General features: G+C 46.2%; 2 protein-coding genes across 2 annotated transcripts; both read left to right on the plus strand.

Annotated features, from left to right (window-relative positions):
• Nucleotides 1–20,578: 20,578 nt before the first annotated feature.
• Nucleotides 20,579–23,855, plus strand: LOC123995361 (actin, alpha cardiac muscle 1). Its single transcript, XM_046298911.1, has 7 exons — nt 20,579–20,735; nt 21,128–21,272; nt 21,739–22,063; nt 22,241–22,402; nt 22,524–22,715; nt 22,981–23,162; nt 23,491–23,855. Exons 2-7 carry the CDS (start codon nt 21,144–21,146, stop codon nt 23,632–23,634), a joined length of 1,134 nt encoding a protein of 377 aa, XP_046154867.1. The 5' UTR covers nt 20,579–20,735; nt 21,128–21,143; the 3' UTR covers nt 23,635–23,855.
• Nucleotides 23,856–23,983: 128 nt separating this feature from the next.
• On the plus strand, nt 23,984–26,500 carry LOC123995363 (gap junction delta-2 protein-like). Its single transcript, XM_046298912.1, has 2 exons — nt 23,984–25,039; nt 25,495–26,500. The coding sequence occupies exons 1-2, from the start codon at nt 24,963–24,965 to the stop codon at nt 26,348–26,350; spliced, it is 933 nt and encodes a 310-aa protein (XP_046154868.1). The 5' UTR covers nt 23,984–24,962; the 3' UTR covers nt 26,351–26,500.
• The last annotated feature ends 35,410 nt before the right edge of the window (nt 26,501–61,910 follow it).

Here is a 61,910-nt window from a genome sequence, read left to right on the forward strand (position 1 = left end):
CTCTAGACACACATAAACATGGACTTTGTATTGTCGATATGTGATAGTAGAGTAGTGGCCTGAGGGAACACACTTCATGTGTTGTGAAAAGTGTTATGAAATGTAATGTATTATTTTAAATTGTATATAACTGCCTTAATGTTGCTGGACCGCAGGAAGAGTAGCTACTGCCTTGGCAGGAACTAATGGGGATCCATAATAAACCCCTGGAAAAGTAGCTGCTGCCTTGGCAGGAACTAATGGACCCGAGGAAGAGTAGCTGCTGCTTTGGCAGGAACTAATGGACCCGAGGAAGAGTAGCTGCTGCCTTGGCAGGAACTAATGGATCCGAGGAAGAGTAGCTACTGCCTTAGCAGGAACTAATGGACCAGAGGAAGAGTAGCTACTGCCTTGGCAGGAACTAATGGACCCGAGGAAGAGTAGCTGCTGCCTTGGCAGGAACTAATGGACCCGAGGAAGAGTAGCTACTGCCTTGGCAGGAACTAATGGACCTGAGGAAGAGTAGCTACTGCCTTGGCAGGAACTAATGGACCCCAGGAAGAGTGGCTGTTGCCTTGGCCTGAACTAATGGGGATCCATAATAAACCCCTGGAAAAGTAGCTGCTGCCTTGGCAGGAACTAATGGGGATCCATAATAAACCCCAGGAAGAGTAGCTGCTGCCTTGGAAGGAACTAATGGGGATCCATAATAAACCCCAGGAAGAGTAGCTGCTGCCTTGGCAGGAACAAATGGGGATCCATAATAAACCCCAGGAAGAGTAGCTGCTGCCTTGGAAGGAACTAATGGGGATCCATAATAAACCCCAGGAAGAGTAGCTGCTGCCTTGGCAGGAACTAATGGGGATCCATAATAAACCCCGGGAAGAATAGCTGCTGCCTTGGTAGGAATTAATGGGGATCCATAATAAACCCCTAGGAAGAGTTGCTGCTGCCTTGGTAGGAACTAATGGACCCCAGGAAGAGTGGCTGTTGCCTTGGCAGGAACTAATGGACCCCAGGAAGAGTGGCTGTTGCCTTGGCAGGAACTAATGGACCCCAGGAAGAGTGGCTGTTGCCTTGGCAGGAACTAATGGACCCCAGGAAGAGTGGCTGTTGCCTTGGCGGGAACTAATGGACCCCAGGAAGAGTGGCTGTTGCCTTGGCAGGAACTAATGGACCCCAGGAAGAGTGGCTGTTGCCTTGGCGGCAGGAAATAGGGGTTTCCTTAATAAATACAAATCAGTGTCTGACGTATCTCCCATACCGACTAACCTTGTCCCAGTGTCCGGTCCCTGAACCCTAACCATTGATGAAGTTTCACACCCAGACAGTCCTAACATCACGGCCTACCCTGTCAGCCTCTCCCCCACAGCGGAGCTCCAGCATGGGGCCTCTGTTTGTGTATTTGTGTAATATATATTTGTCTCTGTGAAACTTGATCCACAGGAACTGGATGGGAATGAGATGCATTTCTAAGGGTATTTCGGAAAGGGGGGGCATGAGCTTGGGCTTTGGGGTCTTTGGTTTCAAGGCCTCTGGAGCCACCTAGTAGAGAAATGCTAGACCACAGGAATTGTTCCAGTGTGACACTGTGTTAGGGATGGACTGTGGCCAAGTCATAACTTATCCCCAACATCACCAAAGTGGGTTATGTTTGGAGGGCTTCCTGCTTGCTAGCCATGTTGCTCATTACCATAAGCAACTCATTTATAAGCCTACTATACAGCATACCATCAATTAAAGGCAAACAGTCTACACTATAGAAAATTATAATTAAACACCAACAAATGTAGTTGTTTCAACTAATTATTATTTAGTTCCATAGCCTTTTTTAAAATCATCTTTTCATTCAGTGTTACCTGAACAACAACAAAAATCATTGGCCCAAACTTAGCTCTAACTTGAGAAAAGATTGGCAAAAGTTCTGTCAATTTAAAATGTGTTCAACTTGTCTCATACTGTATGTTCATTCAACTATACCAATTATTATGTGGACATCTTAACTAAAAAATGCTGTGCATCTGGTTACACACACAGGGCTTTCAACAGACAAGATTTTCAACTACATATTTGACACATTATTACATTGTGCATGTTCATATATACAGTAGTTATTATTCAGCATGTCCTCACCTGGGATTTGAACTCACAACCTCTTGGTTAATGTCATTCCGATCTTCCTGCTACACCACCATGTCTGTTTCAATTGTCAGTCAATCATTGATTTGAATCACTTATTTAAGCAATTGTATTTTTTTCTGTATAGTTGTCTAATGTTGGTGAGGAATATTACTAGCAGGAAGATTCCAGAATGCTGTGAACCAAGAGCTTGTACATTCAAATCCCAGCTGAGGACATGTTGAATATGAATTACTGTAAAAAAAAAACATGCACATGTTGAATATGAATTACTGTAAAATAATAAACATGCACATGTTGAATATGAATTACTGTAAAAAAATAAACATGCACATATTGAATATGAATTACTGTAAAAAATAAACATGCACATGTTGAATATGAATTATTGTAAAAAAATAAACATGCACATATTGAATATGAATTACTGTAAAAAAATAAACATGCACATGTTGAATATGAATTATTGTAAAAATGAACATGCACAATGTAATCCTGTGTCAAATATGGAAGTTGAAAACATTGTATGTTAAAAGCACTCTGTGTGTGTGTAACTAGTTCCACAGGCTTTTTAACATTTATTTTTCTAAGGTAAAATGCCCAAATCACAATTTCTAGTTGAATGAACATACAATTTTAGCAAACACATAATTTTAAGTATACTGAAATCTGCCTACATTTTCTCACATTGGATCTACATTTGGGCCAACTAAAAATGTTAAGTTCAGGTAACACTGACCGAAACGTTGAGTAGACAAAACAAAAAGAAAGTTGTGGAATCAGTTACTTAATATTATTTAGTTGAAACGTGATTTTGTCTTCACAGTGTACTTCAATACAAATTGGATTTAAACATGTACTCTGAAAACAGATATCATATCTCCTTAAAAATGTTTATCTATCTATCATGATGTTTTTTATATGTCCCATCTACAGTATAACTAGAAAAAGAAATAGGGATGAATGTAAGATGTATGTTCCTGTGAACATGTCAACCTGAATACAAACATCAAGGAAGATTACAAAATGTATCCCCCTGTCTGAATGTTTCATAAATAATGTGATGTGTCCCCCTGTCTGAATGTTTCATAAATAATGTGATGTGTCCCCCTGTCTGAATGTTTCATAAATAATGTGATGTGTCTCCCAGTATGAATGTTCCATAAATAATGTGATGTGTCTCCCAGTATGAATGTTTGTTAAATAATGTGATGTGTCTCCCAGTATGAATGTTCCATAAATAATGTGATGTGTCTCCCAGTATGAATGTTCCATAAATAATGTGATGTGTCTCCCAGTATGAATGTTTGTTAAATAATGTGATGTGTCTCCCAGTATGAATGTTTCCTAAATAATGTGATGTGTCTCCCAGTATGAATGTTCCATAAATAATGTGATGTGTCTCCCAGTATGAATGTGTCCTAAATAATGTGATGTGTCTCCCAGTATGAATGTTTGTTAAATAATGTGATGTGTCTCCCAGTATGAATGTTTCCTAAATAATGTGATGTCTCCCAGTATGAATGTTCCATAAATAATGTGATGTGCCTCCCAGTATGAATGTTTGTTAAATAATGTGATATGTCTCCCAGTATGAATGTTTGTTAAATAATGTGATGTGTCTCCCTGTATGAATGTTCCATAAATAATGTGATGTGTCTCCCAGTATGAATGTTTGTTAAATAATGTGATGTGTCCCCCAGTATGAATGTTTGTTAAATAATGTGATGTGTCTCCCAGTATGAATGTTCCATAAATAATGTGATGTGTCTCCCAGTATGAATGTTTGTTAAATAATGTGATGTGTCTCCCAGTATGAATGTTCCATAAATAATGTGATGTGTCTCCCAGTATGAATGTTCCATAAATAATGTGATGTGTCTCCCAGTATGAATGTTTGTTAAATAATGTGATGTGTCTCCCAGTATGAATGTTTGTTAAATAATGTGATGTGTCTCCCTGTCTGAATGTTCCATAAATAATGTGATGTGTCTCCCAGTATGAATGTTTGTTAAATAATGTGATGTCTCCCAGTATGAATGTTCCATAAATAATGTGATGTCTCCCAGTATGAATGTTCCATAAATAATGTGATGTCTCCCAGTATGAATGTTTGTTAAATAATGTGATGTCTCCCAGTATGAATGTTTGTTAAATAATGTGATGTCTCCCAGTATGAATGTTCCATAAATAATGTGATGTCTCCCAGTATGAATGTTCCATAAATAATGTGGTGTCTCCCAGTATGAATGTTTGTTAAATAATGTGATGTCTCCCAGTATGAATGTTTGTTAAATAATGTGATGTGTCCCCCTGTAAGAATGTTCCATAAATAATGTGATGTGTCTCCCAGTATGAATGTTTCCCCCCATATGAATGTCCCATAAATAATGTGATGTGTCCCCCAGTATGAATGTTCCATAAATAATGTGATGTGTCCCCCAGTATGAATGTTTGATAAATAATGTGATGTGTCCCCCAGTATGAATGTTTCCTATATAATGTGATGTGTCCCCCAGTATGAATGTTCCATAAATAATGTGATGTGTCCCCCAGTATGAATGTTTCATAAATAATGTGATGTGTCCCCCAGTATGAATGTTTGTTAAATAATGTGATGTGTCCCCCAGTATGAATGTTCCATAAATAATGTGATGTGTCTCCCAGTATGAATGTTTGTTAAATAATGTGATGTGTCCCCCAGTATGAATGTTTCATAAATAATGTGATGTGTCTCCCTGTATGAATGTTTGTTAAATAATGTGATATGTCCCCCAGTATGAATGTTCCATAAATAATGTGATGTGTCTCCCTGTATGAATGTTCCATAAATAATGTGATGTGTCTCCCTGTATGAATGTTCCATAAATAATGTGATGTGTCTCCCAGTATGAATGTTTGTTAAATAATGTGATATGTCCCCCAGTATGAATGTTCCATAAATAATGTGATGTGTCTCCCAGTAAGAATGTTCCATAAATAATGTGATGTGTCTCCCAGTATGAATGTTCCATAAATAATGTGATGTGTCTCCCAGTATGAATGTTCCATAAATAATGTGATGTGTCTCCCAGTATGAATGTTCCATAAATAATGTGATGTGTCCCCCAGTATGAATGTTCCATAAATAATGTGGTGTGTTCCCCAGTATGAATGTTTGTTAAATAATGTGACGTGTCTCCCAGTATGAATGTTTGTTAAATAATGTGATGTGTCTCCCTGTATGAATGTTCCATAAATAATGTGATGTGTCCCCCTGTATGAATGTTTGTTAAATAATGTGATATGTCCCCCAGTATGAATGTTCCATAAATAATGTGATGTGTCTCCCAGTATGAATGTTTGTTAAATAATGTGATGTGTCTCCCAGTATGAATGTTTCCTAAATAATGTGATGTGTCTCCCAGTATGAATGTTCCATAAATAATGTGATGTGTCTCCCAGTATGAATGTGTCCTAAATAATGTGATGTGTCTCCCAGTATGAATGTTTGTTAAATAATGTGATGTGTCTCCCAGTATGAATGTTTCCTAAATAATGTGATGTCTCCCAGTATGAATGTTCCATAAATAATGTGATGTGTCTCCCAGTATGAATGTTTGTTAAATAATGTGATATGTCTCCCAGTATGAATGTTTGTTAAATAATGTTATGTGTCTCCCTGTATGAATGTTCCATAAATAATGTGATGTGTCTCCCAGTATGAATGTTTGTTAAATAATGTGATGTGTCCCCCAGTATGAATGTTTGTTAAATAATGTGATGTGTCTCCCAGTATGAATGTTCCATAAATAATGTGATGTGTCTCCCAGTATGAATGTTTGTTAAATAATGTGATGTGTCTCCCAGTATGAATGTTCCATAAATAATGTGATGTGTCTCCCAGTATGAATGTTCCATAAATAATGTGATGTGTCTCCCAGTATGAATGTTTGTTAAATAATGTGATGTGTCTCCCAGTATGAATGTTTGTTAAATAATGTGATGTGTCTCCCTGTCTGAATGTTCCATAAATAATGTGATGTGTCTCCCAGTATGAATGTTTGTTAAATAATGTGATGTCTCCCAGTATGAATGTTCCATAAATAATGTGATGTCTCCCAGTATGAATGTTCCATAAATAATGTGATGTCTCCCAGTATGAATGTTTGTTAAATAATGTGATGTCTCCAGTAAATGTTTGTTAAATAATGTGATGTCTCCCAGTATGAATGTTCCATAAATAATGTGATGTCTCCCAGTATGAATGTTCCATAAATAATGTGGTGTCTCCCAGTATGAATGTTTGTTAAATAATGTGATGTCTCCCAGTATGAATGTTTGTTAAATAATGTGATGTGTCCCCCTGTAAGAATGTTCCATAAATAATGTGATGTGTCTCCCAGTATGAATGTTTCCTAAATAATGTGATGTGTCCCCCAGTATGAATGTCCCATAAATAATGTGATGTGTCCCCCAGTATGAATGTTCCATAAATAATGTGATGTGTCCCCCAGTATGAATGTTTGATAAATAATGTGATGTGTCCCCCAGTATGAATGTTTCCTATATAATGTGATGTGTCCCCCAGTATGAATGTTCCATAAATAATGTGATGTGTCCCCCAGTATGAATGTTTCATAAATAATGTGATGTGTCCCCCAGTATGAATGTTTGTTAAATAATGTGATGTGTCCCCCAGTATGAATGTTCCATAAATAATGTGATGTGTCTCCCAGTATGAATGTTTGTTAAATAATGTGATGTGTCCCCCAGTATGAATGTTTCATAAATAATGTGATGTGTCTCCCTGTATGAATGTTTGTTAAATAATGTGATATGTCCCCCAGTATGAATGTTCCATAAATAATGTGATGTGTCTCCCTGTATGAATGTTCCATAAATAATGTGATGTGTCTCCCTGTATGAATGTTCCATAAATAATGTGATGTGTCTCGCAGTATGAATGTTTGTTAAATAATGTGATGTGTCCCCCAGTATGAATGTTCCATAAATAATGTGATGTGTCTCCCAGTATGAATGTTTGTTAAATAATGTTCTCCCATAAATGTTTGTTAAATAATGTGATGTGTCTCCCAGTATGAATGTTCCATAAATAATGTGATATGTCCCCCAGTATGAATGTTCCATAAATAATGTGATGTGTCTCCCAGTATGAATGTTTGTTAAATAATGTGATGTGTCCCCCAGTATGAATGTTCCATAAATAATGTGATGTGTCTCCCAGTATGAATGTTCCATAAATAATGTGATGTGTCTCCCCCCAGTATGAATGTTCCATAAATAATGTGATGTGTCTCCTAGTATGAATGTTTGTTAAATAATGTGACGTGTCTCCCAGTATGAATGTTTGTTAAATAATGTGATGTGTCTCATAAATAATGTGATATGTCCCCCAGTATGAATGTTCCATAAATAATGTGATGTGTCTCCCTGTATGAATGTTCCATAAATAATGTGATGTGTCTCCCAGTATGAATGTTTGTTAAATAATGTGATGTGTCTCCCAGTATGAATGTTTGTTAAATAATGTGATGTGTCCATCCCCCAGTATGAATGTTCCATAAATAATGTGATGTGTCCCCCCCTATGAATGTTTGTTAAATAATGTGATGAATGTCCCCCCAGTATGAATGTTCCATAAATAATGTGATGTGTCTCCCAGTATGAATGTTCCATAAATAATGTTCCCCCAGTATGAATGTTCCATAAATAATGATGTGTCTCCCAGTATGAATGTTCCATAAATAATGTGATGTGTCTCCCAGTATGAATGTTCCATAAATAATGTGATGTGTCTCCCAGTATGAATGTTCCATAAATAATGTGATGTGTCAGTAAATGTTTGTTAAATAATGTGATGTGTCTAATGTGATGTGTCTCCCCAGTATGAATGTTCCATAAATAATGTGATGTGTCTCCCAGTATGAATGTTCCATAAATAATGTGATGTGTCCCCCAGTATGAATGTTCCATAAATAATGTGGTGTGTCCCCCAGTATGAATGTTTGTTAAATAATGTGACGTGTCTCCCAGTATGAATGTTTGTTAAATAATGTGATGTGTCTTCACTCAAAATGAATCCATCTCAGGTTTCAGTTTGCATTTAAAGAGACCTGCATGCCTAGACAGAAATGATTTGCATTGTGTAGTAGGATATAAAATAAATAATTACCTCTCAGCATAGTGTACTATCCCATCCCTACACACCTACCTTCCCAACTCCCTCCCCCTCTGTCTGTCAGAAGTGCTCCGCCTCAGCCTGTCCAAGTTGGGAATTGCCTTCCACTTTGCGGTCTTTGGCAAATAACTTACCAAACTAGGCCTGTCCGGTGTCACAGCCCCTCTCCTTCTGAATCATTCCTACCGCCTGGCTGCCTGTACAGGGGCTTGAAGCTGCTGGTAGAGAGATCCATAACCCCCCAGGTTCTCCTGTCTCTGTCACTCTAGTCTAGTATACAGCAGCTGCCTCAGAGGGGTAGCCCCACCAACACCTCCCCCACACACAAAGGCAGAGAGAGACAGACACCACCACCACTTGGACCCCCAGCCACAGTTGAGAGCAGCAGGACACCGAAGGAAGAAAACAATAGGAAGACAGGTGATCATTGCTAGGGTCTGTTTATTTTCAGAACCTCCACACAGGACCATACACTCTGGTTTGAACAAACAAACACGTAATCCCATGTGGAGAAATAACTCACGTCTTCTTTAAAGTAACCTGTGGGTAGGTGAAGACCCCCTGCGTATAGAAGTGATTTTTTTCTCATAATACCGCACAATCCGTTTCATGAAGGATCATTCATCAGAATGAAATGCACCTGTTATGTGTCTGTAAGGGTTGAGGGTGAGTCTCAGTAAAAGAGAGGGAAGGCGAGAGAGAGAAGAGAGAGATGGGCGAGAGAGAGAGAGACAGATGGGGGCAAAGATAAATAGAGGGGTTATATGGAGAGAGAGAGAGAGAGAGAGAGAGAGAGACAGATGGGGGCAAAGATAAATAGAGGGGTTATATGGAGAGAGAGAGAGAGAGAGAGAGAGAGAGAGAGAGAGAGAGAGAGAGAGAGAGAGAGAGAGAGAGAGAGAGAGAGAGAGAGAGAGACAGATGGGGGCAAAGATAAATAGAGGGGTTATATGGAGAGAGAGAGAGAAAGAAAGAAATAGCAAGAGAGAGAGAGATGGTGTGGTGACATGGCACCTCTATCTTCTCTGGTATGACCCCTCTGCCCCGCCAACGTTGATATAAGATTATAGATCTGGCACTGGCATGATGTTCTACATATCTCCCTGACATGCCTAGCTTGGGGCCAGAGTGGACTTTATACAGAGCACACTTAGGAATAAGAGGGTATTTATAGATGGATATACTGTAGTAGCCTTTACACCGTGTCAACAAGAAGTCACCAACCAATCATGTTTTCCTTACATACTGTTTGTTAGGATGATGCTGTGTGTACCTTATTATTATCTCATGAATAGATATCAATAGCAATAGCCCAACCATGCATTTGCCCATAATTTGGAAATCATTTCAAAATGAAAGGTAGTTTTGTTGCTTTAAAAATGTTCATGCACTGTGGAATATCCTTGTTGTGTCTCTCCGGTCCAAATGAAGGCCTTTGAAGACAGAATTCTGCTATGATTGTACTTGACCTTAATTCTCTCCATACACTCGAAAATATTCATCTAAGGAAGGAAACAAACACAGTTGGTTACTTTGTGTATCCTGTTGAGGGACTAAATGCTTGCACTGTGAATTACTAAACTCCCACTAAAATGCCCCATTAATATTGCACCTTGGTGCAAAGCTAAAATAGAACATCAACTATTCATATCTGTGTGCTTATGTGTCGCATCTTTGGGTGTTAACAGCCAGAACAGTTTGATGAAATCCTCAGACTTTCTGTACGGATTTAGAATACTGCAAGACACAGTATTGTTCTTTGAGGCTCCTCTGAGGAAAACGGTTGGATCAAACTACTGTATCTATTTCAGGGAGCTGAATGTAAGGAAATCTACCCGGAAGTGGTCCGTCCTCCTCCTTTCTGCACGACCCTAGGCTTTTTCAATCACTTTCTCAATGGCGGACAGATCACCAATAGAGACACCATTGTGTTTCTAACCAGAAAAGAACACGCAGGCTATATTTCAGACACGGACATTGGGGAACTCATACAGTGTTGCTTATTAAGCAGCTTATTATCTATTCATTGTTTATATATTTGTTATTTATTTGCAGAGTGTGTTGAGACTTTGTTAAATGCACCTTAAATAAATTGTGATTTGATTGTGCTATATTAGCCTAATTCCAAATCTGTTTATACTGTCTGGCATAACAACCACCAAAGGAGATGACTATACAGCACAAACAGATCTGGGAACAGGCTAGTAAGATCTGACACATATTGTTCATAATATGTCATCCAAAGATAAGCAGAATATGGACAGTGAAACTGTATGGTAAGATTGCCACCAAGCAACATTGAAATGTTGGGTAACTGAACACAGTGAAGGTCTGAAGTGTCCTCAATGCCAACTTTGTTTACTGAGCCCAGGCGTTGGGTGGAATTAAATTGACATTGATGGAATCCTTAATGATGGCAGCAGATCAATCTCAGCTGTTTAATATGTGCAGGGAAGACAGCAGAGGGCTAGAGGGAGAGGTCATCTTCCTCCCTAAGGATTCCCAACGGATCTCCTTCCATGTCCTGAAACCAGGGTACAGTTACAGATCTGTATCTATCTAAATAAAAACATACTTAGATCAGATAAAAAATACATATATTTACAGTAACACTAGCTGTGCAGTATCTTAAATACAGTATATTATATATAGTATATTAAATACAGTATCTGCAGGTTGTTTATGGTTGGTGAGTCTATATAAGGGCTAGATTCAATCTGTATTGTGGGAGTTCAGTGCTATAGCGCATCTGTAGTGTTTACCGTGAATGCAGTCTTCACGAAGAAGGGAACATTGCCATTAAATCCCAATCGCGCTATAGAGCTGAACTTCTGCGATACAGTGAGAGATGCATGAGGGTCGGACGGACCAGACTGAGGACAGGAGGAGGACGGACCAGACTGAGGACAGGAGGAGGACGGACTAGACTGAGGACAGGAGGAGGACGGACCAGACTGAGGACAGGAGGAGGACGGACCAGACTGAGGACAGGAGGAGGACGGACCAGACTGAGGACAGGAGGAGGACGGACTAGACTGAGGACAGGAGGAGGACGGACCAGACTGAGGACAGGAGGAGGACGGACCAGACTGAGGACAGGAGGAGGACGGACCAGACTGAGGACAGGAGGAGGACGGACCAGACTGAGGACAGGAGGAGGACGGACCAGACTGAGGACAGGAGGAGGACGGACCAGACTGAGGACAGGAGGAGGATGGATCAGACTGAGGACAGGAGGAAGACGGATCAGACTGAGGAAAGGAGGAGGATGGATCAGACTGAGGACAGGAGGAGGACGGACCAGACTGAGGACAGGAGGAGGACGGACCAGACTGAGGACAGGAGGAGGACGGACCAGACTGAGGACAGGAGGAGGATGGACCAGACTGAGGACAGGAGGAGGACGGACCAGACTGAGGACAGGAGGAGGACGGACCAGACTGAGGACAGGAGGAGGACGGATCAGACTGAGGACAGGAGGAGGACGGACCAGACTGAGGACAGGAGGAAGACGGACCAGACTGAGGACAGGAGGAGGACGGACCAGACTGAGGACAGGAGGAGGACGGACCAGATTTAGGACAGGAGGAGGACAGACCAGACTGAGGACAGGAGGAGGACAGACCAGACTGAGGACAGGAGGAGGACGGACCAGACTACAGACAGCAGTGTTTATACAATATAAGAGATGTCAAAATAAACAAACTATTACCTGCCGTTCAGGTATAAGCTTAGATATATGAGTTTTTAGGCAACAAAGGAAAGCCTACACCTGTGCATAATCAATGCTTTATGAATATGGATATGCCTATATTAATATGAAAGGCTAATACATTAATTTATGCAGATCTCACCACAGCATGCAAAGTAAAGAAGGTGTTTTTTTCTGGAACTACTTATTCAAGTCTATTCTAACATGACTAATATGCATAAACATTATTGATCACAAAACGCTGGTTTCAAGCCGTAGTTTACACTTGCAGACTATGATATCTCCTGCTGAGTCATCCTCAACATGTATCATAAACCCAGAACAGTAATTCCAGTAAGAGTTGGAACAAATTGTACTTTGGAAATGATACCATTCTGTACACATTTGCTTGGAGATGGTGAAGTAACAAATATATGAACAATTTACATAAAGCAACCCATAAGAGATTAAAACCAAGCGTACAGTATGATTATTTGTATTTTTTTAGTTAGCACATAGGAGAGGATTAAGAAACATGAAAAAAACGTAATCCTTACTTCATAGACTAATAGGATCATTCAGAATGAAATCTTCTTTTAAAGAAATGAAGTTCAATGCTGATGCGGTTTAAGAAGTTCACACAAGAGGATCATTACAAATGACTAGAACCACGAAGGGCAGAGATTACTGTAAATTCCATACTTAATACACATGTGTTTGCGCACTAAAGGTTAGTCCTTTTTTAAATAAATGTTAGAAATTGACACTTCATAGGCTAGTTATTGTGCATCAAAAATACAGTAAAAAAAAGCATCATAAATCTGACATTTTATCCACATAGCAAAACCCATCTCAGTTATTTCTAACAGCTACCCCCTCTTCCTAACCCCCAACCATTTATCCCAGCCCTGAAGACCCAAGGCCAGCTGACAGATGCTCAGACAGAGAATGTGGGTGGGATTATGGGTAAAGCACTAGTGGCTGTCTGTTACATCATCTAGTCACATGACTTCCCCCAGTGTCAGAGGATAGGAAAAGGTTGATCTGGCTGCTATCCCCACAGTACCAAAATGTACACCTAAAGAAAAGACATATACAGAGTTCAGGAAAAAACATCCACAGCTCAACTTGATAGCTCAATGTTTTCACGATGTTCTTACTGCAGTAAAATAGCACTGTTAGAGAGTGATAATGTAATGTGTGAGGAAGGGAGAGTCTCGTACCAGACTAGAAACCCTAGTAACTATGGCCTAGACTAGAAACCCTAGTAACTATGGCCTAGTAACGATCTATCCCATTCTGGGTATTGGACAGCTGCTCTCACCATAGGAAGTCACAGCTCTGTTCAGTTTGATGTTAATAGCCTCTCGGGCAGCATCTTTTGCAGATCTGGTGTGTGGGTGTGTTTGTAATGTACACTGAACAAAAATATAAACACAACATGTAAAGTGTTGGTCCCATGTTTCATGAGCTGAAATAAAAGATCCCAGAAATGTTCCAAATGCACAAAAAACGTATTTCTCTCAAATTGTGTGCACAAATGTGCTTACATCCGTGTTAGTAAGCATTTCTCCGTTGCCAATATAATGCATTCACCTGACAGGTGTGGCATATCATGAAGCTGATTAAACAGCATGATTATTACACAGGTGCACCTTGTGCTGGGGAAAAATAAAATGCCACTCTACAATGTACAGTTTTGTCACACAACACAATGCCACAGATGTCTTCAATTTTGAGGTAGTGTACAATTGGCATGCTGACTACAGGAGTGTCCACCAGAGCTGTTGCCAGATAATTTAATGTTAATTTATCTACCATAAGCCGCCTCCAACGCCATTTTAGAGAATTTGGTAGTACGTCCAACCGGACTCACAACCGCAGACCACATGTATGGCGTCGTGTGGGTGAGCGGTTTGCTGATGTCAACAATGTAAACAGAGTGCCCCATGGTGACAGTGGGGTTATGGTATGGGCAGGCATAAGCTACGGACAACGAACACAAATGCATTTTATCAATGGCAATTTAAATGCACAAAGATACCTTGATGAAATCCTGAGGCCCATTGTTGTGCCATTCATCCACTGCCACCCTCTCATGTTTCATCATGATAATGCACAGCCCAATGTCGCAAGGATCTGTACACCATTCCGGGAAGCTGAAAATGTCCCAGTTCTTCCATGAATACTCAGACATGGCACCCATTGAGCATGTTAGTGATGCTCTGGATCAACGTGTACGACAACGTGTTCCAGACGCCATCTGTCAAGCATGGTGGAGGCAATGTGATTTTCTGGGGGTGCTTTGGTGGTGGTAAAAGTGGGAGATTTGTACAGGCTAAAAGGGATCTTGAAGAGGGAAGGCTATCACTCCATTTTGCAACGCCATGCCATACCCTGTGGACGGCGCTTACTTGGAGCCAATTTCTGTCATGCAGGTGAAAGAGGACCCAAACGCGACTTAACAGAAACAGAGTTTATTAATGTTCAAAACGGAATAACTGAAATCCTCTAGATTTGTAGAGGGGAAAACAACTGGAGAAGCGGCCACAGACTGCAGGTCGCTTCGGGTAGGCGCAGGCCGTAGTCGACTGAGACACCTGCTCACACGCAGCGTCTGATGAAGGCACAAAACACGACAGGACAGGGTGATACACAATCACGGCAAAAAACACGACAGGACAGGGCGAAACGCAATCACAGCATGGTGAATACAAAACAAGGAACCGACGGCACAGGAACGGAACACAAAGGAATAAATAGGGACTCTAATCAGGGGAAAGGATCGGGAACAGGTGTGGGAAGACTAAATGATGATTAGGGGAATAGGAACAGCTGGGAGCAGGAACGGAACGATAGAGAGAAGAGAGAGCAAGAGAGTGAGAGAGGGAGGGGGAGAGAGAGGGCTAGAAGGAGGGAAAGAACCAAATAAGACCAGCAGAGGGAAACGAATAGAATGGGAAGCACAGGGACAAGACAAGATAATAAATGACAAACATGACAGTACCCCCCCACTCACCGAGCGCCTCCTGGCGCTCTCGAGGAGGAACACTGGCGGCAACGGAGGAAATCATAGATCAAACGGTCCAGCACGTCCCGAGAAAGAACCCAACTCCTCTCCTCAGGACCGTAACGAAAAAACGATAAAAAGGGAAACTAGGGTACTACTCTAAAAAAAAATGAGAACTAGGGACAGACTGAGACACAGCAAGGGCAGGGACAAGAACAGGAGAGATGCGATGGCAGGGAACAGACTGAGACCCAGCAAGACCAGGAGCAGAAGCAGAAAAAAAAATTACCAGACTTCTTCTGCGCGCAGTCTGAACACGCAGCCACGAAACGGCGCGTGTCACGCTCCTGAGTCGGCCACCAAAAGCGCTGGCGAATAGACGCAAGAGTGCCTCGAACACCGGGATGACCAGCTAACTTGGCAGAGTGAGCCCACTGAAGAACAGCCAGACGAGTGGAAACAGGAACGAAAAGGAGGTTACTAGGACAAGCGCGCGGCGACGCAGTGTGCGTGAGTGCTTGCTTAACCTGTCTTTCAATTCCCCAGACTGTCAACCCGACAACACGCCCATAAGGAAGAATCCCCTCGGGATCAGTAGAAGCCACAGAAGAACTAAACAGACGGGATAAGGCATCAGGCTTGGTGTTCTTGCTACCCGGACGGTAAGAAATCACAAACTCGAAACGAGCGAAAAACAACGCCCAACGAGCTTGACGGGCATTAAGTCGTTTGGCAGAACGGATGTACTCAAGGTTCTTATGGTCTGTCCAAACGACAAAAGGAACGGTCCCCCTCCAACCACTGTCGCCATTCGCCTAGGGCTAAGCGGATGGCGAGCAGTTCACGGTTACCCACATCATAGTTGCGCTCAGATGGCGACAGGCGATGAGAAAAATAAGCGCACGGATGAACCTTATCGTCAGACTGGAAGCGCTGGGATAGAATGGCTCCCACGCCTACCTCTGAAGCGTCAACCTCGACAATGAATTGTCTAGTGACGTCAGGAGTAACGAGGATAGGAGCGGACGTAAAACGTTCTTTTAGAAGATCAAAAGCTCCCTGCGGAACCGGACCACTTAAAACACGTCTTGACAGAAGTAAGAGCTGTGAGAGGGGCAGCAACTTGACCGAAATTACGAATGAAACGCCGATAGAAATTAGCGAAACCTAAAAAGCGCTGCAACTCGACACGTGACCTTGGAACGGGCCAATCACTGACAGCTTGGACCTTAGCGGAATCCATCTGAATGCCTTCAGCGGAAATAACGGAACCGAGAAAAGTAACGGAGGAGACATGAAAAGAGCACTTCTCAGCCTTTACGTAGAGACAATTCTCTAAAAGGCGCTGTAGAACACGTCGAACGTGCTGAACATGAATCTCGAGTGACGGAGAAAAAATCAGGATATCGTCAAGATAGACAAAAACAAAAATGTTCAGCATGTCTCTCAGAACATCATTAACTAATGCCTGAAAAACAGCTGGCGCATTGGCGAGACCGAACGGCAGAACCCGGTACTCAAAATGCCCTAACGGAGTGTTAAACGCCGTTTTCCACTCGTCCCCCTCTCTGATGCGCACGAGATGGTAAGCGTTACGAAGGTCCAACTTAGTAAAGCACCTGGCTCCCTGCAGAATCTCGAAGGCTGATGACATAAGGGGAAGCGGATAACGATTCTTAACCGTTATGTCATTCAGCCCTCGATAATCCACGCAGGGGCGCAGAGTACCGTCCTTCTTCTTAACAAAAGAACCCCGCCCCGGCCGGAGAAGAAGAAGGCACTATGGTACCGGCGTCAAGAGACACAGACAAATAATCCTCGAGAGCCTTACGTTCGGGAGCCGACAGAGAGTATAGTCTACCTCGAGGAGGCGTGGTCCCTGGAAGGAGATCAATACTACAATCGACCGGTGAGGAGGAAGGGAGTTGGCTCGGGACCGACTGAAGACCGTGCGCAGATCATGATATTCCTCCGGCACTCCTGTCAAATCGCCAGGTTCCTCCTGAGAAGTAGGGAGAGAAGAAACGGGAGGGATGGCAGACATTAAACACTTCACATGACAAGAAACGTTCCAGGATAGGATAGAATTACTAAACCAATTAATAGAAGGATTATGACATACTAGCCAGGGATGACCCAAAACAACAGGTGTAAACGGTGAACGGAAAATCAAAAAAGAAATAGTCTCACTGTGGTTACCAGATACTGTGAGAGTTAAAGGTAGTGTCTCAAATTTGATACTGGGAAGATGACTACCATCTAAGGCAAACATGGGCGTAGGCTTGTCTAACGGTCTGAAAGGAATGTTATGTTTCCGAACCCATGCTTCGTCCATGAAACAACCCTCAGCCCCAGAGTCAATCAAGGCACTGCATGTAGCACCCGAACCGGTCCAGCGTAGATGGACCGACATAGTAGTACAAGATCTAGATGAAGGGACCTGAGTAGTAGCGCTCACCAGTAGCCCTCCGCTTACTGATGGGCTCTGGCCTCTTACTGGACATGAATTAACAAAATGTCCAGCAACTCCGCAATAGAGGCACAGGCGGTTGGTGATCCTCCGTTCCCTCTCCTTAGTCGAGATGCGAATCCCTCCCAGCTGCATGGGCTCAGTCTCAAAGCCAGAGGAGGGAGATGGTTGCGATGCGGAGCAGGAAACACCGTTGATGCGAACTCTCTTCCACGAGCCCGGTGACGAAGATCTACCCGTCGTTCTATGCGGATGGCGAGAGCAATCAAAGAGTCCACATCTGAAGGAACCTCCCGGGAGAGAATCTCATCCTTAACCACTGCGTGGAGTCCCTCCAGAAAACGAGCGAGCAGCGCCGGCTCGTTCCACTCACTAGAGGCAGCAAGAGTGCGAAACTCAATGGAATAATCCGTTATGGACCGTTCACCTTGGCATAAGGAAGCCAGGGCCCTAGAAGCCTCCCCACCAAAAACTGAACGGTCAAAAACCCGAATCATCTCCTCTTTAAAGTTCTGGAATTTGTTAGAGCAATCAGCCCTTGCCTCCCAGATAGCTGTGCCCCATTCTCGAGCCCGGCCAGTAAGGAGTGAAATGACGTAAGCAACTCGAGCTCTCTCTCTAGAGTATGTGTTGGGTTGGAGAGAGAACACAATCTCACACTGCGTGAGAAAGGAGCGGCACTCAGTGGGCTGCCCGGAGTAGCAAGGTGGGTTATTAACCCTAGGTTCTGGAGGCTCGGCAGGCCAGGAAGTAACAGGTGGCACGAGACGTAGACTCTGGAACTGTCCAGAGAGGTCGGAAACCTGAGCGGCCAGGTTCTCCACGGCATGGCGAGCAGCAGACAATTCCTGCTCGTGTCTGCCGAGCATGGCTCCTTGGATCTTGACGGCAGTGTAAACAGCGTCTGAAGTCGCTGGGTCCATTCCTTGGTCGGTTCCTTCTGTCATGCAGGTGAAAGAGGACCCAAACGCGACTTAACAGAAACAGAGTTTATTAATGTTCAAAACGGAATAACTGAAATCCTCTAGATTTGTAGAGGGGAAAACAACTGGAGAAGCGGCCACAGACTGCAGGTCGCTTAGGCGCAGGCCGTAGTCGACTGAGACACCTGCTCACACGCAGCGTCTGATGAAGGCACAAAACACGACAGGACAGGGTGATACACAATCACGGCAAAAAACACGACAGGACAGGGCGAAACGCAATCACAGCATGGTGAATACAAAACAAGGAACCGACGGCACAGGAACGGAACACAAAGGAATAAATAGGGACTCTAATCAGGGGAAAGGATCGGGAACAGGTGTGGGAAGACTAAATGATGATTAGGGGAATAGGAACAGCTGGGAGCAGGAACGGAACGATAGAGAGAAGAGAGAGAGCAAGAGAGTGAGAGAGGGAGGGGGAGAGAGAGGGCTAGAAGGAGGGAAAGAACCAAATAAGACCAGCAGAGGGAAACGAATAGAATGGGAAGCACAGGGACAAGACAAGATAATAAATGACAAACATGACAATTTCCTCCTACAACAGGACAATGACACAAAGCACAGCTCCAAACTATGCAATAACTATTTATGGAAGAAGCAATCAACTGGTATTCTGTCTATAATGGAGTGGCCAGCAGAGTCACTGAATCTCAACCCTATTGAGCTGTTGTGGGAGCAGATTGACCGTATGGTACGTAAGAAGTGCCTATCAAGCCAATCCAACTTGTGGGAGGTGCTTCAGGAAGCATGGGGGGGAAATCTCTTCAGATTACCTCAACAAACTGACAACTAGAATGCCAAAGGTATGCAAGGTAGTAATTGCTGCAAATTGAGGATTCTTTGATGAATGCAAAGTTTGAAGGAAACAATTATTATTTCAATTGTAAATAATGATTTATAACCTTGTCAATGTCTTGACTGTATTTCCTATTCATTTTGCAACTCATGTCATGTATGTTTTCATGGAAAACAAGGACATTTCTAAGTGATCCCAAACTTTGGAATGGTAGCGTACGTTTTTGTTTGATTTATTTCACCTTTATTTAACCAGGAAGGCCAGTTGAGAACAAGTTCTCATTTACAACTGCGACCTGGCCAAGATAAAGCAAAGCAGTTCGACACATACAATAACACAGAGTTACACATGGGATAAACAAACGTACAGTCAATAATACAGTAGAAAAATATATATACAGTGTGTGCAAATAAGGTGAGATAAGAGAGGTAAAGCAATAAATAGGCCTTGGTGGAGAAGTAATTAAAATATAGCAATTAAACACTGGAATGGTAGGATGTGCAGAAGATGAATGTGCTTGAAGTTGAGATACTGGGGTGCAAAGGAGCAAGATAAATAAATAAATACAGTATGGGGATGAGGTAGATTGGATGGGCTATTTACGGATGAGCTATGTACAGGTGCAATGATCTGTGTTGTTGCTCTGACAGCTGGTATGTAAATGTCATATTTCAGTATTTTTGTTTACATTTTTTTTGCAAACATGTCTAAAAACCTGTTTTTGCTTTGTCATTATGGGGTCCTACATCAAGAGGAATCACTACCAACAGTCAACTGCATGGACGACACAAGCCCTCAACCATGCTCTTCTTATCACATTTTAGTCACAGTGAGTGACAAACACACACACACACACACACACACACACACACACACACACACACACACACACACACACACACACACACACACACACACACACACACACACACACACACACACACACACACACACACACACACACACACACATTAGAAGGGGTGGAGTCTTACATTTACTGAACACTAAAGTCATTGTTCTTAATAGAAGGCATTGCTAAGAGATAAAAAGTTAACCCTCAAATCACATAATGCCTGAGAGTATACTATGGACCCTATAAGGCCTGTTAAAATCCATGGCATGCTCAAGTCTATAAGAGGGAATGACGTCTGCTGCTGAAAACTTAGCCAGCAAATAACATTATTCTTCATGTCAACTCACTGTGCCGTGTAGAAAATAGAGGGAAAAACTCCAGACATCTTCACACCCTCATACTTCACAGCTGTCTGTCCGCGCGGGTCCCCTTCCATACATGGGCGTTCAGGAGACAACGCGCGAGCCCCAGCGCCCTTCCACTCCACTCATAACAGGGCCTGGCATCCAAATAAGGAGAAAGAGGCCGCCGGGCGTAGTGGCGCTTGTAGAGTAGACCTATAAATTGGGTTCTGCCCTCACCACACCACCGCTGCTCATTCAGAGGAACAGGATACTCGGTACTTATTTGGTGAGTATCTGACAACTTGTCATTATTCAAATACGGGAAACAGAGAGTTCTATTTACTCGGACGAAAAAGCGAAATTGATGATGAATCATATGGAATATTAATCTGCAGTTCATTATTAATATTATATTAATAATACATTATTTGACATTGTGGTGCTCGCTATAGGTTTTTAAAACAGATAAATCATTACTCAAAATAAGTTTGTTAGACTTGTGTGGCCTGTGTGCTGTAGCATATACTGTACAACGTTAGCCTGCCAGTGTTTCCCGGGGCCACAACAAAAAGATGTAGGCTACAGTTGGGGCTACTCGATGACCGGAGTTATGAAACGCTTTTGTATTATGACCGGTAGCCTATACTACTTAGCCTAATGTGCGTTTTATCATAACAGAAACCCAGCTGACATCATGTGTGACGACGACGAGACTACCGCCCTTGTGTGCGACAACGGCTCGGGTCTGGTGAAGGCTGGCTTTGCCGGAGATGACGCACCTCGCGCAGTGTTCCCCTCCATCGTTGGTCGCCCCCGTCATCAGGTAAACTTCCCAGCATGAAAATCAACGAAACATTTATGAGGATACATCATACATCCATCAAATTGGGCATTTTTCCAGACTTAATTGTCTATACATTGTGCATTACTCTTGATTATCTGCTACCGGTTTTATTTGACCTAACCAGGGTTATTCAACTCTTACCCTAAAAGGTCCGGATTTCTGTTCTACCTGATAATGAATTGCAACCACCTGGTGTCCCAGGTCTAAATCATTCCTTGATTAGAGGGCAACAATGAAAAAAGACAGTGGAACAGGCTTCAAGGTCCAGAGTTGCGTTTGAGGGCACTAGACCATTGAATTGTGAAAGAAAGACACAAAGGAAGAAAAATAATGAATGAACACATGAATGAATGTCCTATATATTGTTGCTTACAACTATCTGGCCCTGTGTTTGACTTTGAGGAATTGTGTTTTGACTAGGTTTGCTTCCTTTCTTCCCCTGTAGGGTGTGATGGTAGGCATGGGACAGAAGGACTCCTATGTGGGAGACGAGGCCCAGAGCAAGAGAGGTATCCTGACCCTCAAGTACCCCATCGAGCACGGCATCATTACCAACTGGGACGACATGGAGAAGATCTGGCATCACACCTTCTACAACGAGCTGCGCGTGGCCCCTGAGGAGCACCCCACCCTGCTCACTGAGGCCCCCCTCAACCCCAAGGCCAATAGGGAGAAGATGACCCAGATCATGTTTGAGACCTTCAACGTCCCCGCCATGTACGTGGCCATCCAGGCCGTGCTGTCCCTCTACGCCTCCGGTCGTACCACCGGTGAGAAACGAGCCGAGGAGAAAGACTCCATACATTAACATACAATTCAGATTCAGTGTATTATTGAGTCTCATGCAACCTTTCATTACATGAATCGTAGTTTACACCATTAAGATAAACATAAAGCTGTTCTATTCTATTTCCATGGCTTAAATAGTATTCTACCTCATGTTCTAGGTATTGTTTTGGACTCTGGTGATGGTGTGACCCACAACGTGCCCATCTATGAGGGTTATGCTCTGCCCCACGCCATCATGCGTCTGGATCTGGCGGGTCGCGACCTCACTGACTACCTGATGAAGATCCTGACAGAGCGTGGCTACTCCTTCGTTACCACTGGTGAGCCCATCATTCCTGAGAATAAACGTATTTGCTATGTTTGATATTGAATGGCACGGTCATAATTCGTTGTCCACCGTCTCGACCAAACTGCAAAACTTTGAATCTTCTATTCTAACAGCCGAGCGTGAGATCGTGCGTGACATCAAGGAGAAGCTGTGCTACGTGGCCCTGGACTTTGAGAATGAGATGGCCACCGCTGCCTCCTCCTCCTCTCTGGAGAAGAGCTATGAGCTGCCTGACGGTCAGGTCATCACCATCGGCAACGAGCGCTTCCGCTGCCCTGAGACCCTCTTCCAGCCTTCCTTCATCGGTAGGCATCTTAGAAGCATCGTGCAGCTCAATATCCAATCAAACCCATTTTTTAACCTCTTTAGGAGACAATAAAATATTCCCTGTGTGATCTAATATAGCCTTTATAGCAGCTACATAAGTCATTATACCAACTACTGCCAAACATACTGTATGTTTATATTGAAGCAATGAGGGAGCTGTCCATTTCAGCACCAATTAGACCTACCTGGGTGATTTCTCATCCAGAGCATTCGCTTACAACTTGTTCTCTTCTATCTCACCAGGCATGGAGTCTGCTGGTATTCATGAGACCACCTATAACAGCATCATGAAGTGCGACATTGATATCCGTAAGGACTTGTACGCCAACAACGTCCTGTCAGGAGGTACCACCATGTACCCTGGTATTGCTGACCGTATGCAGAAGGAGATCACCGCCCTGGCCCCCAGCACTATGAAGATCAAGGTCAATATTATTCTCACTGAAGTCCACAAACTGAACATCTAAGACCAACCTGACCACAATCTCTGTGTGAGCCTACTAATGACCAATCACAGACTACTAATGACCAATCACAGCCTTCTAATGACCAATCACAGCCTACTAATGACCAATCACAGCCTACTAATGACCAATCACAGCCTTCTAATGACCAATCACAGTATACACCTATATTCTCCTTATAATGCATTATATGATAATTTGAACAAACAATGAACTGTATGGTGCATTATAAAGCAGTACATATTGAGAGGACTTTTGCTTATCGGTTTTCCTCTTTCCCCTTCTCTAGATCATCGCTCCCCCCGAGCGTAAGTACTCGGTTTGGATCGGCGGCTCCATCCTGGCCTCTCTCTCCACCTTCCAGCAGATGTGGATCAGTAAGCAGGAGTACGACGAGGCAGGCCCCTCCATCGTCCACAGGAAGTGCTTCTAAGCTCCCACTTGCCCATCGCTCCCCCCAGAGACAGTCAGACGACCACGGATCTGTTTACATTACCTCCGCCTATGGATATGTTGTTTATGACCCATATGCAAGTTACAAATCCAGATAGGCCTCTGTTTTATGTTTTGTCAATGATGTACAGTTTGTTTACACCCAAGTGCAATATGTAGATATTTATTTGCTTTATAAAAAGACTGGGATCTTGTATAATACCGCACTTTGTCATCTCGTCAATCATCTGCATATTGGTATTTGTTGTATTATAATTCAGGAAAATTACATACGGTATCTGTTTACTCATTGGCTATCCATTCACAATACAGGTTTAAATAATTCCTGCTCGTGAGATTAGTACGCTACATGTTAAGTCCAGTCACGCACACTGTACAGTACAGTACAATGTGGTATGTTAAAAAATAACTACTCGAGGCTGCCCACGAAGTTGTTTCTTTACACCCTCTCAGGCAACCCAAGCGATTACTCAACCGAGATAGATAAACTTGGCTGGGAGTGTATAGGCTAAGGAATTATTGCGGCTTTAAGTACAAACAAATGCTTAGGCTACTGTACGGTCATATATTGTTGCTTTGCCTGACAGACTGTCACATGTGTTTTTATACAGACACTAGTGTAGTTTGTCATGGTACATCAGCAACCGATGCAGGCATGTTCCAATATAGTCTCTCCAGACAGAAGCAGCTTAGACGTTGTAGCCTCCATCATGACAACAGTAATAGTCCACATACAGAATAGGCCTACAGAGAATACAGACCAGAACTATAGTCTCTCTCTCGGCCACTACTCGTTCTGTCACTGTCATGTGGTGGTCTTACAGGCGACAGACATCCCCTGTTATTTGAGCTTATGACCAATCATTTTTATTACATATTAATATGCTACATTCCCGCCTTATACTTGGAGAACAATGAAAGTCAAAAACATGGTGTCTCTTTCTGCCTATCTCCACCAATATCCGCGCGTGACGCAAGGAGAGTATACTTAAATTAGGATTAGCTCTCCACCAACATTAAACTCAGCTGCCCTCCATTCAAGCACCGCGCGATATACCGTCCCGCGCGCACGGTCGAAAATAGGAGGGCTTTCTACTAATCAGCACTCAGGCTCGCGCGAGCAAAAGTGCTTGGGTTGTCGAGTGAGCTTTTAGCAGAGGCGCAGAAGGTAGAAGGAACGAGCGAACGCAGAAGCGGTGGGTTACCAATGCATTCTCCAGATACTGGATCATCCGGAGTAAAACACTGGAAACAATAGATTCCACGGGAATTTTGCACAGTGCACGGTGTGCTATCGTCTCCGAATGAATGACCATGGGGGAGTGGACAATATTAGAGCGTCTCTTGGAGGCGGCTGTCCAACAGCATTCTACTATGATCGGAAGGTAAGAGGGAAAGTGAGGATACTTTGTAAAAGTGTTAGCAGGAGTGTGTGTTTGATCAAGTGCTGAAAGTGATTGTGTATAAAGTACTGTACAACCCCCCCCCCCCCCCCGCTAAAACCCCAACAAAGATTCATAACAATATGCAAAAAAATGTGAACCAAAAGGAAATCATTTGATAACAGAGCTGGAGATGAAATACTGTGGCGCTTTCCTTCTAGAACAGAGCTGTCACTTGAGATGAAATACTGTGGCGCTTTCCTTCTAGAACAGAACTGTCTGGTGGCTTTCAGCACTGGATAGCTCCCATTTAGCGTCTGCTTAGTAGCCTACACTAGAGCCAGCTTTACTTTGCAATCGCTAATTGTCTCTATATCTTGTTTGTTTAACAATCAAGTCTATCATCTCTGCATATCTGAACTGAAACATTTTTGTTTTCGTGCTTGATTGTTTTGTAGGATCCTCCTAACTGTGGTGGTGATCTTCCGGATTCTAATCGTTGCGATCGTTGGAGAGACGGTCTATGATGACGAGCAGTCCATGTTTGTGTGCAACACCCTGCAGCCCGGCTGTAACCAGGCCTGCTACGACAAGGCGTTCCCCATTTCCCACATCAGATATTGGGTGTTTCAGATTATTCTGGTGTGCACCCCCAGTCTCTGTTTCATCACCTACTCCGTGCACCAGTCCGCCAAGCAGAAGGAGCGCTTGGAGCGGGGGTACTCCACCGTGTTCCTCTCCTTGGACAAGCGCCATGATTCCATCAAAAGAGACGACAGCAAAAAGATCAAAAACACCATTGTAAATGGAGTACTTCAGAACACGGAGAACTCCACCAAAGAAGCAGAGCCCGACTGCTTGGAGGTGAAGGACATCCCAAATTCGGCCATGAGAACTAGCGGAAAGTCTAAAATGAGGAGGCAGGAGGGAATCTCAAGATTCTACATCATCCAAGTGGTTTTCCGAAACGCGCTAGAGATAGGGTTCCTGGTGGGTCAATATTTCCTGTACGGATTCAATGTCCCCGCGGTGTATGAATGTGATCGATACCCCTGCATCAAAGATGTAGAATGCTACGTTTCCAGGCCCACGGAAAAGACAGTGTTTCTGGTCTTCATGTTTGCGGTCAGTGGCGTCTGTGTGCTCCTGAACTTGGCTGAACTCAATCATCTTGGGTGGAAGAAGATCAAAGTAGCTGTCAAAGGCGTGCAGGCCAGGAGGAAGTCCATCTACGAGATCCGTAACAAAGACTTGCCTAGAATGAGCATGCCAAATTTCGGCCGCACTCAATCAAGTGACTCTGCCTATGTGTAGCTGTCGATTTCAATACAACTGAATGGGAACAATTGTAGCCTACAAAGAATTCACATATATTTAATAATAATGTGGTAGATATTTTATCTCACCGACTTCGTTTGCGAAGTAGGTCGGGTATATCGAATTTATTTGTATTTTATGGATAAGTAAAACACAAACGGACCAAAACGTTTGTTTGTCATATATATATATATATATATATATATATATATATATATATATATATATATATATATATATATATATATATATATATATATACACAGGCACTGATGCAACTTTTTAGTATGGTTTATCCTATATTTTGTAAAGTGCTTCTTAAAAGCATTAATTTGTGTTCACATATTCACTCTGTCGTTCACTTCAGTAGTTGAACATGGAGCAAATATCAAATCAAATGTATTTATATAGCCCTTCGTACATCAGCTGATATCTCAAAGTGCTGTACAGAAACCCAGCCTAAAACCCCAAACAGCAAGCAATGCACGTGTAGAAGCACGGTGACTAGGAAAACTCCCTAGAAAGGCCAAAACCTAGGAAGAAACCTAGAGAGGAACCAGGCTATGTGGGGTGGCCAGTCCTCTTCTGGCTGTGCCGGGTGGAGATTATAACAGAACATGGCCAAGATGTTCAAATGTTCATAAATGACCAGCATGGTCCAATAATAATAAGGCAGAACAGTTGAAACTGGAGCAGCAGCACGGCCAGGTGGACTGGGGACAGCAAGGAGTCATCATGTCAGGTAGTCCTGAGGCATGGTCCTAGGGCTCAGGTCCTCCGAGAGAGAGAAAGAAAGAGAGAAAGAGAGAATTAGAGAGAGCACACTTAAATTCACACAGGACACAGAATATGACAGGAGAAGTACTCCAGATATAACAAACTGACCCTAGCCCCCCGACGCATAAACTACTGCAGCATAAATACTGGAGGCTGAGACAATACTTGCACTAAATATGAATAATGAGGCAAAATATATCCGATTTGTGCTACAGCGTCTTTTAATGACATTCTGCCGATTTTAAACTCCACATATCATTATAGGCACGAAACATACACATTATTTGGAAGTTTTAGGGTCAATATTCCTCAAATGTACACAAATGCATATTCATTCCTCTAGTAGGTTAGATCACTCCTTTCACATATTTGTCAGATAGATCTATGACATTAGCACTATAAGTTGTTTTGGTTGCCTGAGTTTGCACCATTGACCTTAACCAATGTGATCACTCCATTGGGGAAAGGGGGGGGGGGGGTTGCTGCAAATGCTGACAATTTTCTTGACTTTTTATTTACACCCAAGCGCCCATTCCTTTTATTTAAGGGGAAATTGATTTTCTTGATTTTCATGTCATCAAGTGCCATATTTGTACATAAATATAAACATGACCATCTATAAAGTATTCTCTTCATTGTGAAAGCTTTAATTCCAGTAAAGGCTGTTGTCATCTTTGATTTGAATCACTGTGGTTTCTATATAAATGGCATGCTACTATATTATTATCTCTCGTTTCATTTGCAACATACAAAAATAAACAACCTTTGCATATTCAAAAAGTATTGACGAGCAATTAGTCAAATAGACGACACATCTATAGTAAGCTGGAATCAATAACAAAGGGCAATAGATGTTGGCCCCTGGTGCTACCATTTTAAAAAGCAATGATTTAAAGTATCAATGTACACTACATGGCGAAAGGTATGTGGACACCCCTTCAAATTAGTGGATTCGTATATTTCAGCCACACCCGTAGCTGACAGGTGTATAAAATCGAGCACACAGTCATGCAATCTCCATAGACAAACATTGGCAGTAAAATGGCCTGTACTAAAGACCTGTACAGTGACTTTCAACGCGGCACGGTCATAGGATGCAACCTTTCCAAGTCAGTTCGTCAAATTTCTACCCTACTAGAGCTGTCCCGGTCAACTGTAAATGCTGTTATCATGAAGGGGAACATCTAGGAGCAACAACAGCTCAGCTGCAAAGTGGTAAGTCACACAAGCTCACAGAAGGAGACCGCCGAGCGCAGAAGCACATAGCGCATAAAAATCGTCTGTCCTCAGTTGCAACACTCACTTACAGAGATCCAAATTGCCTCTGGAAGCAACATCAGCACAATAACTATTCGTCGGGAGCTTCATGAAATGGGTGTCCTTAGCCGAGCAGCCGCACACAAGCCTAAGATCAACAAGGACGAAGCCAAGCATCGTCTGGAGTGGTGTAAAGTTCACCGCCATTAGACTCTGGAGTGAGGAATCATGTTTCACCACCTGGCTGTCTGATGGAAGAATCTGGGTTTGTTGTATGCCAGGAGAACGCTACCTGCCCCAATGCATAGTGCCAACTGTAAAGTTTGGTGAAAGAGGAATACTTGTCTGGGGATGTTTTTCATGGTTCGGGCCCCTTTGTTCCAGTGAAGGGAAATCTTAAAGCAACAGCATTCAATGACATTCTAGACGCTTCTGTGCTTCAAACTTCGTGGCAACATCTTTGGGAAGGCTCTTTCCTGTTTCAGCATGACAATGCTCCCATCCACAAAGTGAGGTCCATACAGAAATGTTTGTCATGATCGATGTGACAGAATTTGACAAGTCTGCACAGAGCCCTGACCTCAACTCCGTCGAACACGTTTGGAATGCCGAATGCAAGCCAGGCCTTATTGCCCGCGGGCGGCCAGTTGGGGACATCTGCCATAGAGAATGAGTGGGTTCAGCCTTCTGCACACCCACAAGGTCAGGAGAAAAGTGCCTTCTGCACTCCCACAAGGTCATGGAGAAATGTGCTGAACACTGAACAAGTGGGAAGGAGTGGGAGTCGGACTCTCCCCAGCTAACGAATCATGAATGCTGGGTGCAAGAATGGGGAGGGGCTGGAGTGTTGGTGGACAGGTATGGCTGCCAAGATGACTCAGCAAATCTGAGGAACAGAAATGGAAGCACCAAGGCCCTGACAGATCAATATCAAATTCAGCAGCTTTTTTGGATGCTCCCACCAACTCTCCAACACGCAACAAGCTCTGCTCGGTTGGATCGGCTGGCTAATGGCCTATTCCTGCTTCCTGTCTGTCTGTCTGCCTGGCTGTCTGTCTGACAGTCTGTCAGTCAGACAGATGCAGCTTAGCACTTGGTGTATTGGATTAGTGGTTTCTAACATTTCCCTTTGTAACCTTCATGAAAGGCTATCTGAGAACACAGGACAGGCTCCGACTGGTAACAGGAAGTACTTAGCTACGGCTAAATATAGCTACACTGAACCTCAGTCTGATCACACACTGGCTGCATGATGTCCTTGTATTTTCTGAACGTCTATCTAGCAAATATGAATCTCCAATCCACAACCTTTATAGAAATGTCTTACTGTTTTTCATACATATCTAAAAAGGTATGCTCTGTTTACACTCTAAACAGTGTACTTTTCATTCAGATATGCAGGACAAATACTAAAGGAAAATAAAGAAAGATTCATTCTGGCGATTCATGTTATGCTTCTAACTGTTTATCTCGAGGCATATGTTAATATCACATTAATGTGGCTAATAAATATTTAATAAAGGCGTCATCATCTGACTGCTGTCCATCATGCGTGCTACTTTTAGCGCCGATGCTAACCAAATAAAACATTTAGAGCTGCAGTGATTGTAGAGACGAGTGTTTGTTTCTATTACAACATACAGATTGTGTGTGTGTGTGTTTGTTTAACTATCCCTGCGGATACCAGAAGTTCTCACAAGGATAGTAACATAAGAACATGTCAGAGAAGTGGAGATGTTTTGCCAGTCCCCATGAGGAAAAATGCTATTTTAGCCTGAGGGGCAAGGTTTAAGGTTACATTTAGGGTCAGGTTTAGGAGTTAGGGTTAGGTTTATGAGTTAGGGGTTAAGGTTAGGTTTAGGAGTTAGGGGTTAAGGTTAGGTTTAGGAGTTAGGGGTTAAGGTTAGGTTTATGAGTTAGGGTTAGGGTTAGGTTTAGGAGTTACGGTCAGGTTTAGGAGTTACGGTCAGGTTTAGGAGTTAGGGTTAGGGTTAGGAGTTAGGGTTAGGTTTATGAGTTAGGGTTAGGTTTATGAGTTAGGGTTAGGTTTATGAGTTAGGGTTAGGGTTAGGGTTAGGAGTTAGGGTTAGGTTTATGAGTTAGGGTTAGGGTTAGGAGCTAGGGTTAGGTTTATGAGTTAGGGTTAGGTTTATGAGTTAGGGTTAGGAGTTAGGGTTAGGTTTATGAGTTAGGGTTAGGAGTTAGGGTTAGGTTTATGAGTTAGGGTTAGGGTTAGGAGTTAGGGTTAGGTTTATGAGTTAGGGTTAGGTTTATGAGTTAGGGTTAGGGTTAGGAGTTAGGGTAACAGACGAACGTAACAAAAATAAATTATAATTATAGTTATATAAACAAACATACAATAATAAAAAATTAAAAAATAAAAAATAACGAGACATTAGATCACCTGCCGTAGGCTACATAATATGCATTACGTGTGAAACATTATGTGAGGATTATATATAGATTCAATCAATGAGATGTGGGGGGAGATTCTCCATATAGTCAATAAAAGGTTGCCAAATTCTGTAAAATGTCTTTAACTTATTCCTCAAGCAGTAAGTGGTTTTCTCCAAAGGGATACAACTATTAACTTCCGAAAGCCAAATTGCAACTGGCAGGGAGGAATCCAATTTCCATTTCAAGGCAATACATTTCTTGGCAATCGCTAGCAATATTTCTGTTAGCTTTATAGTATGGCTTTGCCTAAGATTGGTGTTAGTAAAGTTACCCAGTAGACAGACCTCCGGGTCTAAAGGAAATGCAACCCCGTGAATTGAGGATATGGTATCGCATACCCCCTGCCAGAAACCGTGTAGTTTTGAACACTGCCAAGTGGAATGGAGGAATGTTCCTTCATCTGAGCCACATCTAAAACATAGGGAGGAGATATCTGGGTTGAACTTGTGCAGTCTAGATGGGGTGATATAGAGCTGATGGAGGAAATTAAACTGGATCAGTCTGTATCTGGAGTTCAATGTGGATGTAACCCCATCCCTGCATAGGCCACTCCATAGATCCTCATCAAGATCAATACCCAGGTCTTTCTCCCATCTAAGTCGGGGTTTATCTAGCCCAGGCAGTGTCCTGACATAAGAGCATTGTAAACACGGGAAATGGTCTTGAACAGTGGTTGGTCTGCGTGGCAGAGTTGTTCAATAGGTAACATCTTAGGTAGGTTCCATTGTTCCTTGAGAGTCACCCTAATAAAGTTTCGTAGTTGTAGGTAGCTAAAGAAGTCCCTGTTAGGCAAGTGGTATTTCTGTTTCAGCTGATCAAAAGACATAAGAACTCCGGTCCCCACGAGGACACCAATACAAAACTCTGTGTGTGTGTTTCCTCCGGAGATTATTCAACCCAGCAGGAACCACTCAGAGCCACTCAACATAAATATTCATACTAAACTTGCTTACAGCACACACAAGTGATCCATGGACTGTCTTTCAGAGGCCTTCTCTAAAAATGTATGAATTCAGATCATTCTTTCGAAATATATCACTATGTCCATTTCTGAAAATAGTTGTTTTATCATTACAATATGTGTTCTGATCATACACAATCATCACTCATCTTCAGAGCTTCCAAGATAAGAAACCCAGCCAACCTGCCTACACTCTTAGAAAAAAGTGCCCTCTAGAACCTAAAAGGGTTCTTTGGCTGTCCCCATAGGGGAACCCTTTGAAGAAACCTTTTTGGTTCCAGGTAGAATTGTTTTGGGGTCCATGTAGAATCCTTTCTACAGAGGGTTATACATGGAACCAAAAAAATGTTCTACCTGGAACCAAAAAGGGTTCTCCTATGGGGACAGTCGAAGAACCCATTTGGAACACTTTTTCCCCCAAGAGTGTACCTTTTCCTCAAATGTAAGTAGAAACATCAAAGAGAGTAAATAGATCCTCCTCTCTAAGAGTGTTCCATGTGTCTAATATTCTACATGGATCCTCCTCTCTAAGAGTGTTCCATGTGTCTAGTATTCTACATGGATCCTCCTCTCTAAGAGTGTTCCATGTGTCTAGTATTCTACATGGATCCTCCTCTCTAAGAGTGTTCCATGTGTCTAATATTCTACATGGATCCTCCTCTCTAAGAGTGTTCCATGTGTCTAGTATTCTACATGGATCCTCCTCTCTAAGAGTGTTCCATGTGTCTAATATTCTACATGGATCCTCCTCTCTAAGAGTGTTCCATGTGTCTAGTATTCTACATGGATCCTCCTCTCTAAGAGTGTTCCATGTGTCTAATATTCTACATGGATCCTCCTCTCTAAGAGTGTTCCAGGTGTCTAATATTCTACATGGATCCTCCTCTCTAAGAGTGTTCCATGTGTCTAGTATTCTACATGGATCCTCCTCTCTAAGAGTGTTCCAGGTGTCTAATATTCTACATGGATCCTCCTCTCTAAGAGTGTTCCATGTGTCTAGTATTCTACATGGATCCTCCTCTCTAAGAGTGTTCCATGTGTCTAGTATTCTACATGGATCCTCCTCTCTAAGAGTGTTCCATGTGTCTAATATTCTACATGGATCCTCCTCTCTAAGAGTGTTCCATGTGTCTAGTATTCTACATGGATCCTCCTCTCTAAGAGTGTTCCATGTGTCTAATATTCTACATGGATCCTCCTCTCTAAGAGTGTTCCAGGTGTCTAATATTCTACATGGATCCTCCTCTCTAAGAGTGTTCCATGTGTCTAGTATTCTACATGGATCCTCCTCTCTAAGAGTGTTCCATGTGTCTAGTATTCTACATGGATCCTCCTCTCTAAGAGTGTTCCATGTGTCTAGTATTCTACATGGATCCTCCTCTCTAAGAGTGTTCCATGTGTCTAGTATTCTACATGGATCCTCCTCTCTAAGAGTGTTCCATGTGTCTAGTATTCTACATGGATCCTCCTCTCTAAGAGTGTTCCATGTGTCTAGTATTCTACATGGATCCTCCTCTCTAAGAGTGTTCCAGGTGTCTAATATTCTACATGGATCCTCCTCTCTTAGAGTGTTCCATGTGTCTAGTATTCTACATGGATCCTCCTCTCTAAGAGTGTTCCATGTGTCTAGTATTCTACATGGATCCTCCTCTCTAAGAGTGTTCCATGTGTCTAGTATTCTACCTGCCAATATGTCCAACACTGAGAGGGTCTGTCTCTGGTTTGGAGCAGACTAAGACATCAAAGCAACCTTGGGAATAGAAGGCAGATCTGATGTTGAAGTGCCTGAGGCCTGGTCACATGCATAAATACTGTGTGTGTGTGTGTGTTTCACTTCTGCACTGCACTTCACTGTCTAATAGGGGCTATTCCTCTAATAGAAACACTAAATGAGAACAACAGCTCTTACTTCATATTCATAAGGTCTTCTGTTTATTTTGTAACTATATTTCCTACAGAGAGCTGCTTCAGCATACGTTTAGAGTGCACTAATAACACAAAGACTTGAAAGAGACTGGTTGTCTTTCTGCATGTGAATTTACACACTCTTCTGAAGTATGCAGGTCTATCTCAGACAGCTCATCAGTACATACATCAATGAACACCTAACATAGGGTGATGATGGCCAGGTAAGAGGGAAGGAGAGGGAAGGAGAGGGAAGGAGTGGGAAGGAAGGAGAGGGAAGGAGAGCGAAGGAAAGGGAAGGAAAGGGAGGGAATGAGAGGGAAGGAGAGGGAAGGAAGGATGAGGGGAGGAGTGGGAAGGAAGGAGAGGGAAGGAGTGGGAAGGAAAGGGAAGGAATGAGAGGGAAGGAGAGGGAAGGAATGAGAGGGAAGGAGAGGGAAGGAAGGAGAGGGAAGGAAAGGGTAGAAATGAGAGGGAAGGAGAGGGAAGGAAGGAGAGGGAAGGAGTGGGAAGGAGAGGGAATGAAGGAGAGGGAAGGAATGAGAGGGAAGGAGTGGGAAGGAGAGGGAAGGAATGAGATGGAAGGAGAGGGAAGGAAGGAGGGGGAAGAAGAGGGAATGAATGAGAGGGAAGGAGAGGGAAGGAATGAGAGGGAAGGAGAGGGAAGGAAAGGGTAGGAAGGAGAGGGAAGGAGAGGGAAGGAAGGAAGGAGAGGGAAGAAGAGGGAAGGAGAGGGAAGGAATGAGAGTGAAGGAGAGGGAAGGAAAGGGAAGGAAGGATGAGGGGAGGAGTGGGAAGGAAGGAGAGGGAAGGAGAGGGAAGGAATGAGAGTGAAGGAGAGGGAAGGAAAGGGAAGGAAGGAGAGGGAAGGAGAGGGAAGGAAAGCGAAGGAATGAGAGGGAAGGAGAGGGAAGGAAGGAGAGGGAAGGAAGGAGAGGGAAGGAGAGGGAAGGAATGAGAGGGAAGGAGAGGGAAGGAAAGGGAAGGAATGAGAGGGAAGGAGAGGGAAGGAGAGGGAAGGAGAGGGAAGGAATGAGATTGAAGGAGAGGGAAGGAGAGGCAAGGAAGGAGAGGGAAGGAGAGGGAAGGAAAGGGAAGGAATGAGAGGGAAGGAGAGGGAAGGAAAGGGAAGGAATGAGAGGGAAGGAGAGGGAAGGAGAGGGAAGGAGGGGGAAGCAATGAGAGGGAAGGAGAGGGAAGGAGACGAAAGGAATGAGAGCAAAGGAGAGGGAAGGAAATGGAAGGAAGGAGAGGGAAGGAAAGGGAAGGAAGGAGAGGGAAGGAGAGGGAAGGAATGAGAGCGAAGGAGAGGGAAGGAAAGGGAAGTAAGGAGAGGGAAGGAGAGGCAAGGAAGGAGAGGGAAGGAGAGGGAAGGAAAGGGAAGGAATGAGAGGGAAGGAGAGGGAAGGAAAGGGAAGGAATGAGAGGGAAGGAGAGGGAAGGAGAGGGAAGGAGGGGGAAGGAATGAGAGGGAAGGAGAGGGAAGGAGAGGGAAGGAGAGGGAAGGAGAGGGAAGGAAAGAGAAGGAGAGGGAAGGAAAGGGAAGGAATGAGAGGGAAGGAGAGGGAAGGAGAGGGAAGGAGTGGGAAGGAAGGAGAGGGAAAGAAGGAGAGGGAAGGAAAGGGAAGGAGTGTGAAGGAGTGGGAAGGAGAGGGAAGGAAAGGGAAGGAGAGGGAAGGAGTGGGAAGGAGAGGGAAGGAAAGGGAAGGAGAGGGAAGGAAAGGGAAGGAATGAGAGGGAAGGAGAGGGAAGGAGAGTGAAGGAGTGGGAAGGAAGGAGAGGGAAAGAAGGAGAGGGAAGGAAAGGGAAGGAGTGTGAAGGAGTGGGAAGGAAGGAGAGCGAGGTTCTCCTGGTGCAGCCAGGACTTGAAGCTTCCTGTGTGGGCAGGGTACCCACTGGAGTCAACACCGCGGCCCTGGGAACAGTGCCCATGACATTAAGGATTTATGAGGTCATAGGGGTTCACGGAGTTAGAGCCCAAATGAGTTGAAGCAGCAAAGACAATAATGATAATGCAATGTCATGCTGTCACCTCGGCCCACCCAACACATCACTACCACCTAGGCTGGCTGGCTGGCAGCGGGGCCACACTTCAAATACAGTCAAGTGGGTGTTAGCAAAGTGTGTGTGTGTGTGCGGACTTGTTTAACTGTTCTTGTGGGGACCAGAAGTCCCCACAAGAATAATAAACAAACAACAATTTGACCAACAGGTCAAATGCTATTTCTACAGGGTTTAGGGTTACGGTTAGAATAAGTGTTAGGGTTAGAATTAGGATTAGGATTAGGGTTAGGAGCTAGGGTAAGGGTTAGGAGCTAGGGTTAGGTTTTTGGATTAGGGAAAGAGTACCGGTTAGGGTTAAGGAAAATATGATTTTAGATGGGACTGAATTGTGTGTCCCCACGAGGTTAGCTGTACAAGACTGTGTGTGTACAGTTTTAGCAGCGCTCAGTTGTTTGAATAAGCAGCCAGCTCATCGGAATCTGATATTAACTTCCTTTAGGTCCACAGGAAGTGCTATCAAAGCAGAGATAGGTATTTCTGTGTTGTCAACATTTTTACTTCAGTCAGATTCATTTTAGAGTCCTGTGTTGTGGCATTAGTGTCACTCAAGAAGAAGACATCAAATGACATGATGGACAGCTCAGTGCTTTACGATGCACAGCTCAGTGCTGCACATGCTGTGACAGCAATAAAGTTAAGGAATTACCAAAGCTCCCTCTGTTAGATTGTTTACCAGTATTCATGCCCAACATTGTCAAAGAGAACACGACACATTAGCTTCTCATAAAATGGATGGATCACTTGGATTGCAATGGATCACTTGGATCAGTTTCTGATTTCATGAGTTATGGAGAGGTTTCAAAGGCAGCCAGATCTGCCCGGCAACACCCACCCCAACAGACTACCGGGCCAGCCAGGCAGAAAGGACTAGAGTCTCCCAGCTGTGGCCTCTTCCATGGGCTCTCTCCTATCCCCTCTCCTCACTCTCTGATTGCCAGTGTGTGTGTGTGTGTGTGTGTGTGTGGCGGAGGGGGGGGGGGGCTTCTACAGTAGTATCCTCAAAGAGAAGGTTTACAAGCACATGACCTCTCCCTCTGTATTATAAATCACAAGGATGACCTTTGTGTCACAGCTGAAGCACCCCATGGGAATTGTGAGGAATGCTGCCAAAATCAGAAATTCCTATTCTCTTTGATGGTTGTTGTTCAGGCAGTGTTTTTCTCTCCTTAAATATCTCTCTCCCTCTAAGACCATCTTTCAAAAATATATGAGATGGGAAGTATTGATGTTCAGGGCCAGTATTCATAAAGTATCGCATAGTAGGAGTGAGGATCTAGGATCAGGTCCCCCCCTCTTATTAATTATTATCCAAAAGGCAAAACTGATCCTAGATCAGCACTCCTACTCCAAGGCGCTTTAGGAATATGTGCCAAGTGCATGTTTTGTTGTGGCGATGAAATAATGTCAGGTGTGTTCTGTACTGTACTTGGTATGTCGGGTGTTAAGGTGTCTGTGGAGGTGTCAACCTTATGGTAATGATGGATTTCTAATGAGACAAAGAAACCTAGTGTGGTTCACAGTTCCCATGGAGACAGTGTGTGGGGGAAGGGCTGGCAAGACGTTACCTCAAGAGGACCTCTACTTCAACATTGATAAGACGTTACCTCAACAAGAGGACCTCTACTTCAACATCGATAAGACGTTACCTCAACAAGAGGACCTCTACTTCAACATCGATAAGACGTTACCTCAACAAGAGGTCCTCTACTTCAACATCGATAAGGCGTTACCTCAACAAGAGGACCTCTACTTCAACATCGATAAGACGTTACCTCAACAAGAGGACCTCTACTTCAACATCGATAAGACGTTACCTCAACAAGAGGACCTCTACTTCAACATCGATAAGACGTTACCTCAACAAGAGGACCTCTACTTCCACATCGATAAGATGTTACCTCAACAAGAGGTCCTCTACTTCAACATCAATAATACGTTATCTCAACAAGAGGTCCTCTACTTCCAATATCGATATGACATTACCTCAACAAGAGGACCTCTAATTCCAACATCGATATGACATTACCTCAACAAGAGGACCTCTAATTCCAACATCGATATGACATTACCTCAACAAGAGGACCTCTAATTCCAACATCGATATGACATTACCTCAACAAGAGGACCTCTAATTCCAACATCGATATGACATTACCTCAACAAGAGGACCTCTACTTCCAACATCGATAAGACATTACCTCAACAAGAGAACCTCTAATTCCAACATCGATATGACATTACCTCAACAAGAGGACCTCTAATTCCAACATCGATATGACATTACCTCAACAAGAGGACCTCTAATTCCAACATCGATATGACCTTACCTCAACAAGAGGACCTCTACTTCCAACATCGATAAGACATTACCTCAACAAGAGAACCTCTAATTCCAACATCGATATGACATTACCTCAACAAGAGGACCTCTACTTCCAACATCGATAAGACATTGCCTCAACAAGAGAACCCCTAATTCCAACATCGATATGACATTACCTCAACAAGAGGACCTCTACTTCAACATCGATACTCCCAGTCTGAGATTATTGTATTAAATTAGTTCATTATTTAAAATCAGCAAGATAAACAGAGGAGGAGAGGTTAGATAATGACGGCCACAATAGAACCTCATCACTGATTGATAGAGCAAATCTGATTATTATCACTAGAGTTATGTTCAGAGCTCTTTATCAAACACTGTAGAAACAATGCCATTTCTCACACAATTTCTCTAGCTCTGCAGTGCAGTTATAGCATTCTAAAGCTGTTTAGTCAGGTGTTGCCACGCCACCGCAGGTGAGAAGATGAACAGGTGTGATTTTAACAGGCCAAGAGTTGCTAATGAACAGAAGGGTAGATTTTTCATAGAGCAGAAAAAAGTGTTGCTATATAATCTCAGCACAAAAATAAACTTCCCTTTTTCAGGACCCTGTCTTTCAAAGATAATTAATAAAAATAACTTCACGGATCTTCATTGTATTGGGTTTAAACAGTTTCCCATGCTTGTTCAATGAACCATAAACAATTAATGAACATGCACCTGTAGAATGGTCGTTAAGACACTAACAGTTTACAGACGGTAGGCATTTAAGGTCACAGTTATGAAAATTTAGGACACTAAAGAGGCCTATCTACTGACTCTGAAAAACACCAAAAGAAAGATACCCAGGGTCCCTGCTCATCTGCGTAAACGTGCCTTAGGCATGCTGCAAGGAGGCATGAGAACTTCAGATGTGGCCAGGGAAATAAATGGCAATGTCCGTACTGTGAGACGCCTAAGACATCGCTACAGGGAGACAGGGCGGACAGCTGATCATCCTCGCAGTGGCAGACCACGTGTAAAAACACCTGCACAGGATCGGTACATCCGAACATCACACCTGCGGGACAGGTACTGGATGGCAACAACAACTGCCCGAGTTATACCAGGAACGCACAATTTTTCCATCAGTGCTCAGACTGTCCGCAATAGGCTGAGAGAGGCTGGACTGAGGGCTTGTAGGCCTGCTGTAAGGCTTGTTCTCACCAGACATTACCGGCAACAACGTCGCTGGACCAGACAGTACTGGCAAAAAGCGCTCTTCTCTGACGAGTCACGGTTTTGTCTCGCCAGGGGTGATGGTCGGATTCGAGTTTATCGTCGAAGGAATGAGCGATACACCGAGGCCTGTACTCTGGAGCGGGATTTATTTGGAGGTGGAGGGTCCGTCATGGTCTGGGGCGGTGTGTCACAGCATCATTGGACTGAGCTTGTTGTCATTGCAGGCAATCTCAACGCTGTGCGTTACAGTGAAGACATCCTCCTCCCTCATGTGGTACCCTTCCTGCAGGCTCATCCTGACAAGACCTCCAGCATGACAATGCCACCAGCCATACTGCTCGTTCTGTGCATGATTTCCTGCAAGACAGGAATGTCAGTGTTCTGCCATGGCCAGCGAAGAGCCCGGATCTCAATCCCATCGAGTACATCTGGGACCTGTTGGATCAGAGGGTGAGGGATAGGGCCATTACCCCCAGAAATGTCCGGGAACTTGCAGGTGCCTTGGTGGAAGAGTGGAATAACATCTCACAGCAAGAACTGGCAACTCTGGTGCAGTCCATGAGGAGGAGATGCACTGCAGTACTTAACGCAGCTGGTGGCCACACCAGATACTGACGGTTACTTTTGATTTTGACCCCCGCTTTGTTCAGGGACACATTATTCCATTTCTGTTAGTCACATGTCTGTGGAACTTGTTCAGTTTATGTCTCAGTTGTCGAATCTTGTTATGTTCATACAAATATTTACACATGTTAAGTTTGCTGAAAATAAACACAGTTGACAGTGAGAGGACATTTATTTTTTGCTGAGTTTATCTACTGCACCACCCAGCATGCAACACTCTGAGCCAACCTGAGCCTGTAGGAGTCCATCTGCACTCTGGCTGCTAGCATAGACACTTTGTAACTCTCCTGCTTGAAAATAAGTTCATTAGACTACTGTCCCTATAATCCGTATGCCACCGCTGCCACCAAATGTTGCAAATCCATTTTTCTACTTCTTATCGTATCTGTTTCCAGAAAATCAGTAGAGGAGTGAGATTATTCTGGAGATGGTTTTAGCTTGGCAATTATCTCGACAACTCCAAATGCTGACACTATTTCATCATCATACTCATCCTTGATATTAAACACAGGTAATTTCATCTCTATTATGTTTTTGGCGAGAAGGATAGGTCCCAGAACGGGTGGCCCCTTCCTCCCCCTTACATCATCTGTTCACATTTGTCACCTAGTTTACATTGGTTTCCTTCCCATAACTCCCCACCCACACCAGCATAATGCACCAAATAACATGAGCCTTTTTCATTCGGAAGTTGAGATGAATCATTGTGATTTTACACTGATTTCTATGATCTGTGATTAGAGGACCCATGAGTGGTAGACTCCAGAGGTAAAATGGGTGGAGTCCATTCAAGAATACGATCACTGGTTAATTTTCATTGGAAATCCGCTGCATATACTGTACCATCCAGCGGGTATTGGATAATACCAGGAGATTTTCACAACCACAAGACCTGACCAGGTGAACTCCAGACCCTAGTGATAAACAATGGACATCTACAATATGTGCATGAAGAGAAAACACTGTTAGGATGGCCTCCATGCCATGCTCTCAAGATGCAAAGATGCTGTCCGGTTTCCACAGAGTCACTGGGAATGCACACTCTGTCTGGTTACTGGTGCTTCTGTGACCTCAAAGCTCTGACCTGACCGTGTGACCCCTACTGTGTCCAGTGTACTGTGGATCTCTGGGGGAATTATAGGAAGTGGTGCTCTATTTTTAATCTGATGGCTATTTAAAGATCCTTATGACATTCTACTCTCATACAAACACACACACACAAGATGCAGTCACACTGGATGTCAACTGTCCCTCTGGATGTCAACTGTCACACTGGATGTCAACTGTCCTTCTGGATGTCAACTGTCCCTCTGGATGTCAACTGTCCCTCTGGATGTCAACTGTCCCTCTGGATGTCAACTGTCCCTCTGGATGTCAACTGTCACTCTGGTGTCAACTGTCACTCTGGATGTGAACTGTCCCTCTGGATGTGAACTGTCCCTCTGGATGTGAACTGTCCCTCTGGATGTGAACTGTCCCTCTGGATGTCAACTGTCCCTCTGGATGTCAACTGTCCCTCTGGATGTCAACTGTCACTCTGGATGTCAACTGTCCCTCTGGATGTCAACTGTCACTCTGGATGTCAACTGTCACTCTGGATGTCAACTGTCCCTCTGGATGTCAACTGTCCCTCTGGATGTGAACTGTCCCTCTGGATGTCAACTGTCCCTCTGGATGTCAACTGTCCCTCTGGATGTCAACTGTCACTCTGGATGTCAACTGTCCCTCTGGATGTCAACTGTCACTCTGGATGTCAACTGTCACTCTGGATGTCAACTGTCCCTCTGGATGTCAACTGTCCCTCTGGATGTCAACTGTCACTCTGGATGTCAACTGTCACTCTTGATGTCAACTGTCCCTCTGGATGGCAACTGTCCCTCTGGATGTCAACTGTCCCTCTGTGTGTCAACAGGCATTCATTCAGCTGCTCCTCCAACACTCTAATCCATGTGTGTGTGTGTGTGCCTACGTGTGTCTGACAGAGGGAGAGAGATGAAAGGCATACGGCTAATTATGAATTATAACCCTGATCATATTACAGAATGTTTTGCTGAAGTCTGATTACTTTCTGCTCCTCTGCAGTGATCTGTGTCTACCTCCCCCTGTAGTGATATGTCCCTACCTTCCCCTGTAGTGATCTGTCCATACCTCCCCTGCAGTTATAGTAAGTGGTGATGACCTTCCCCTGTAGTGATCTGTCCCTACCTCCCCTGCAGTGATAGGAAGTGGTGATGACCTTCCCCTGTAGTGATCTGTCCCTACCTCCCCTGCAGTGATAGGAAGTGGTGATGACCTTCCCCTGTAGTGATATGTCCCTACCTCCCTTGCAGTGATCTGTGTCTACCTCCCCCTGTAGTGATATGTCCCTACCTTCCCCTGTAGTGATCTGTCCATACCTCCCCTGCAGTGATAGGAAGTGGTGATGATCTTCCCCTGTAGTGATATGTCCCTACCTCCCTTGCAGTGATAGGAAGTGGTGATGACCTTCCCCTGTAGTGATATGTCCCTACCTCCCTTGCAGTGATCTGTGTCTACCTTCCCCTGTAGTGATCTGTCCCTACCTCCCCTGCAGTGATAGGAAGTGGTGATGACCTTCCCCTGTAGCGATATGTCCCTACCTCCCCTGCAGTGATAAGAAGTGGTGATGACCTTCCCCTGTAGTGATCTGTCCATACCTCCCCTGCAGTGATAGGAAGTGGTGATGACCTTCCCCTGTAGCGATATGTCCCTACCTCCCCTGTAGTGATATGTCCCTACCTCCCTTGCAGTGATATGTCCATACCTCCCCTGCAGTGATAAGAAGTGGTGATGACCTTCCCCTGTAGTGATCTGTCCATACCTCCCCTGCAGTGATAGGAAGTGGTGATGACCTTCCCCTGTAGCGATATGTCCCTACCTCCCCTGTAGTGATATGTCCCTACCTCCCTTGCAGTGATCTGTCCATACCTCCCCTGCAATGATAGGAAGTAGTAATGACCTTCCCCTGTAGTGATCTGTCCATACCTCCCTTGCAGTGATCTGTGTCTACCTTCCCCTGTAGCGATATGTCCCTACCTCCTCTGCAGTGATAGGAAGTAGTGATGACCTTCCCCTGTAGTGATCTGTCCCTACCTCCCCTGCAGTGATAGGAAGTGGTGATGACCTTCCCCTGTAGTGATATGTCCCTACCTCCCCTGCAGTGATAAGAAGTGGTGATGACCTTCCCCTGTAGTGATATGTCCCTACCTCCCCTGCAGTGATAGGAAGTGGTGATGACCTTCCCCTGTAGTGATCTGTCCCTACCTCCCCTGCAGTGATAGGAAGTGGTGATGACCTTCCCCTGTAGTGATCTGTCCATACCTCCCCTGCAGTGATAGGAAGTGGTGATGACCTTCCCCTGTAGTGATATGTCCCTACCTCCCCTGCAGTGATAGGAAGTGGTGATGACCTTCCCCTGTAGCGATATGTCCCTACCTCCCCTGCAGTGATAGGAAGTGGTGATGACCTTCCCCTGTAGTGATCTGTCCCTACCTCCCCTGCAGTGATAGGAAGTGGTGATGACCTTCCCCTGTAGTGATCTGTCCCTACCTCCCCTGCAGTGATAGGAAGTGGTGATGACCTTCCCCTGTAGTGATATGTCCCTACCTCCCCTGCAGTGATAGGAAGTGGTGATGACCTTCCCCTGTAGCGATATGTCCCTACCTCCCCTGTAGTGATATGTCCCTACCTCCCTTGCAGTGATATGTCCATACCTCCCCTGCAGTGATAAGAAGTGGTGATGACCTTCCCCTGTAGTGATCTGTCCATACCTCCCCTGCAGTGATAGGAAGTGGTGATGACCTTCCCCTGTAGCGATATGTCCCTACCTCCCCTGTAGTGATATGTCCCTACCTCCCTTGCAGTGATCTGTCCATACCTCCCCTGCAATGATAGGAAGTAGTAATGACCTTCCCCTGTAGTGATCTGTCCATACCTCCCTTGCAGTGATCTGTGTCTACCTTCCCCTGTAGCGATATGTCCCTACCTCCTCTGCAGTGATAGGAAGTAGTGATGACCTTCCCCTGTAGTGATCTGTCCCTACCTCCCCTGCAGTGATAGGAAGTGGTGATGACCTTCCCCTGTAGTGATATGTCCCTACCTCCCCTGCAGTGATAAGAAGTGGTGATGACCTTCCCCTGTAGTGATATGTCCCTACCTCCCCTGCAGTGATAGGAAGTGGTGATGACCTTCCCCTGTAGTGATCTGTCCCTACCTCCCCTGCAGTGATAGGAAGTGGTGATGACCTTCCCCTGTAGTGATATGTCCCTACCTCCCCTGCAGTGATAGGAAGTGGTGATGACCTTCCCCTGTAGCGATATGTCCCTACCTCCCCTGTAGTGATATGTCCCTACCTCCCCTGCAGTGATAGGAAGTGGTGATGACCTTCCCCTGTAGCGATATGTCCCTACCTCCCCTGCAGTGATAGGAAGTGGTGATGACCTTCCCCTGTAGTGATCTGTCCATACCTCCCCTGCAGTGATAGGAAGTGGTGATGACCTTCCCCTGTAGTGATATGTCCCTACCTCCCCTGCAGTGATAGGAAGTGGTGATGACCTTCCCCTGTAGCGATATGTCCCTACCTCCCCTGTAGCGATATGTCCCTACCTCCCCTGTAGCGATATGTCCCTACCTCCCCTGTAGCGATATGTCCCTACCTTCCCCTGTAGTGATATGTCCCTACCTCCCCTGTAGTGATATGTCCCTACCTCCCTTGCAGTGATCTGTCTACCTTCCCCTGCAGTGATCTGTCCCTGCTCCCTCCCCTGTAGTGATATGTCCCTACCTCCCTTGCACTGCTTAACAAACAAGAACAAAACAGACTAAGAATTATACAAATATGAAGAATCCACACAATACATATTTTACACGTTCCTGAAAACCACATGCAGTACAGTACTGTTACAATCCAACACCATAAAAAGCACTGATGAAATTAAATACCCCTGCCTGGCATTTCAGCATCCCACTCTAGCTCTCTAAATTCCCCTGCCTGGCATTTCAGCATCCCACTCTAGCTCTCTAAATTCCCCTGCCTGGCATTTCAGCATCCTACTCTAGCTCTCTAAATTCCCCTGCCTGGCATTTCAGCATCCCCCTCTAGCTCTCTAAATTCCCCTGCCTGGCATTTCAGCATCCCACTCTAGCTCTCTAAATTCCCCTGCCTGGCATTTCAGCATCCCACTCTAGCTCTCTAAATTCCCCTGCCTGGCATTTCAGCATCCCTCTCTAGCTTTCTAAATTCCCCTGCCTGGCATTTCAGCATCCCACTCTAGCTCTCTAAATTCCCCTGCCTGGCATTTCAGCATCCCTCTCTAGCTGCTTGCCACACACGACAAACAGGCTGGTTGTCACACCAGCTCATCCACATCCATATATAACCCTGCTGATTATGTTGCTGTGTGGCTGTGGAGATGTGGGGACCAGGCAGCTGATGAAATAATCCAAGTCTGTGGAGGCATCTGTGGGGGTTGCTTGGTGTGCAGAGCGTCTGGCCCTGTGGAGGAGGAAGAGGGGGTGGAAGATGTGTGCTGGATCAGCTGGCGGAGAGAGGGAAGGGGAGAGGGAAAGATGGAGGGAAGGAGAGGGAAAGAGGGAGGGAATGTTTAATGCCCCAGCCAGCCGGTGATCCATCACTGCCAATGAGTCTCGGTAGAGGCAGGGCATGGCCGGCCCAGCGACCCACTCAGCCCGTCACCGGTCCCCTGTCCCTGCTCTGACGGATGGCCGCTGGGGCATCAGCGTGTCAAGGGCCCTGGAACGTCACAGGGCAGCTGGTATATCTTTCGGCCCCCTCTCTATCAGAGACCACTAGGGTCCTTAGAGGGAGGATGCGTTCCCGTGTCTCTCAGATCTGTTCATACGGTTCTGTCCTGAGTCAGGAGTTAGAATGAACGTCACAAGCTCAAAATGTGACAGACTACTGGTTTGAAACCTGGGTCTCCTGCATGCTGTAATACTGTGTTAGCCCAAGGAGCTTTAAGGCATTAGCTTTGGGAGCTAAAACAGGTTTTCAGGTCTCAGGCAAGGTTACTCATCATCACACGAGTGTGGATCAGAACCACCTCCATTGCACTAAGGCAAAATGTTTTACAAAGAGAAACAACACGCAACATACATAAATATGCTGTGTCAGCGCTAGCAACGTGCCACCATAGTGATACGATTCGCTGACAGCTCTTAATGGTTTCCTGTCACAGATAGGATCTGTTTTGACAAGGTTTCACGCGATTTAACTTAAAGTTGGACAAACAACAAAACAACAAAAGCACAAAATCCAAAACATTTTTCATAAGACAAAGTGCTGTTTATTATCGTCTATTCTGCTCCGGGAAAACTTTGCTGGTCCAGCACTGTCCTCCTCGTCTTGGCACGGGACATATCACACGGTGTGACATGTTCCCCGGTTGTCATGCTGACACAGGAGTTTGGAGGTCAGTCGAGGCGGCCATCGCGTCATACCAAGCCAATATCCGCTGTGACAACCAACAGTGTATTCTGCTGACACCTGGAAGTGCACACTGTCGTTACCCAGAATGCATAGGGGGAGGAGAAGGGCTGTTGTCAAAAAGGAGATGGCTTAGAGGGGGGTACTTTGGGTAGTGGGAGTACTGTACGCTTGAGGTGCAGTGCATTATGGTTATCGTGCAGCGGTTGTGTCTCAGATTTTGTAGCATAGTCATCCATCTCCTCTCCTCTCCCCTACCCCATCTATCTCCTCTCCTCTCCCCTACCCCATCTATCTCCTCTCCTCTCCCCTACCCCATCTATCTCCTCTCCTCTCCCCTACCCCATCTCTCCTCTCCTCTCCCCTACCCCATCTATCTCCTCTCCTCTCCCCTACCCCATCTATCTCCTCTCCTCTCCCCTACCCCATCTATCTCCTCTCCTCTCCCCTACCCCATCTATCTCCTCTCCTCTCCCCTACCCCATCTATCTCCTCTCCTCTCCCCTACCCCATCTATCTCTTCTCCTCTCCCCTACCCCATCTATCTCCTCTCCTCTCCCCTACCCCATCTATCTCCTCTCCTCTCCCCTACCCCATCTATCTCCTCTCCTCTCCCCTACCCCATCTATCTCCTCTCCTCTCCCCTACCCCATCTATCTCCTCTCCTCTCCCCTACCCCATCTATCTCCTCTCCTCTCCCCTACCCCATCTATCTCCTCTCCTCTCCCCTACCCCATCTATCTCCTCTCCTCTCCCCTACCCCATCTATCTCCTCTCCTCTCCCCTACCCCATCTATCTCCTCTCCACTCCCCTACCCCATCTATCTCTTCTCCTCTCCCCTACCCCATCTATCTCCTCTCCTCTCCCCTACCCCATCTATCTCCTCTCCTCTCCCCTACCCCATCTATCTCCTCTCCTCTCCTCTCCCCTACCCCATCTATCTCTTCTCCTCTCCCCTACCCCATCTATCTCCTCTCCTCTCCCCTACCCCATCTATCTCCTCTCCTCTCCCCTACCCCATCTATCTCCTCTCCTCTCCCCTACCCCATCTATCTCCTCTCCTCTCCCCTACCCCATCTATCTCCTCTCCTCTCCCCTACCCCATCTATCTCTTCTCCTCTCCCCTACCCCATCTATCTCCTCTCCTCTCCCCTACCCCATCTATCTCCTCTCCTCTCCCCTACCCCATCTATCTCCTCTCCTCTCCCCTACCCCATCTATCTCCTCTCCTCTCCCCTACCCCATCTATCTCCTCTCCTCTCCCCTACCCCATCTATCTCCTCTCCTCTCCCCTACCCCATCTATCTCTTCTCCTCTCCCCTACCCCATCTATCTCCTCTCCTCTCCCCTACCCCATCTATCTCCTCTCCTCTCCCCTACCCCATCTATCTCTTCTCCTCTCCCCTACCCCATCTATCTCCTCTCCCTCTTAACTCATCTCTTTTCACTTTTCCTCTCCCTCCATCTCCAACCCCTTCTATTTCCCTTTCCCCCTGGGATGAAGAAGACATGGAGGGGACAGCATGGTGAATCTCCCAGTACCAGCTGCTATGGAGGGGAGAGCATGGTGAATCTCCCAGTACCAGCTGCTATGGAGGGGACAGCATGGTGAATCTCCCAGTACCAGCTGCTATGGAGGGGACAGCATGGTGAATCTCCCAGTACCAGCTGCTATGGAGGGGACAGCATGATGAATCTCCCAGTACCAGAAGAAGACAGCATGGTGAATCTCCCAGTACCAGCTGCTATGGAGGGGACAGCATGGTGAATCTCCTAGTACCAGCTGCTATGGAGGGGACAGCATGGTGAATCTCCCAGTACCAGCTGCTATGGAGGGGACAGCATGGTGAATCTCCCAGTACCAGCTGCTATGGAGGGGACAGCATGGTGAATCTCCCAGTACCAGAAAAAGACAGCATGGTGAATCTCCCAGTACCAGCTGCTATGGAGGGGGCAGCATGGTGAATCTCCCAGTACCAGCTGCTATGGAGGGGACAGCATGGTGAATCTCCCAGTACCAGCTGCTATGGAGGGGACAGCATGGTGATTCTCCCAGTACCAGCTGCTATGGAGGGGACAGCATGGTGAATCTCCCAGTACTAGCTGCTGTGGAGGGGAGAGCATCGTGAATCTCCCAGTACCAGCTGCTATGGAGGGGACAGCATGGTGAATCTCCCAGTACCAGCTGCAATGGAAGGGACAGCATGGTGAATCTCCCAGTACCAGCTGCTATGGAGGGGACAGCATGCTGAATCTCCCAGTACCAGCTGCTATGGAGGGGACAGCATGGTGAATCTCCCAGTACCAGCTGCTATGGAGGGGACAGCATGGTCGACGACATCCGATCCTCGTTTGCTAAGTCAAACGACACCGCTGGTTCTGCTCACACTGCCCTACCCTGTGCTCTGACCTCTTTCTCCCCTCTCTCTCCAGATGAAATCTTGCGTCTTGTGACGGCCGGCCGCCCAACAACCTGCCCGCTTGACCCTATCCCCTCCTCTCTTCTCCAGACCATTTCCGGAGACCTTCTCCCTTACCTCACCTCGCTCATCAACTCATTCCTGACCGCTGGCTACGTCCCTTCCGTCTTCAAGAGAGCGAGAGTTGCACCCCTTCTGAAAAAACCTACACTCGATCCCTCCGATGTCAACAACTACAGACCAGTATCCCTTCTTTCTTTTCTCTCCAAAACTCTTGAACGTGCCGTCCTTGGCCAGCTCTCCCGCTATCTCTCAGAATGACCTTCTTGATCCAAATCAGTCAGGTTTCAAGACTAGTCATTCAACTGAGATTGCTCTTCTCTGTATCACGGAGGCGCTCCGCACTGCTAAAGCTAACTCTCTCTCCTCTGCTCTCATCCTTCTAGACCTATCGGCTGCCTTCGATACTGTGAATCAGCAGATCCTCCTCTCCACCCTCTCCGAGTTGGGCATCTCCGGCGCGGCCCACGCTTGGATTGCGTCCTACCAGGTGGCGTGGCGAGAATCTGTCTCCTCACCACGCGATCTCACCACTGGCGTCCCCCAGTGCTCTGTTCTAGGCCCTCTCCTATTCTCGCTATACACCAAGTCACTTGGCTCTGTCATAACCTCACATGGTCTCTCCTATCATTGCTATGCAGACGACACACAATTAATCTTCTCCTTTCCCACTTCTGATGACCAGGTGGCGAATCGCATCTCTGCATGTCTGGCAGACATATCAGTGTGGATGACGGATCACCACCTCAAGCTGAACCTCGGCAAGACAGAGCTGCTCTTCCTCCCGGGGAAGGACTGCCCGTTCCATGATCTCGCCATCATGGTTGACAACTCCATTGTGTCCTCCTCCCAGAGCGCTAAGAACCTTGGCGTGATCCTGGACAACACCCTGTCGTTCTCAACTAACATCAAGGCGGTGGCCCGTTCCTGTAGGTTCATGCTCTACAACATCCGCAGAGTACGACCCTGCCTCACACAGGAAGCGCGCAGGTCCTAATCCAGGCACTTGTCATCTCCCGTCTGGATTACTGCAACTCGCTGTTGGCTGGGCTCCCTGCCTGTGCCATTAAACCCCTACAACTCATCCAGAACGCCGCAGCCCGTCTGGTGTTCAACCTTCCCAAGTTCTCTCACGTCGCCCCGCTCCTCCGCTCTCTCCACTGGCTTCCAGTTGAAGCTCGCATCCGCTACAAGACCATGGTGCTTGCCTACGGAGCTGTGAGGGGAACGGCACCTTAGTACCTCCAGGCTCTGATCAGGCCCTACACCCAAACAAGGGCACTGCGTTCATCCACCTCTGGCCTGCTCGCCTCCCTACCACTGAGGAAGTACAGTTCCCGCTCAGCCCAGTCAAAACTGTTCGCTGCTCTGGCCCCCAATGGTGGAACAAACTCCCTCACGATGCCAGGACAGCGGAGTCAATCACCACCTTCCGGAGACACCTGAAACCCCACCTCTTTAAGGAATACCTAGGATAGGATAAAGTAATCCTTCTCACCCCCCTTAAAAGATTTAGATGCACTATTGTAAAGTGGCTGTTCCACTGGATGTCATAAGGTGAATGCACCAATTTGTAAGTCGCTCTGGATAAGAGCGTCTGCTAAATGACTTAAATGTAAATGTAAATGAATCTCCCAGTACCAGCTGCTATGGAGGGGACAGCATGGTGAATCTCCCAGTACCAGCTGCTATGGAGGGGACAGCATGGTGAATCTCCCAGTATTAGTTTCTATGGAGGGGACAGCATGGTGAATCTCCCAGTACCAGAAGAAGACATGGAGGGGACAGCATGGTGAATCTCCCAGTACCAGAAGAAGACATGGAGGGGACAGCATGGTGAATCTCCCAGTATTAGTTTCTATGGAGGGGACAGCATGGTGAATCTCCCAGTACCAGAAGAAGACGTGGAGGGGACAGCATGGTGAATCGCCCAGTACCAGCTGCTATGGAGGGGACAGCATGGTGGATCGCCCAGTACCAGCTGCTATGGAGGAGACAGCATGGTGGATCGCCCAGTACCAGCTGCTATGGAGGGGACAGCATGGTGGATCGCCCAGTACCAGCTGCTATGGAGGGGACAGCATGGTGGATCGCCCAGTACCAGCTGCTATGGAGGGGACAGCATGGTGGATCGCCCAGTACCAGCTGCTATGGAGGGGACAGCATGGTGGATCGCCCAGTACCAGCTGCTATGGAGGGGACAGCATGGTGGATCGCCCAGTACCAGCTGCTATGGAGGGGACAGCATGGTGGATCGCCCAGTACCAGCTGCTATGGAGGGGACAGCATGGTGGATCGCCCAGTACCAGCTGCTATGGAGGGGACAGCATGGTGGATCGCCCAGTACCAGCTGCTATGGAGGGGACAGCATGGTGGATCGCCCAGTACCAGCTGCTATGGAGGGGACAGCATGGTGGATCGCCCAGTACCAGCTGCTATGGAGGGGACAGCATGGTGGATCGCCCAGTACCAGCTGCTATGGAGGGGACAGCATGGTGGATCGCCCATGGAGGGTGGATGTTGGAGCCAAGTGGAGGGGCCTCATGGATGCAGGCAGCAGCACATACCAGCCACTACCCGGACAGTAAAGAGTCACACTCACACTCTCTGAGCCGTGCAGACGGTGCAGTCAACAAAAGGGCTTCAATAACCCACTCAAATGAGAAATTGAGAGATGATGTCAAGCGGAGTATCTCGGCAGTAAAACACACAAGAGTGCACACACACACACACACACACACACACACACACCACACACACACACAACCACACACACACACACACACACACACACACACACACACACACACACACACACACACACACACACACACACACACACACACACACACACCTCTACACGGAATCACAACCACACACTTCCCAAAGGCATCGTCACGTTTAGGCTTTTCCTCTTTTGTCATCCGCCACCATTTCCACATCACATGGTCGTTTATAGTTGGGAAATGACAACGGCAGAGAAAAGAACAAAGAAACTGAATAAAAACATTTATACCCTACTACTCTTTCCCCTATTAGAACACTTTGTCCCCATTTTCTATTTTCCTTCTCCTGCTAGACCATTAGGCGTATTTGGGGTTGATGTTATTCAAAGTAGAGTGCATTATTCCGGCTTCCTGGCCTATTTAATCTTGCCCGGGCCGTGCCGCATGTGTGGATTATAGGATTATTTGCAGCTGTTTATTCCTGCCATTGTTTTGCAGGTGAAGTAGGCCAGAGGTTTGGGACACACAGCCGCAGTAACACTAGCAGCAGTAACACTAGCTGCAGTAACACTAGCAGCAGTAACACTAGCAGCAGTAACACTAGCAGCAGTAACACTAGCAGCAGTAACACTAGCTGCAGTAACACTAGCTGCAGTAACACTAGCAGCAGTAACACTAGCCGCAGTAACACTAGCCGCAGTAACACTAGCCGCAGTAACACTAGCCGCAGTAACACTAGCCGCAGTAACACTAGCCGCAGTAACACTAGCCGCAGTAACACTAGCCGCAGTAACACTAGCAGCAGTAACACTAGCAGCAGTAACACTAGCAGCAGTAACACTAGCCGCAGTAACACTAGCCGCAGTAACACTAGCCGCAGTAACACTAGCCGCAGTAACACTAGCCGCAGTAACACTAGCCGCAGTAACACTAGCCGCAGTAACACTAGCAGCAGTAACACTAGCAGCAGTAACACTAGCCGCAGTAACACTAGCCGCAGTAACACTAGCAGCAGTAACACTAGCAGCAGTAACACTAGCAGCAGTAACACTAGCCGCAGTAACACTAGCCGCAGTAACACTAGCCGCAGTAACACTAGCAGCAGTAACACTAGCAGCAGTAACACTAGCAGCAGTAACACTAGCAGCAGTAACACTAGCAGCAGTAACACTAGCAGCAGTAACACTAGATGCAGTAACACTAGCTGCAGTAACACTAGCAGCAGTAACACTAGCAGCAGTAACACTGGCTGCAGTATCACTAGCAGCAGTAACACTAGCAGCAGTAACACTAGCAGCAGTAACACTAGCAGCAGTAACACTAGCAGCAGTAACACTAGCAGCAGTAACACTAGCAGCAGTAACACTAGCTGCAGTAACACTAGCTGCAGTAACACTAGCTGCAGTAACACTAGCTGCAGTAACACTAGCTGCAGTAACACTAGCAGCAGTAACACTAGCAGCAGTAACATTAGCAGCAGTAACACTAGCTGCAGTAACACTAGCTGCAGTAACACTAGCTGCAGTAACACTAGCTGCAGTACGACTAGCTCAAATCAATGTTATTGGTCACAAACACATGATTAGCAGATAATGTGAGTGTCGCTAAATGCTTGTAGTTGCAACAGTGCAGTAATATCTAACAGGTAATCTATCAATTCCCCAACAACTATCTAATACACACAAATCTAAAGGGATGGAATAAGAATATGTACATATAAATATATGGATGAGCAATGGCCGAGCGGCATAGGCAAGATGCAATAGATGGTATAAGATACAGTATATACTGTACATACGAGGTGAGTAATGTAAGATATGTAAACATTATTAAAGCGGAATTGTTTAAAGTGACTAGTGCGTCTCAATTTAGGCAGCAGCCTCTCTGAGTTAGTGATTGCTCTTTAGCAGTCTGATGGCTTTCAGATAGAAGCTGTTTTTCAGTCTCTCAGTCCCAGCTTTGATGCCCTTGTACTGACCTCGCCTTCTGGATGGTAGCGGGGTGAACAGGCGGGTGGTTGTTGTCCTTCATTTTTTGGGGGGCCTTCCTGTGACATCGGGTGCTGTAGGTTTCCTGGAGGGCAGGTAGTTTACCCCTGGTGATGCGTTGTGCAGACCGCACCATCTGGAGAGCCTTGCAGTTGAGGGCGGTGCAATTGACGTACCATGCGGTGATACAGCCAGACAGGATGCTCTCAATTGCGCATGTGTAAATGTTTGTCAGGGTTTTAGGTGACATATTTCTTCAGCCTCCTGAGGTTTAAGAGAAACTTCTTCACCTTCTTCACCACATTGTCTGTGTGGGTGGACCATTTCATATTGTCTGTGATGTGTACGCCAAGGAACTTAAAAAGACTTTCCACATTCTCCACTACTGTCCCTTCGATGTGGATAGGGGTGCGCTCTCTGCTGTTTCCTGAAGTCCAAGATCATCTCCTTTGTTTTGTTGACATTGAGTGAGAGGTTGTTTTACTGACACCACACTCCGAGTGCCCTCACTTCCTCCCTGTAAGCAGTCTTGTCGTTGTTGGTAATCAAGCCCACTACTGTTGTGTCCTATGCAAACTTGATCACGCAGTCATGGGTGAACAGGGAGTACAGAAGGGGGCTGAGCATGCACCCTTGCGGGGCCCCAGTGTTGAGGCTCAGCAAAGTAGAGATGTTGTTTCCGACCTTCACCACCTGGTGGCGGCCCATCAGAAAGTCCAGGATCCTATTGCAGAGGGCGGGGTTGAGACCCAGGGCCTCCAGCTTAATGATGAGCTTGGATGGTACTATGGTGTTGAATGCTGAGTTGTAGTCAATGAACAGTATTTTTACATACGTATTCCTCTAGTCCAGATGGGATAGGGAAGCGTGCAGTGTGATGGTGATAGCCTAGTGTCTGCTGGTCTTCCTTTCAATCAATACCTAGACAACCAGCTCTCCCGTGTCTCTCCCCTGACCTCTCTCCAGTCTCTCCCCCGACCTCTCCCCCGACCTCTCCCCCGACCTCTCCCCCGACCTCTCTCCCGACCTCTCTCCCGACCTCTCTCCCGACCTCTCCCCCGACCTCTCTCCCGACCTCTCTCCCGACCTCTCTCCCGACCTCTCCCCCGACCTCTCCCCGACCTCTCCCCCGACCTCTCTCCCTACCTCTCCCCCGACCCTACCTCTCCCCCCTCTCCCCCGACCTCTCTCCCCAGTCTCTCACCTGACCTCTCCCCCAGTCTCTCCCCCTACCTCTCCCCCGACCGCTCTCCCGTCTCTCACCCGACCTCTCTCCCCGACCGCTCTCCCCGACCGCTCTCCCGTCTCTCCCCCGACCGCTCTCCCCCCGACCGCTCTCCCCCGACCGCTCTCCCCCGACCGCTCTCCCCGACCGCTCTCCCCCGACCGCTCTCCCGTCTCTCCCCCGACCGCTCTCCCGTCTCTCCCCCGACCGCTCTCCCGTCTCTCCCCCGACCGCTCTCCCGTCTCTCCCCCGACCGCTCTCCCGACCGCTCTCCCGACCTCTCTCTCCCGACCGCTCTCTCCCGACCGCTCTCTCCCGACCGCTCTCTCCCGACCGCTCTCTCCCGACCGCTCTCTCCCGACCGCTCTCTCCCGACCGCTCTCTCCCGACCGCTCTCCCCCGACCGCTCTCCCCCGACCTCTCTCCCATCTCCCCCAGTCTCTCACCTGACCTCTCCCCCAGTCTCTCCCCCTACCTCTCCCCCGACCTCTCTCCCCGACCGCTCTCCCCCGACCGCTCTCCCGACCTCTCTCCCCGACCGCTCTCCCCCGACCGCTCTCCCGTCTCTCCCCCGACCGCTCTCCCCGACCGCTCTCCCCCGACCGCTCTCCCGTCTCTCCCCCGACCGCTCCCCGTCTCTCCCCCGACCGCTCTCCCGACCGCTCTCCCGACCGCTCTCCCGACCGCTCTCCCGACCGCTCTCCCCCGACCTCTCTCCCATCTCCCCCAGTCTCTCACCCGACCTCTCCCCCAGTCTCTCTCCCGACCTCTCTCCCGTCTCTCCCCCGACCTCTCCCCCGACCGCTCTCCCCCGACCGCTCTCCCGTCTCTCCCCCGACCGCTCTCCCGTCTCTCCCCGACCGCTCCCCCGACCGCTCTCCCGACCGCTCTCCCGACCGCTCTCCCGACCTCTCTCCCGACCTCTCTCCCGACCTCTCTGCCGACCTCTCTCCCGACCTCTCCCCCGACCTCTCTCCCATCTCCCCCAGTCTCTCCCCCCCGACCGCTCTCCCGTCTCTCCCCCGACCGCTCTCCCCCGACCGCTCTCCCCGACCGCTCTCCCCCGACCGCTCTCCCCCGACCGCTCTCTCCCGACCGCTCTCCCCCGACCGCTCTCCCCCGTCTCCCCCAGTCTCTCACCTGACCTCTCCCCCAGTCTCTCACCTGACCTCTCCCCCAGTCTCTCACCTGATCTCTCCCCTGACCTCTCCTCCCAGTCTCTCCCCTGACCTCCCTCCCAGTCTCTCCCCTGACCTCCCTCCCAGTCTCTCCCCTGACCTCCCTCCCAGTCTCTCCCCTGACCTCCCTCCCAGTCTCTCCCCTGACCTCCCTCCCAGTCTCTCCCCTGACCTCCCTCCCAGTCTCTCCCCTGACCCCCTCCCAGTCTCTCCCCTGACCTCTCTCCCCTCCCAGTCTCTCCCCTGACCTCTCTCCCAGTCTCTCCCCTGACCTCTCTCCCTGTCTCTCCCCTGACCTCTCTCCCTGTCTCTCCCCTGACCCCTCTCCCTGTCTCTCCCCTGACCTCTCTCCCTGTCTCTCCCCTGACCTCTCTCCCTGTCTCTCCCCTGAACTCTCTCCCTGTCTCTCCCCTGACCTCTCTCCCCCCTGTCTCTCCCCTGACCTCTCTCCCTGTCTCTCCCCTGACCTCTCTCCCTGTCTCTCCCCCCCTGACCTCTCTCCCTGTCTCTCCCCTGACCTCTCTCCCTATCTGTCTCTCCTGCCTCTCCCCCCTCGCCGCTCCCCTCCCGTCTCTTACCCCCCCCCCCTGCCGCTCCCCTCCCGCAGGGTCAGTAGTACCTCCCCCCATCCGGTGTTAACACAATACCTGTGTGCGATGGCAGAAAAACTACACATCCCAAGTTTGTATTGTCTTACCGCCAAGGCGCAGTATTGCACGGGGGCCCTGGTACCAAACGCGCTTCAGTGAAATGTAAGCTATAGCCTGTGTACTCGTTCTTTCAGCGGAAACCTTTCTGATTCCACAGACATACTGGTGGTGTGTTGAAGGGAAAGAAAATGTCCCCACCTGTCCGACGTCCACTTTGGTACTACGGCTGATACCGGACTTCCTATACAGCTTCCTCATTCTGAACACAATAATGTTGGACATGGACCAAGACAGTCAAAGACCCTCTCAGTGGTATAGTTCTCTTTGGGATCTAAATAGGCCACTCTGATACTAGCTATACACGTGTCAAGAACTGCAATGCTGCTGGGTATTTCACCCTCAACAGTTTCCTCAACAGTTTCCTGTGTGTATCAAGAATGGGTGGTGGACCAAAGGACATCCAGACAACTTCAAAAAACTTTGGGAAGCATTTGAGTCAACATGGTCCAGCATGTTTGTACCATGTTTTGTGCTGCTACCATGTTGTGTTGCTACCATGCTGTGTTGTCATGTGTTGCTGCCTTGGTATGTTGTTGTCTTGGGTCTCTCTTTATGTAGTGTTGTCTCTCTTGTCGTGACTTTTGTCCTAAATTTATAATATACATATACATACATATACATACATATACATACATATACATACATATACATACATATACATACATATACATACATATACATACATATACATACATATACATACATACATATACATACATATACATACATATACATATACATACATATACATACATACATATACATACATATACATACATACACATACATACATATACATACACATACATACACACACATACATACACATACATATACATACATATACATACATACATATACATACATACATATACATACATATATACATACTAGGCAAGTCAGTTAAATAAATAAAAGTAATCCAATCACAGGGCACGTAACCAGGAAATGACTAAAATAACCAATAACGCTGAACAATAGGAAAGACCGATGGATCGCAGAGAGAGACAGAGCTTGGTCCCACTCTGACAGATACAGTACTGCATGTATCAAAATCTAAGAACCTGTATTGGCATGTTAAAAGTACACAGTACTGTCCAATGTGTGGATTAATCATGAATCAGCCAATCAGATTACAGTTTAAAGCCCACACAGCAGCTACAGTCCAGGCAGGCCAGTCAGAGCAGGGAGGATTGAGTGTGGTGAGTTCTGATGGTGTCTGCATGGACCATGAAGCCCTTTTTATTCTGCCCATGGTTGGGAGGGGGGTCACACACACAGGGGCGGTGGGGGCAGGGCAGAGAGGCCATGTAGTGGTGATAGATACGAGGCAAAGGGGTGTTGAGGGGTTTGTCATTTCAGAGCGTGCTATACCACATCAGTGAGCATGCTGTGAGTCTTGATGCTGGCACTTTCAAGCTCTCCACCCCCATCCTTTCCCTCTGTATCTTTAATCATATTGCCCTGCCCCCCCCCCTCCTCCCCCTCGCTTTCTCAAATAAAAACGCAGCTCTGTTTGGAGCCAGTGCAGAGGCTCAGGGGATTTTTTTGGTGCAGCAATGGAGCGGGGAAAAGACGAGCATGAAAACACCAGCTTAATTCTGTGATGTTACCAAACATCTGCTCAAAGCGGAGCGCCAAGCCTTACTCCTGGCCAAGCCTTACTCCTGGCCAAGCCTTACTCCTGGCCAAGCCTTACTCCTGGCCAAGCCTTACTCCTGGCCAAGCCTTACTCCTGGCCAAGCCTTACTCCTGGCCAAGCCTTACTCCTGGCCAAGCCTTACTCCTGGCCAAGCCTTACTCCTGGCCAAGCCTTACTCCTGCACAAGCCTTACTCCTGGCCAAGCCTTACTCCTGGCCAAGCCTTACTCCTGGCCACCCAGCATTAGGCGAGATGAGAGTTGAGTTGTGTTCATTGCGGCACACTGTAGAATCCCCCCCCCCATGGAAAGCGAAAACTAGCGTTTCCTATTGGACTAGTTTAGGTAGTCCCTCCTGGATTCAGTCAGTTTTTCCCCCAATTTGGTGCCTAATGAATATGACTCCGCTTGGGGGATGGAGCAAGAACCAGGCTGTTTTTGGTTTGCAGTTTCCCTGTCATTCCCTTCCCTTCCAGAGCCAGGAACAGAGGTGCCATGGTTACATTTTTGGGGATTCTCTGTAGTACTACTACTAGCCACCTAGGAATATTATGATGTTGGTTTTAGCTGGCCCAGATTGGTTCCCAATCTCCCAAACACATAACTAGCTACCAAGAAGCAATTTCAGGCTATCAATCAAGTTAGAGTAGTTAGCTTGTCTAACTGTCTTAGCTGGCATACCAACTGGCAGCATTGCTAGACTTTAGAAAAGTAATTGCAAAACAAATCTGCCATTGAGGGGCTTTCATTCAATCGAAAGGCATTTGAGTGTTTTGGGAGTTATTACAACAGTCCATATTGTCACTGTGACCATGTTTCATGGCCAGACATCACAATACCACACCACAAAACAAAGTACTACCGGTATAGATTCATTAGGAAGATATGTGCATGGACACATGCAACCACAAACAAGTCACAGACAAGGTCGTGCACAAGCGAGCACTTCACAAATCAAGGTCTGGTAGATTAAGGATGTTCTCTTTAAAGCGGCTTAACACTGGATGTTATTCACCTGAACTGTCCTGGTGCCTAACAGCTGGATATGGAGGACAGAGGCTGGGATGTTTTCACCGAGAGAGAGGAAGAAGGCCAGATTTACTAGAACAAACTGTGAGAGAGCAAGAAATAGAAAGAGAGCGAGATATAGTGGAGAAAGATTGAGGAACAAAGGTCGAGAGAGGTATCAGGAGACAAGGAAGACGAGATGAATAACCCAGACAGTTACCTGTCTGGGGGTGCAGGCTGCCAGAGCTCAGAGGGAGGGCCGAGGGAGGAGGCTGAAGGTGACATCTGTCTGCCTGGCTGGGTTGGTGGCTGGGAAATGGAGAAGGCCCTATGGCCCCACTATTTTATTTTACCTTTATTTAACTAGGCAAGTCAAAGCGGAGCGCCAATCCTTACTCCTGGCCAAGCCTTACTCCTGGCCAAGCCTTACTCCTGGCCAAGCCTTACTCCTGGCCAAGCCTTACTCCTGGCCAAGCCTTACTCCTGGCCAAGCCTTACTCCTGGCCAAGCCTTACTCCTGGCCAAGCCTTACTCCTGGCCAAGCCTTACTCCTGGCCAAGCCTTACTCCTGGCCAAGCCTTACTCCTGGCCAAGCCTTACTCCTGGCCAAGCCTTACTCCTGGCCACCCAGCATTAGGCGAGATGAGAGTTGAGTTGTGTTCATTGCGGCACACTGTAGAATCCCCCCCCAAAGACTGCCTAGGAACTGTGGGTTAACTGCCTGTTCAGGGGCATAACGACAGATTTGTACCTTGTCAGCTCGGGGGTTGGAACTTGCAACCTTCCGGTTACTAGTCCAACGCTCTAACCACTAGGCTACCCTGCCGCCCCGTCTATGAGAGGACAGTAGCAGCCAGGGCTACTTCTGCCATAAGAGAAAACACAAACAAACGCAGTACTGCATTCTCTAACAGCCACACCGCCAATACAAGAGGTGGGCCAGCAGTAAGGTTTTATCTTACTGTACTCTGACTCACTACGAGTCCTCTGACGGTTATCTTACTGTACTCTTGACTCACTACGAGTCCTCTGACGGTTATCTTACTGTACTCTGACTCACTACGAGTCCTCTGACGGTTATCTTACTGTCCTCTGACTCACTACGAGTCCTCTGACGGTTATCTTACTGTCCTCTGACTCACAACGAGTCCTCTGACAGTTATCTTACTGTACTCTTGACTGACTCAAGTCCACTGTGATGTTATTGTGAGATGTCACACCACCTGGTATGATAAATATGATGATCACAGGTTCCGAGCATAAACGTTGACAATTGTGTTCAACTGTGTAGATTCAAGGCCAGTCCCTTGTTATAGTGACCCGACAGGGAGTTCTGTAAGACTGATGTTCATTCTCTGGCTGGCTCTAGCTAACCTTAGCAAGCATGCTTTAAAGTATGTTCTAAATCACTTGCAGACAATTTGAATAATAGATTAGAATCTCAAAATTGGGATTTGAATAATTTGTCATATGTGCCAAAAACAACAGGCATTTACCGTAAAATGCTTACATATGAGCTTTTCCCAACGATAAAGAAATAAAAACAAAATAAAAATAGAAACATAAGGAATACAATATAGAATAATGGAGATACATGCAGAGAGTACCAGATCAATGTGCAGGGGTAATAGCTATATACAGAGAGTACCAGATCAATGTGCAGGGGTAATAGCTATATACAGGGAGTACCAGATCAATGTGCAGGGGTGATAGATATATACAGAGAGTACCAGATCAATGTGCAGGGTAATAGCTATATACAGTGAGTACCAGTACCAGATCAATGTGCAGGGTAATAGCTATATACAGGGAGTACCAGATCAATGTGCAGGGTAATAGCTATATACAGAGAGTACCAGATCAATGTGCAGGGTAATAGCTATATACAGACAGGACCAGATCAATGAGCAGGGGTAATAGCTATATACAGGGAGTACCAGATCAATGTGCAGGGGTGATAGATATATACAGAGAGTACCAGATCAATGTGCAGGGTAATAGCTATATACAGTGAGTACCAGTACCAGATCAATGTGCAGGGGTAATAGCTATATACAGACAGGACCAGATCAATGAGCAGGGGTAATAGCTATATACAGAGAGTACCAGATCAATGTGCAGGGTAATAGCTATATACAGTGAGTACCAGTACCAGATCAATGTGCAGGGGTAATAGCTATATACAGAGAGTACCAGATCAATGTGCAGGGTAATAGCTATATACAGAGAGTACCAGATCAATGTGCAGGGTAATAGCTATATACAGAGAGTACCAGATCAATGTGCAGGGTAATAGCTATATACAGGGAGTACCAGATCAATGTGCAGGGTAATAGCTATATACAGAGAGTACCAGATCAATGTGCAGGGTAATAGCTATATACAGAGAGTACGATATCAATGTGCAGGGTAATAGCTATATACAGAGAGTACCAGATCAATGTGCAGGGGTAATAGCTATATACAGAGAGTACCAGATCAATGTGCAGGGTAATAGCTATATACAGAGAGTACCAGATCAATGTGCAGGGGTAATAGCTATATACAGA

The sequence above is a fragment of the Oncorhynchus gorbuscha genome, linkage group LG14, assembly GCF_021184085.1.
Source record: "Oncorhynchus gorbuscha isolate QuinsamMale2020 ecotype Even-year linkage group LG14, OgorEven_v1.0, whole genome shotgun sequence".
Classification (NCBI taxonomy): Eukaryota; Metazoa; Chordata; class Actinopteri; order Salmoniformes; family Salmonidae; genus Oncorhynchus; species Oncorhynchus gorbuscha.

What these genes read in the sequence shown, in the direction of transcription:
- LOC123995361 (XM_046298911.1), top strand. Translation starts at nt 21,144, where the DNA reads ATGTGTGACGACGACGAGACTACCGCCCTTGTGTGCGACAACGGCTCG. An exon ending in TTGGTCGCCCCCGTCATCAG is followed by an intron (nt 21,273 to 21,738) that starts GTAAACTTCCCA and finishes CTTCCCCTGTAG; the next exon opens with GGTGTGATGGTAGGCATGGG. An exon ending in CGCCTCCGGTCGTACCACCG is followed by an intron (nt 22,064 to 22,240) that starts GTGAGAAACGAG and finishes CTCATGTTCTAG; the next exon opens with GTATTGTTTTGGACTCTGGT.
- LOC123995363 (XM_046298912.1), top strand. Translation starts at nt 24,963, where the DNA reads ATGACCATGGGGGAGTGGACAATATTAGAGCGTCTCTTGGAGGCGGCT. An exon ending in CATTCTACTATGATCGGAAG is followed by an intron (nt 25,040 to 25,494) that starts GTAAGAGGGAAA and finishes ATTGTTTTGTAG; the next exon opens with GATCCTCCTAACTGTGGTGG.